This window comes from Cupressus sempervirens, chromosome 9 (assembly GCF_028749045.1).
Source record: "Cupressus sempervirens isolate cs-2001-9-10 chromosome 9, ASM2874904v1, whole genome shotgun sequence".
Taxonomy (NCBI): Eukaryota; Viridiplantae; Streptophyta; class Pinopsida; order Cupressales; family Cupressaceae; genus Cupressus; species Cupressus sempervirens.
Window position 1 is genome coordinate 602,642,909 of NC_143126.1, and position 72,089 is coordinate 602,714,997.

Sequence of the window (72,089 nt, forward strand, 5' to 3'; positions counted from 1 at the left end):
AAAAGATTCTAGATTTCATGTGATTAAAATATAAATATATTAAGATAAGAATAAGTGGAAATATTAAAGTTAGTGCATAAGATTTAATAAATAAATTAATTAAATTGGAAAGAGTAAAGTAAATATTATATTAATTAATGTGCATTATTTTAATATTTAGGAGTTTGTGAATCTTCGAGAGTTGTCATGTAGACAACATAGGAGTTTGCACTCTAAGAATGCACTAGTTGTCTACACTTAGGAGTTAGCATTTTATTTGAGCACATGGTGTCTACAACCTTATGACTCATCTAGAAGGTTGGAGTAGACTCATGCTTAGTTGTCATGCTTATCTTCTAGTTGTTTCTAGAGACACTCTAGATGCATCTTAGAGGCCTTTAAATAGAGGCTCTCCTAGTGTGTTTGGACAAGCTTCAAGATTCAAAGCTTATATGCATTTGAGAAGCTCATATGCTTCTACATGCTCATGCTCATATGTTTCTACATGTTCTTATGCTTCTTCAAGTTTTTCTAATCACTCGAAGGTTTTCGGTTGGCTTGGATCTAGGAGGAATTGCGAATGATGGAGAAGGAAGGGATTTTCTATGGACTTTTTAGGCATGGCAAATTAGCATCAGTGTCTAGGTGCACTCGTGATATTCGCATATTCTCTTTGCACTCTTTCTCTTCCTGTCTTCATTGTGTCTGTTGTATGTGTTTGAATCTCTTCTATGATTGAATCTGTAATTTGAAATTGAAATCTAGATATGTATTTATTTGGTTGAGAAACCCTAGATCCAATTAAGGAAGAAATTAGATCTAATTTGGGTTTGGGTTCGATTTAGAATCAAATTGAAATAGATTTGAAAATGGTTTCTAAAACTATAGTCAAACCTATTAGAGAAATTATTGGATAAATTTAGAGATCAAATGTTTTATAAGAAATTATTAAAGTTTGGAAGCCTTTTTGTGGAAACATACATGTTTATATATTTTCAAAATCTCCACACATATATATATATATATATACTGAAGAGGAAACTCTGCGTGTGTGTGTATATATACACACACACACACACACACATATATACATATATACTTATATACATACATATATATATATATATATATATATATATATATATATATATATATATATATATATATATATATATATATATATATATATATATATATATATATATATATATATATACTGAGGAGCAAACTCTGTGTGTGTACACACACACACACACACACACACACACACACACACACACACACACACACACACACACACACACACACACACACACATATATATAATGGAAGTCGAATAATTAAAAACGCAATGAAGAAGTTGTTTACAAAAAAATCCGAAATCGCATTTGAAAACATTTTTACAAAAAACGTTATAAAAAAATTATACAAATGTTGGGGGGCGGAAATCCCGTGCCCCACCCTACGTACCACAGGGTCTGCGAGATCGCAGAGTACCTGCGGCCCGTAGTGTACCTGCGATCCGCAGAGTACCTGCGGTCCATTTTAAATCAATGGCCAGTGCAATTTTATAATCGCCTTTCTTTTGTTTTGTTATAAGTTTGTTATAAAATGTTTAATGAAATCGACTTTTTATAATTCGATTTTCATAAATAATAACATTTGTTATTAGTAAATTGTAATATTAAATATTATATATATTATTAATATTTAATAATTATTACAAATTATAATTGTTATGGAGTTTTTAAAACATCGTTTATTACTATTGTTGGTGACTAAGTTTTATATTGATACTTCAATATCTAGTAACAGTATATAAATGCATATAAGGTTATGACTTAACATTAATATTTGTAAAGTTACAAATATTATATGTTATGCTCAATATGTTACATTGGTTAATATTATAATCACTGTAATGTTAAATATGGATTATTAATTTAATAATAATTCGTTGGAATGAAACATTAGTATTAGTGGTGATGAATCTGGTATAGTCGATATGTTAATAAGATTTCTAAAATAACTTGTTTTGGCTAACAAGTTATTATTAAATTATTATTTTAAATATTAATGGATTTTAGATGGCTTTTAATGTTGATTTTATTTAATGTATATTACATACTATTTAATATATATTAAATAATTGAGAGATGATAATTTATATTATGTTGATTTAAATTTAGAGACTCTAAATGATATTGGATTAAGATTGAATTATTATGTTATTGGTTAATACGTTTGAATTATTAAATAACCCATTGATATACCTTAATGGTGTTAAGAGTCAGTCAAATATTAACTAATGAGTTATGGAAGGATTCTATAGATTGAGTATTTATAGTTTGATGAGTTCATTATTTATTAATGTTTGTAAGGACTAGCAAACTATTAATGAATAATGGTTTAAATCGTTATCAATAAATTCAATTAGAGTTCATCTAGTGGAGATTATTTTATGATTGAAGTTTTGTAAAAGATATTAATTTTTGGATTTGAAGTATAATTGATTTTATTCAATTGATATTCATTGAGTTGATATTATAACTATGATATTAATAATTAAGTTGTGCGATAGAGTCTTATTTGAAATAATAATACGAATTTGTCAAGGGAATATTAGTATTCTTTGAAAAAGACGTATGTGGTCATTATAGATTTCCTATAACTTGCTATTAAATAATAACAAGCCATTATTGAACTATTAATATAAATATTAGAGATTTGAGTTATAGCTGACTTTTAACATACAAATTATAGTTAGTATTAGCCAACTGATATTCATTGGGTTGATGGTATGGTTGTGTAATTATTAATTAAATCAATTAACTAGGGTTAATTGGATTTAATTAATAATTATGTAATAGAGATTTAATTGATATAATTATTTTAATGAGATTGTAAAAATATTGATATCAAAGTTGATAGGTCTTATTCTAATGACTTGAATAATGACCTTAGATGTTTTAATGGTGAGACTTAGTAATATTGAATTGAAAACTATTAGAATAATAAAAGTCATGGAATTGTGTATCTAGGTTAATTGATTGATTTTAATTGATCATTTTGATAAAGTTATAATTCTTCTTATTCGAAGATTGATAATTGGCTCTCTTATAATGTAACGAATAATGATCCTTGAAAAGTTGAAGAGTTAATCAATTAGAATATGGATCTTAGTTAAATGAAGAGAACAAGTTAATTAAGGGTCAATGATGATCAGATTATTGAGTAAAGTATTTACCCTTAAGTTATACTTAGAATGATATTTAAAATAATGGAAAGAATAATGCTATCGGGGAAACAAACGGGTTGACTTGTAGGTCAAATAATAAATCCTATACACTTGAAGTATACTGGTAAAACAGAAACTGAAACCCCTACACTTAATTCAACTATGAGATTTTACGTAAACCAAAACATGTGTTTGCATTGTGTATTCTATATGCTTCTTGTTTTGGGATTTTGGGTTGACTAGTGTTGACCAGTCCTAGGTTGTTACCAGAGGCTCGGGGGTTATGAGATGTGATGGCATGTTGATCTTATTTGGTCTCGATCTTTCTAAACCCAACCATGGTAATGTGATCATATGCTCTATGAAATGTTTGTACTTACTGATTGTTATTGTTCATCAGTCTTCATGTGTGAAGCTGAGATATATGTATCTGAGACACTTGAGCTAATCATTTTTGAATCATCGATATGTTATCCTTGGATTACTTTCCAGTCACCATGATGGGACTGAAATGTTGATTTATTTTTTGATGATGTCATATTGTGACATGTTTGACTCAACCATTTTGGAGTCTTCGATCAGTATGATTTTGAGATATTCTTAGTTGCTTGTTGAGAACCAATGGATATGGTGATTTATTTTGGTTATTGAGAACCAATGGATACTATGATTATCAGTGATGCCTTCAATTGCCAATAGAGAACTATTGTGGCCATGATTTTCTATGGATGCTTTTCAAATGCTCATGGAGATTTGATGATTCTTATCATGGAGATTTGATGATTCTTATTGTGGATATTTGATGCTTTTATCATGGATATTTGATGATTCTTTTTATGGATTATCTTTTGGATTTTCTTTCCAGTCGCTTGTATAGGACTGGGGTGATTTATGATTCCATGAGCTTAGGGTAGGTTATCTACTTGTAGTGTCAGAAAGTGGCTTGCAATGGGGGCCGAGGCCCTAAGTGGCTACCAGGGTAACTCATTGTAAGTTTGGTTAATAAGTGATAACATTTACACACTAAATGGGGATTAAATGAATCTAAAAAGATAATTGTTTTGGTTCTCGCCCATGCCTCGAGTGCTTGTACAGACTAGGATGGGAGTAGAGAGAACGCATGGTTGTGACCTTGCATTTCATAGTATGCCTCGTCAGTATGAGAGGATACTAGTGGTTGCATGAGATCAATATGGACCTGTGGAGTTTAGCTAACTGCTAGGGTAACTTGTACGTGATAAATGCGATGACACTTTCCCGCTTGCAGAGTAGGTTTCCTACATGTCATTGTTGTGCCTCTGGGAATTAGATGTCAGTTTGGTGTGATGGAACCTTTGAGTTAGAATACTTTTAGGATTCCTGGACTTATAGAGATTTATGCTATGTGGTTATGATGTCTTGTTTGGGACTTGAGATTATCTCCTCAGCACGGTGGGAGTGGACCACTTAGCTTCCACGCAGTCAGGTGGTAGTGTTTTTCCACTCTTATCATTTGAGATCCGTCCGAGACACCGTGGCTAAAGCATTCTTGGTTGGTATTTATCTTCATTCTATTCTTGGATCATTATGATAGATGATATACCTTATGATGGATGTATTTATCTGGTATGATTCTTACATTGATGATTTGCATATGTTAGTTGATGATATATTATGCTTTACTTTGCATGTTAGTAGGATGTTTTTAGGAGTGACATTCCTACTATGATAATACCAATGATCTCTTCGGTGCTTTGGGATGTTGTGCATGGAGGGATGGCTAGGATCCACAATGGTCTAATGATGCTATTAACGGTTGGGAGGAACCGTGCACTTAGTTATTTATGTTTGTGATGTATGGTTATCTTTTATGATGAATGTTTATATCTTTTGTGATGATGTATCATGTATGACATGTGGTTTCATTATGTTGTTGCATCATGGATTAATATTGGATGATGATGTTCTTTATTTACACAGATGTATATTCTTTTAAGCTTTTCATATCCTGTGACATGTACAGTGGATGATTGAGCAATCGGATATGTTATTTAAGAACGTAGGACTTTTCATTATTATTTTATGTGGATGTAGTGTTAGATGGAATCATTAGTATTAGTTGATTTAGATGTAATTCAACGTTAAGGGATCTTTAAATAATGTAATTTGTTATGTATGTTATGTTTACTTTTATTTGGATGTTACTATTGCTTCTGCAAGTGTTGTGAACAGTTTATCTTTCATGTATTAAAAAAAAAAAAAAATTGTTGGGTAAACTTAGTGAAATTCTTTGGATCCCTTGGCGGGGCATTACACATTCTCACTAAGAATTATTCTAGTAGACCTTCTTTGGCCACATGCATCCTTCTTCCTCTATTTATTATTATTTTTCTCTAACCATTGTTGGATGATTTATGCCTCATCACCACTTGAATCCCTATGCTTATTGTCTCACTACGATGATGCCTCCCCCTTCTAAACGTATTTCTTATAATAATATTTCCTATATTTTGATTCATAAGTGGAGGAAAGATCATTCTTCCTCCTCATACCAAAATCTTCCCCAAGTTATAGGTGAATAGCTAACCACACTTGATGTAAGTCACAAGATATTTTGCCAGTGTGCTATAAGTGGTTTGTATTGGCTCTCTCTCTCTCTCTCTCTCTCTCTCTCTCTCTCTCTCTCTCTCTCTCTCTCTCTCCCTCTCCCTCCTAATTATTGTCTTCCTCTAATTACCACATGTCTTTCATTTGCACTCTCAATATCGAATCCACATGATCTCTCTCTCTCTCTCTCTCTCTCTCTCTCTCTCTCTCTCTCTCTCTCTCTCTCTCTCTCTCTCTCTCCTTTTTATTCTATTTCCTACTTATAATATTTCTATCTATGTCTTATGTATGTCCCCCTCTCTCTACACTCACTAACATCTCTATATATTCTCATCCCTATCTTTTCTCCTTTTGGATATATATCACATAATGACCACAGCTCTCTCTCTCTCTCTCTCTCTCTCTCTCTCTCTCTCTCTCTCTATATATATATATATATATATATATATATATATATATATATATATATATATATATATATATATATATAATTTATGGTCAATTATTTTAATGATAGACTATGAAGATAGTTGATAAATTCATTAGTTACCCACAAACTAGTATTGGAAGTCATAGATAATAGGATTAGAGGTTGATTTATTTTTTAAGTCAAATGGATTTATGGTTAAAATTTAAATAAGTTACTAAAATATAAATGAAACATTAAATTTTATTTATTTTTTAAATGTCAGTCTAAAATAAAATGAAATTTGATATTTTTTATTCATAATATTATGATTAAATTATGTTATATCAAAATTCAACTATTTTTAACTTTTTATATAATATTATATTTTATTATTTTTTGAAACAATCTTGGATTATAATTTTAGATTACGGTAAAAGCAGGTTTTGAAGGGACCCCGAAACCCTATAACAAAAAACAGAAAGATAAAGCAATACAGTCCAACCAAGAAAAAACCTGCAACAATACTGAAGAACTATATCAAAATCAGGTTTTACAGGGACCTGAAACCACTAGAAAAGTCCAAAAACAAACTAACCCAAGTTCTACAGGGACCTGGAACCACAAACAGTCTAAACTATAAAAAAAACCAGAAACCAGGACCAGAGACCCCAACCAGTGACCAAAACCAGACAGGCACCAAACCAGGGAACCCACCCCAGTGCCACTATTGTAGCTCCAGGATCATTTTAGCTGCTTCCTTACCAATAGCAGCAGTCTCTTGAGTGGAAACAGCATCCATAGTAGCAGCAGCTTTTATAGCACTCTTCCTCGAGCTCTGCCTAGTTCTTTTGCTCGGACCCTCAGCCGAAATGATATCTTCATTCGCCCTTTTGCCCAGGTTAGCAGCGGCTGCCCAAATACTCGAGGTGACCTATTCCATTTTAGTGCTACTCTCCTTGATTAACATTGTGAGGTTCTGCTCATAGTTGTTAAGTTTGTTAGGGATGTCTCCCATCTGTCCTTCCATATGACTAAGTTTAGCATTGATAATATCTAGGTTATGTTGCAAAATTTCCACCTTTTTTTTCAAACCCATTATTTCATTGTAGATCCAGGAATCAACCTTGAGACTGGTGTCGGCTTTCTCCTTAGCAGAATGCAGGAAGGAAAGCATGGTGTCCCTTTGCATATCGTCACAATCATCTTTAGCAGTCTCGTGAGGGGGGGAGCAGATATTGTCATTGATATCCTCCATTATAATCTTGGATTATAATTAATAAGTTTAGTTTTAGGTTTTTTTTTTGAATTGTAAATAATTAATTTTATATTCAATATTCAATTTAATTTATTGTTAGAATAAAAATCTACATTTAAATAACTTTCTATTTTATTCTTTATTTTTCCATTCAAATAGTTAAATATTATATACACATTAAAATCAAAATATTCTTTTTTAAATAATGTAAATTCAAATTGTAACCCTCCAAATTAGATAGTACAAAAAAACAAAAACAAAAAAGTCATAATAAAAAAATTTATAATATAATTAATTTAAAAATAATAATCTAATTTTCTATATTTTTCAAATATTAAAAAGTCAATTTTTTTATTTTCTAAGATGCAATATTCTCTACAACCAAAAATAAATAAAGAATCAATCAAAAATAATAATTCTGAAATATATTAATAAAATAAAAATTATAAAAACGAATCATCTTATAAACAAGGATACTTAGCTTGGTACCACAAGGATGAACTCCAATAAAAAGATAGAAAAAATTCCTCTTCATTTAGTTAAAAGACTCATAAAGCACAGTAATTGCAATCTCAAAGTGGTAAAAATCCAGATGATAACATTTAAAATGGAAAAAGAGTCAAATCAACAATGAAGCTAATGTCTTTTTTTTGGTATAGATAATCTACCTTGATATCATCATAAGTAAACAAAAAGAAATAGACACCATTAATGAAAACTCAAACAAATATTCATTGGATACTGAAGATGTAATACCAAATTTAAATATTAAAAGTGCATCACATTAATATAAAAATAATTCATCACATATAATATACTAATACAACATTATTTTGGCTAGGATTTGGAAATGGGCTTCTATTTTTGCATCCCACCAGAAGTGAAAATCCCTGGAAAATCCCTTCCTGATCTCCCATACATATGACCATGAGGGAACTAGGGTCTAAGTTGATTATGGATCTTGGATCACTTACACACCTTGTTCTACTCTAAGACATTGTATCAAGCCAAGAAATGACTATTGTTGGCAGATCACCATTAAAATGTAGAAAAATGGTTATCCAATATAACTATAAACTTGACATGCCATATTATCTAAGTTCTTTTTGAAGGTTTTAGATTTTGTAGAAAAATGGTTATCCAATATAACTGTAAACTTGACATGCCATATTATCTAAGTTCTTTTTGAAGGTTTTAGATTTTAAACTGGAATTAATTGGAAAAGATATGATATTTAAATTATTGATGTAATTTTTTTTTTGTAATTATCTAATATGTAGATCTTGGAAAATGTTTGGCAGATCTAGTAGATTTACAAATTTAATTTGATTTTTTTGAAACAATATACCATTTTCGTCAAAGTAATTAGTTATTTATTCAACGCGTCAACAATGGATTTCAAATAATGAAGTTAATGAAGTTTTAAACTATATTTAAAAATTCTTGGGATTTCCATTTCCAAAGTTTCAGGAATTTTCGGTCCTTCACAGATTTAACAGTCTTTATGTGATTGAAGAGCTTCTCAACTAATTAAATTGTATAAACTAACCAAATAAAAAAGCCTAAACATTTATAATGGCAATGTTTTCTCTCTTTGATGTAAGGAAGACGTCAAAGAAGGAGAATAATATTGCATAGGTGAAAGCATATTCAGATTATAGAGGGTTGAAAGCACAATAATAGTTTTGTATGTAGTGTGATTCAAAAAATTGCTAATTTAAAATATTAACAACTGTAGAAGAAGTGGCAGCAGTTACAAAACTTTTTTAATTTCAATTTAATATGACACATCTATTATTTGAACTTATTTATGTTTCCATTTTTAGTTTTATTATATATATATACTAAATAAAACTTACACAACCATATATCTATTTATTGATTATTATTTTATCGTATTATATTATGTATCTATTTATTAATTCTATTTGAAAAAACTTTCATGATATAAAAGTTACACTACTCTCAACATTGGATTTCAAACAAGAAATTCCATTTCTTTGAATTATAATTATTAAAGTCATTGAGGAGTTTTATCTCAATCTAACTATTCCAAAAACATCTATATTTATCTTTGAATAGTAAATTATTTGTTACCAATGAATTTTAGCATGCTAAGAATAGAGTTGATCAAGTGTAAATGATATAAATCATGGAAATTTTGTATGATGATGCAAATTAGAATGAGGAGCAAAGTTCATATTTTGGCTTATGCAGAGAGGAAAACTTCAAATAAGGCACAAGAAAATAGATTTGATTCAGAAAACAATTTTTCTAATTATGAAAGACTTACAACATTGACACCAGAATGTGCAACAATCGCTTGCATAGGTTGTTCTACACCACAACCAGTGTCAATCAATTTCTCGCTAGAATTAATCGTGAGAAGAGCAATTACTCTCTCCTCCTATAGGCATGTCTCTTCCTTTCTTTTGTGACATACCAAGCGTGGTGGGGGATTTAACAGGAACAATCAAGATGTGCTTTCCCCATCGTGATTACATAAAACTATACTTCCCCCATGTACACATTGACATGATTGTTGAGATAATGGGTGTTGCACACATTGCATAATATTTTTATATTGTATTATTTTATTTTATTATGTAATGTTGTACCTAGATGGGCGTGCAACATGTAAAGATTCCCATGGGATATACTTGATGAGTTGTATTGTAACATTGTGATAATATTTTATGTAATTATTTAATATTGGGGAAAAGTATCAAATGCCCAATATTAAATGTGGGGTCAGTGGGTTAGGTAGCACATGGTTTTAGCACAATAATTTATGTAATACCACTTGGTGGTTTTGTGAGACTTGCTACTATATAAGCAACCACAAGGGTAGTTGTTGGTGTGACAAGGAGAAGACAAAAGGGAAAGAATCGAGCAGGACAAGGCTTGATAGGTTAGCTAAGGGAGCATTTGTGAAGGTTGGGAGCATGGCATGGGATGTGTGGATTCATGCTTGTTCACATGGATTTCTTGGTGGTGGCTATGGCTTTGAAAGCTTCCATGGTTGTATGGCAATGGAATTTTTTGCTAAATAATACATGGTGATGGATGCTTTTGGAGGCTAGGTTTTTCCCTCAATGAGGGTTTCTTAAGGTATATCTTGTGTCACAATTTTTGTGGGTATGTTGTCTATTCTCTTGCATGTGGATTTTAATTCCATATTTATTTCAAATCTATTATGGGTTATGTGGAAATGGTTATATTCTTTGTTGCAAGTTTCCTTACAACGATGTCAACAAAGGCCTCCAAACACAACATTTCTCATGAACAATAATCTAAGATTAAAAAACCCACAAACAATTTTACAAACCATGCCAAGAATAGTATCACTTGCAAAAATAGTATATGAAAGTAAAGAGAATGGAGGAATTATGTGATCAGATTATTTGTGAAGGCTCTTAAAATCAAAGATTTAAATCATGGAAAGCATGAAATGGAAGAGAGAAAGAGGAGACGAGGGCAGAGAAGCACAAAGGAAATAAAGAGTGTGCATGGCTTAAACATTATACACTAAGACTTGACTCTTAGGCTAAAAGTGTTAAATAGTCAAAGTTGACTTATTTTTATAAACTTAATTTCTTTTGTAGTTATAACGTATGAAGTGATATCTTGCTCAGCCATAAATATTACTATTAAATATCACGTTCTTTTCACACAAGAATACTTTCCTTACCCCTGCCCTCATCCATGTCCATGTTCCTAGCTTTGACCTAATCCAAGCTTCAATCTTCTTCTCACCCTTCCCTGCTTAGTTTGCACCCTCTCTGTGCCTCTCTTCGGGGCATGGGGGTTTCCCTAGTTCCTTGCTCCTCTCTATGGGTAGGAAAAAGTCCTTTGATTCCCATGTTGTTTCACCCTCCTATGTTCAATTGCTCAAGGCAATATCCTCTACAATGGTTCAACCTGGTGGATGCTCCTTTATTGACAAGGTTTTGGGTACTTCAGTAGGTGGGTCTTCTCCCCCCAAATCTAGTAGTTCATGCACAGTAAAAGGTAGCACTATTTAGGTCCATGATGACATTATAGATGATTGCTTGGTAGGGTTGGAGCTATCCATAATTGGATGGTTCCTACTCTTTAGGCCATCTATTGATCAACTCAGGAAATGGGTAGCTTCTTCTTGGTCTCTTAAAGGAAGTGTTAAGATTAACGCCCTCCTTAATGGTTTATTTTTTTTCTCCTTTGTGGTTAAGGAGGATTTATTTTTTGTTCATACTAATGGACTTTGGTGTCTAGGGTCAAGCGAAAAAAAAATCCTAAATTTTTGCAAATGGAAACCTAAACTGGACCCAGTTGTTGATCTAGGAGCTTGTACACCAACATGGGTTAGACTACCAGGGTTTCCTTTGGAGTTCTGGAACACTGAGGTTTGGGTCCATTTGGTCGATGGATAAAGTCACCCAGACCAAATCTCATTTTTTTGTCCTTCTTCTCCCAAGATATCTTAGGAAGGACCCGAGGAATTCATGGAGTTTCAGGTTTTACCCTTGAAAACCCCTTTGGTTCTGGAGGTTCTTCCTCATAATATGGCTCCTTCTCTCTGTTTGGGTGTGGAAGGATCTCATGTTATTCCTCCACCTCCCTTGAAGCAAACCCTCTTCTCACACCTGGTCGACAAATAATCCTAGATGAGTCTATTAAAACCCTCCATTTTTCCTCCTTGACATCTTTGAAGATGGTTGCTAATCTACCCCCTTGGATGATAGTGAGGGTATTTTTGTTGTTCTACCCTTCCCTAAATCTATTTCTTTGGATGACAGTAAAGAATTGATTATGGACCCCTTGAGATCTAACCTTGATAACAATCTTTGGGATGCTAACTTTGTAATGAAGAATGTCATTTTCAAGGAATGTCAATGGACCAAGGCTGACAAGAAGAACAAAAGGAAGTATAAAATTAATGTTGGACAAGGTAAAGCAAGCTTGCCAGCAAGCAAGGATGTTGACCCCCTACCTAAGGGACATATAGTGGGAAGCATAGGGATCAAAGGTAGTCCTCAAGTGGAGACAAAAGCCTAATTGACATGGTTGGAAGAGGCTTCAACACGTGTTTTGCAGTATTATATTTATTTTTTATAATGGTCAAAATACTTTCTTGGAATCTCAAGGGTTTAAGTAGTCACTTAAAGTAGCATATGTTGAAGTGTGCTCTTTAGGATCTCAAAGAAGACATACTTCTCATAATAGAAACTAAAATGAATAGAGATGGTATGGAAAGGGCTTGGAAGTTTATGTGGCCTAATGGCTCTTGGATTTCTCAAGATTCTCAAGATGCTTCAAGAGGTCTAGTTGTTATCTAGAATGTGAGTAAGTTGTCAAGTACTCTCTTAAACTCCTCTAGTAACAATATTATTACTACTTTCCAAGATTTTTCTTTTAAATGATCATGGAATTTAGTTAATATTTATGCCTCAAATAACCAAGGACAAAGGAAAGTTATTGGGAATAACCTTGCTAGTCTTATTAATAATGGAAACTCAAAGCGGATGGTTATTGATGACTTCAATTATCCCCTCCATCCATTTGAAAAGGTTGGGTACTGAAGATTTCTCTTAAAGCATGGTAGATTTAGGGGAATTTTTCCTTGATTCATGTCTTAATGATATAGGTCTGAGTGGGGCTAATTTGATGTGGACTAATAGAAGACAAGGTTTTGGCCTCATCCAAGTTAGGCTTGATATGGTTGCCCTCTCTTCAAACTAGACAAATACATATAATTTTTTCTAAAAGGCAAACTTTGAATGGTGTCATATCATAATGTTGTTATCCTAGATTGGAAAGTTGGTAAAAAAGTGGTGGGTCCTTTCGGATTTGAGAATATGTGGCTATCCAATCACAATCTAAGAGATTTGATCTTCACTTGGTGGGGTAAGCCAATAAATGCATCACCAATGATAAATATAGAGATGAAACTAAGGGAAGTTAGGGATAGATTCATAAAGTGGAACAAGGTTTGATTTGGAAACATCATTAATACTAAAAGGACCTTAGAGAGTAAGCGGGTTGAAGTTCACGATCTTTTGGAAAGGAAACACTCTAATCCTATCTTGAGTAAGCAGGAGAGGTCCCTTAGAGACCAATGGATCTCTCTCCATCTAGGAAGAGACTTTTTGGAAACAAAAATCTTGTATCCAATGGCTAAAGGAAGGAGACAAAAACATGAGGTTTTTCCACCAAAAAACCTTGAAGTATAGAAGCAAAAATCATATCAGATCCTTAATTTTCTCCAACGGGTTGGAGGTCAAGGAAGAGGAAAATATAAAATCTGGGGTTATTAACTTCTTCATTCATAATGGACCAAATGATCATGGATTTGAAGACCCAAATAACCTAGGGTGTATCCCCCTATCTCTATCAAATGAAGATAATGTTATGTTGGCCTCTTAGTTTAAAAGAGAAGAAGTTAGAGAATTTTCTTTCTCTTTCCATGCTTTCAATTCCCCGGTCCCAATAAGTTTCCACCTATCTTCTTTCAAGAGTACTGGGATATCATTGGGGAAAATGTTTTTAAGGCAATTTGCCACTTCTTCAAAATGGGTGGTATGGCGAAATTAACCAACTAGACTTATATTTCCCTTATTCCTAAATCAAGAGACCCCTCCTTGATGAATGAGTATCGTCCCATAAGCATGTGCAACACAACTTACAAGATTATTGCTAAAGTCATGGTGAACAGAATGAAACCAATTTTGGAGAAACTTGTCTCTAAAAACCAAAAAGGCTTCATATGAGGCAGAAACATTATGGATGTTATTATAACTGCACATGAACCTATACATTCTATGAATGCTAACAATAAGGCTACGATGGCTCTCAAATTGGACATCTCCAAAGCTTGTGATAGGGTTAAGTGGCCCTTCTTAGACAAGGTCCTAAGTAAATTTGGGTTTAAAGGAATTTTTTGTAAAATGATCATAAGTTATGTAACCTCTACTAAATATATTATCTTGGTTAATGGTAAGCCCACTAGATTATTTTCTATGGGGAAGGGATTGAGGCAAGGTGACCCCCTTTCAACTATATTTTTATCCTAGTAGCTGAATTTTTTTGCAGGAACCTTACTAAACTTTGTTATGCTAATGCTATCTCAAGTATCAGAGCTGCCTCTAGGCTTCCTCAATCTACTCATCAATAGTTTTTTGATGACTATGCTGTTATTTCGGGACAATACATAAATTTTCATAAAAGTAAAGTATTCTTCTTTAACACTAACAGAGAGGTCTAAAAAAGTATATCGAGATTGTTGTGATGTAGTATTGTTTCCATGCATGATACTTATCTTGGTCTCCCTTTATCACTAGTTAAACCTAGCTAGCCCTGTTGAAATAGCATCATTGAGAAATTCCAAAGAAAATTTATTGGTTGGAAGGGTAAACTTCTAAGCCTCGGAAGGAAACTTATGTTGCTTAAAGATTGCCTCCAAAGTATTCTAGTTTACTTCATGACCATCTCCCTTATACTTACTAAGATGGTTGATGCCCTTGAAAGAATCAAGAAAATCTTCCTTTAGTTTGGAACAAAAGATAAATGAAAAATGTCCCTAGTCAAAGGTAATCCAAGTCCAACAACCTTAGGTTGTATTATTCATTTAGATAATGAATCACACTTAATGAGATGCACCAAGACCTTAGGGGTAATGTCTAATAACTTAGTAGAATCAAAGGCCTTGATCGAAGGCTTGAACCTTAGTAGAGACATGGGTATTAAGAATTTAGTAATCGAGAAACTTCAAATTGGACTCTTAATTCCAAACTTGAATATGCTCTATATAGCAAAAATAATTTGAAGAAAAAATCATAAAAAATATTTTTAGGTAAGGCAACAAAGAGACGGATAATCTACCTAATAAGGGAATAGATGGAAAGGAGATTTTACTGAGATAATGCAATTTGATAGGTTTTGTTCAAGGTTATTGTCAGCTTATAAAAGCAAAACTTATTAGTGATTGGTCACCCTTGTTATTTATTAAGGATTTTATAATTCCTTAGATTTAAAATGTCATGTCTATTCAGGCTAGGTAACCAAGAAGTAAAGGCTTGTAAGTCATATAAATTCATGATGCATACTTTTTAAGTGCCTTAGTATTAATCAAATGTATACAACATTAATTATCTACTTTAAATATTGATTAATCGATATTTTGAATCTTCTTGATATTTTATTTTTCATTATTTATATATGAAAAATAAATAAGTTGAGGAATTTATAATAAAAAGGTAATATAGATTATATTAAATCTAACAATGATCTTGGCTAGAATGAGTATATACAAATATTCTTAAGCTTTCAATTGCAGTGAGTCAGGGTGATTGGGTTACTGTGTAAAGAGGAACAAAGCGTGAAGAACTATAAAGAAAGGAATGACCTTTTAACTCTTGGGCTCAACAAGAAAAGTGAACATTTTAATATTTAAAATTCTTATGTAAAGCCCTCTAATGCCTCTGGCAAGGGTAAAGTCTATAATTTAATTTATTAATATTGTAACAAGAAGGTGCCTTCTAAAAATCTCGTGATGTAAATGGGGCACTGTATATCTTAGAATAGGACTAATATTATTAATTTATTGTTAATGGATATATATTATCTTTAATATAAAATTTAATGTATGTTGTCAACTTTTTAGTGATAAGCATTTATCTCATATATTCATGTTCTTTGAAATCTCAATTTATGTATTTCACATAGGCAAAACATGTATAATTTGGTATTTTAGATCTAGTTGTCAACCAAACTTTAATTGTTGATTATAGGTTGATGGTCAATCCTATGAAGGCACAAAAATCAAGACAAATAGTGCACAAATTGCAAAATTGAACATAAACTAGTTTAAGCGTTCAAAATCTGATTTAAGAAAAAATAGATAACCCAATATCTGAAATCCAAACTTTTTCTCTTAAATAAATATTTGTGGATTTCAAGTTATTGGCGAAAGAAAATAGAAGAAAAAAAATTGGGACCCACACAATACACAAAATCCTAGTCCGGTTTGGAGTAGACTCTCTAAGGTGAAAAAATATTAACAAATTTTTCACTAGGGACACCTCCCCAAAGATATAGGTAATAAATCACTTACAAAAACTCATCTAATATCATAAAACATTTTTAAAATGAAATTATTTTATTAATAAATTATACGAATAAATAGAGTTTACAAATGTTATAAAATAATTAATTAAATAGAAAAGTAGTCTAAGTAAAGATATGTCTAAAAGAAAAATTAATTGAGACTTGTCTAACTAATATTTGATGATTAACTAATATTTGAAATAACAAGAGCTCTACTAGAGCTAGAGACCTGTCTATTGCTAGAGTAAAGAATAGTTAGATGATGCATTTCACCATTGGTTATATACAATTGTTTAAGAAATGATTGTACATAAAATTGTGTAAATGATAAATAGTCTTTAAATTTGAAATTTATGAACCTAAACCAAACACTTTACAATCTACTTTGAGTTGACTAAGAGTTGCATGTTATGCTTGTGTAAATTTGTTTAGGGCTCATTTTAGTTTGGTTCTAGCTTGAATTTATAGGGTTAGGGGTGAGTTAAATTAGATTTGCCATAACATTTATGATTAACATTTAACATTTTTTATTATTATTATTATTATTTATTATTTACAATTTAGATTTTTGTGGTCACAATAACAAATTTGAACATTTATAATAAAAATTTATTATTTACAAAATAGGAAATAGTTTTTGGTAAAATATTATAAATAGATGAAAAAGTTTACTAGTTAGTTGTTTCAGTTTTTAAAATTAGAAGTTACATATATAAATCTAAAACATTTGTAGCAAAATTATTATGTATAAATACAATACATATTAGAAATCTTCTTCACACTAAAAGAGACCTCAATATCTAATTGAATCCTCATTTAAGAACTATCACGTTTGTTAAAAAAAATTATAATTATAATATTTGTGTATCGTATTATTTTTTATATGAAATTATAATATTTGCATACCATATTAGACAAAAGCTTACACCACAATGGTAACTTGTGACCCTCATGTGGGAGGTCTTGGGTTTGAATCTACCATCACTTAATATGTAATAATAATTAATTTCAACAAACCAATAAAAAAAAAAAAAAAAAGCATATCATATTAATCCAAAACTAATAAGAAACCTTTAAAAAATTTAATTTATTTTTAATTTATGTCTTATAAGTGTTATATTTTTATATGTTTACTTTGATTAACTAGCTAAGAAACTTTTTTAGAAATGAATTTATATTTTTGTGAGTTTAAAAAAATAAATAAGGGATGATAAGCTTTTATGATATTGTTTCAAAATGTATATATTATTTATTTATTTATTGCATATCAAAAAGACAAGGAACAATACGAAGTGCCAATATGATAGCACTAGTCCACTACATAACAAAAAATATCAGCCACTAGGTTGTCACAGAGACATCAAAGATCAAGGACTAATAAGTTCATACAAAGATTACATCGAGCTAAAATACTAATCATATTAATTCTCGTCTTCCTCACTTGATTCTAAAGTAGTAACCCTCACCGAGGAAGGCATGAAAGTCATATTGGGTCTTTCATTATCCACATTTTAAGGTATCCAATTACCCTCCTTCTGAATCATCTATATCAACTGGGAAAGGGGTACTTTGAAAACTATTTCCTACTTGTTACAGTCCTTCCAGTTAGCGTGGTAAAACCATAGTGCAGATCTTTTTTTGTCAGCAACCCCTACCCTTCCTCCATGATTTTTTTGAAATGGTCCTCCTTAAGTTTGAAAATGTCTATTACCTGCAAAATAATTTCCACACTTACAAGTCTCCTGAGAGACTCAGTAAGGATCCTTTCTATGCTCTGAAATACTTTATTATTCCTTAACTTCCAAAGATGCTAGAGAATAGAGGAGAGAATAGACTAGAACACACTTAACTCATTGCTGCTAAAACAAAATTTACCAAATATAACATTTTCAATAGAGAAGTTGATCCCAAGGACGAAGCCAAACACACATGCCAAATCTCAAAAGCAGAGGGGCAGCTAAAAAAAACATGAAAAACATATTCAGGCAGATTACAAACTGTGCAATTATTGGGTTCCCCACCAGGTTTAGCAAAGGGAAGTTTGTGAAGGAAGAGTCTCCATAGAATGCAAACAATCTTAGGCTCCAAAGGTCTAGCCCACAAATCAGTGAGGATTTTCTTCCAGTCATTAGGAGGAAGGAAAAGATTCCAATAGGTATTGAGATGGTCAAGAATATCTAGGCCAGATGTAAGCATGGAATAAACTTGTTTAGATTTGACCAGGTGGAGGGGCGAAGAGTTAGGCCATCTAAGCTGAAAGGAGCAGGAATTAATGGAACAACAAGCTCTTCTAACCCCAGATGTATCAAGAGCCTTGACAATCATGGAGAAAGTCCTCTTTTGGGATTCGTCCAAGGAAAACTTATTTTTCAATTTAGCTCATTCAATGAGCTTCTCATTTACCAAGATATCATTGAAAGTTCAAATACCAACAATAACCCATTTTTTTGCTGAGCAACCCTGTATTAATGCAAGGGGTTTATTGTTGGTTTTCAAATTCCACCAAATAGAACAATTACCATAGCAGATGTTGCCCTTTTCATTTTTCTGTATAACACTGAATAGGGATCTCACAAAAGCCTAGCTTTTCCAAATTGCTTTGAATACATTGGAACCTCCCACTCTAGTTTTACAGTCCAAAGCTAGAAAGTTGAGCACATTCAACTCATTCCAATGTCTAGCCCCACACAGATGCCCTCTGCTTAAGTTATGCCTAGTTAGGATTTTCCATGGCTCCTCACCTTCTAAGGCTTTAGTTATCCATTTCATCACTAGAGCAATACCTTGAAGTCTCAAATCCTTCAGCCCAAGAAATCCTTGCCTAATGGATCTAGAAAGCTCAAAGCAATGGGATCTAGAACCATTCAGTTCTACTCCTGCATTGGCCTCCCTAAGAAAAGTTTTCACCAAAAGGACATATGCTTCTAAGAACCCTAGAGCATCCAACATCATGAAAATAAAACCCCATTCAATCTTGACATACTCTTTTTCATAATTAATTAAGAAACATCCCAATCTCCTAGCTTGATCATTTTCCCCATTCCTGGGTCTCCTAGCAAGTGAAGGTTTTTCCAAAATGTACTTCCCCTTTACAAACGCTGTCTACATGGGACTGATAATTCTAGGAAGAATAGGAGCAATCCTAGAGGCCAAAATTTTAGCCAAGATCTTATAAGAAACGTTCAGTAAAGTTATTGGCCTCCAATTCTTGATCAGGGTTTTGTCCCCTCCCTTATGAATTAATTTGATAAGACTAGAATTGAGGTTCGAGGCCAGAGACCCACTCACAGTTACAAATTGGTATAGTTCAAGCATGGGGTTAATCCACTTTGTATTGATCTTGAAGAATGGGAATGCACTGAAATGACAAGGTATAGGCTTGCCCTGAAGAAGACATGAGATCTTAAACAGTTTCAAAACAATGCATGCATAGGAATAGTTTGGTAGTAAACTAGGCACCGCTATGTCTCTATCTATGTAGGTTATAGACTTATCTAGCTACTATTTTGCTTCAACAAGATCTGACTCTGGAATCAGAACATGTCCATTAACAGGGACTGCTTCTTGGTCAACCCTACTCTGGAGGATCTACAACATCCAGACCTTGCTTCTGTCATGTTCATTACTTTAGGTTTCTCAACAAAGGCTACGTTGTAAGAGTTAAACTTGTATTATGTGGAAGAGATCAATGCTTCGCTCAAGGGCCTCCTTTTTTCAGCTTTCTTTCATGGTTAAGCTAATGTCTGTGTGTTGCAAAGTTGTGAAATGATTATAAAGTAGCCATGCTCTTTGTTTGGGGGAATGCAGGGGTGGACTCTACTACTCTTGAAGAAACTTCTAGAGTTTTATTTCTCTAATTTTTTTTATCTCAAAAACTTAATTTAACCCTTAGCAAAAATGTTACTGGCCAATGAAAAAAATGAAATTGTTAAATGAAAATTAATTAAAAAATAAATGACTTTTAAACTTTACCATTATAGAGACTTTGATTATAAAAATTAATTGCCAACCACCACTGGAAACATTAGTTCCCAACTAGATAAGGCAGGGACTAACAAGCTAACTATAGCAAGAAACTGGGAGACTAAAAATATTATGATAACAATGAAGTGGGGAAGCTCAACACCACTGATTATTATCTGTCGCAGCTCCAAGGAAAGAGGAAAGCCCAAAAAAGTGAATCAAATTGTAGTACAAAATTCACCCCATTGGAGGAACTACAAGACACAATTAATTTTAACTCCTAAATTGGCATATATGATAACTTGATAACTTATATGGCAATACAAATCACCTAGGAGCATACATCAGAAACTTGATTGAGATGAACATAATCATAGAACACTTTTGCCAATGGCACTATCCTTATTTGGAAGATTTGCACACAATGCCCAATAAGCTGGGCTAAAACAAGCATAGATATTGATAACAATGTTCAATTAAATAAAAACCATCAAATTGACACCCACTCAATTCTATGATTCTGGAAACCTTGGTGATAACAATGAGCATTGCTTGTGTCAACAGTGAGTCCGTCTCCAGAGAGGACAAATGATGTTTTTTGCATTCTTGTTCCTGTCATGGGTATTGTTTTTACAGGCATCCATCTAGTGCTTCTAATGTTCCTACTATCAACGAGTCATCTAATCCTTTTGCCTATGCTACGATTATTCCTGCTGATGAGTGTGTTAGGGGCCACACTTGGTGTGTGTGTCCCTGGTTGTATTACATGAGCTATTAGCTTGGATAAGAGCCATATGCAGCCACGTCTATCTCAAGAGCTGTCTTTGATCTCATTCTGTGGGAAGGTGTTGAAAATGAAAAATTTATGCTCTAAGAAACCTAATTTGAAGATTTAACAGCTTCTGGCCCTCGCTCCTAGACTTGAATGGGTTTTGATTCTTGGAGGGCTCTTAGCATCCACCGAAGGCGCTATTAAGCTTTTACCTTGTGTTAGGGTTTTCTCTATCTTGAGCTTTCACACTCCAAAGGGGGCATGGAGGCAATGCTATATGGTCAATTGTGGATGTGGGGTGAGCACTCCCTCTCTAAAATCATGGTTTTCATATTTCAACCATATGACAGAATCTCTAACTGTTATGCTTGCTTAGGTATGGTTGTCTTATGTCATCCAATTTCTGGTCAGATGCTTTGAGGATACTAGCAATGCTACTGATCATTTTTGAAAGGTGGATTCAACTACCTCTGGGATTGGGCAGTTCTCCTTTGTCCATATTCTCATGGATATCAACATATCCAAGCTTCTTCATGGAAAGTTTGTCTTGATGGTCGAGGGTAGGTAGTGGATTTAGCGACTTGATTACAAAAGCCTACAATTCCAATGCAAGGATCGCTTTTCTAGAAGATATATTGCTTTTAAATGTCCACATACTCGTAGAACTGTTAGCTCTAGTACTTGAGGGCAAAAAGCTTGCTCTGATTATTTGACCAGGGATGGCCCTATTGTTCCTACTTCTCTAGTGGATGAGGTTCCTTGATCTCCCTCCCAATTGGCAGTTCATGACATGGTTATGGAGACTTCTCCTAAGGTGGCTTTCCCTAAGGATGATGAAGCTTAACTTATTTCATTAACCTCTACAAGGATGACAACTGTTGAAGTTAATGAAAGATCAACCCCACAGCTCCCAAAAATCACCTGCATGCAAACACCTATCACAAAAAGAGAAGCAAAGAGCTATGGACGCAGGAATTGCCAGATCCATAGATGAGACATTCTTGATGAGAAAAAAAAAAGATTGTTATTATCAATAGTGAATGAATAAGATTACAAAAAGATCAATCCTTATAAAAGGAGACCAAATCCCTAACAGGAAAAAAGCTAGGTTGTATAATAATAATTAATAAAAGAGTTAATTATTATATGCCTAAAGTTTAGCTTAAGTAAACTAGAGATAATAAGTAACTTCATAATTAAATCAAAATGATTTAATTAATAAGAAAATATATTATTACTCTAACACCCCCCCTTAAGATAAACTTAGGAAGTGGCTAAAAACCTACAATCTATTGCTGAAAGTATATTTGGGTCCCGGCAACAAAGGCCTAACGAGGTACCCAAGCACAACCAGATCTTTGAAAAGAGGAGAAATAGAGAAAATCCAGTGGGAAAAATTTTACTCCAAAAAGAGATAGTTGAAAAATCTAGTGACATACTAAAGAAGCCTCCAACTAGAAGAATGTCCCCGAAAATAGGACCAAAGAGTGATTATGAAAAACATCACTGAAGCATGTAGAAGTTGCAAAGCTCTGTCAAAAGATAACTGCTGATCTAAAGAACCTCCACTGAAATAGAACCTGACCAGGTAGAGAAGACTATAATCTGAATCGAATCAGGAGGCAAACAACTGAACTTGAAAATGCAAATGGTATAAAACACCAAAGCCTGAAGAGTTGATCAATCAAACCAAGGAAGTATGAGAAACAACAGTAGAATCCCCCCTAATGCAGACAGAGTGAGGTGACAGGCAACTGAGAAAGTGGACCAAAAAAAATTGCAAGTCAAGGAACCACGATCAAGATGCACAAAAGAGTACATATGTGTGTACTGAGGTGATCAATCTCAAACACATCATGAGGCTAATGTTACGAAAGGGAGACTCACTGAACAAAGGAAGATGGAAAACAAAGGGAAAACATAAGCAAGAAACCAAACAGCATCAAAAGTCCAAATAACCAGCACCATCATGACGGGCTCGAAAAGAGCTTTCCGACGATATAAAATTCGTCAAAAAATACCTTCGTATGACAAAAATACGGCCAAAAAACCACAGACAACTTTTTAAGACAAAACAAATCATAGAAATGATGGTTTGAAAGCCATCAAATTTCAATCCAAAAACAAATGACATCAGCACCTGCGAGTGTCAGACCTACTATGTCAGTACTTTGCTGATGTCACTGTTGTGTCAGTACTTTTAATGATGCAAGCGTCATTTTTAGGAATATGTAAAAAAGTTTTTTTTTAAATTTAAAAAGCAAGTTTTCTGAAACTTTTTTAAAAAGAAAACATGCATTTAGTTCTTTTTAAAAGGCTTTCTTCTTTTTTTTGTTTTTTTGATTTACTTTTTTAAAAATAAATCATCATCTCGTGAAGCGTGTCCAAATCTGAGAGCAATTTTTGCACCTCAAATTTCAACTGTGTCCAAATTAGACAAATTTTATATGAAAATAGAGATTTTTGAGTGCTACAAATCAAGCGGTGGGGTCCATTTGGGCTCAAAAAGCACCGAAAAAAATGACCCTCCCAATCCAATACAAAATAACTCTAAAAACTGAAATCCTCTGAAACAAAAAAAAGCACAATTCTAAAACCCAAGAAAAATCTCTCATAAACTAAACTAAGGCATGAAGATCTAGAGCTCTAATACCATGTTGAAATTGATGAAAGATCAACCCCACAGCTCCCAACAATCACCTGCATGCAAACACCTATCACAAAAAGAAGCAAAGAGCTATGGAGGCAAGAATTGCCAAATCCATAGATGAGACATCCTTGATGAGCAAAAATAAAGATTGCTATTATCAAAAGTGAATGAATAAGATTACAAAAAGATCAATCTTTATAAAAGGAGATCAAATCCCTAATAGGAAAAAAAATAGGTTGCATGATAATAATTAATAAAATAATTAATTATTATATGCCTAGAGTTTAGCTTAAGTAAACTAGAGATAATAAATAACTTAATAATTGAATCAAATTGATTTAATTAATAAGGAAATATATTATTACTCTAACAACTACTACAGAATGGATTCACACTTCTATGGCATTTACCCTCAATGCTCGGCCAATGGCCATAGGATTTCCATTGACCAGATGGTGTATTTGTGCTGCATAAAACTTCCTCGAGTAGACTTCTTCCTAATTGCATCAGCTGACTCTAGCTGAAAGATGATGTGGTGGTGTAGGTCATCTTCCTCGCTCCATATTCTGCTAAGTTTGAAAACGATGTTATTTGGAAAACTTGTTCTAATGAAGAAGAAAGGTCTTCCTAAATCTATTTCAGAATCCCATCCTCAAGTTGAGTGTGTGAACATTGCAAAAAAGGAGTTAGGCAATGTGTAGGTTTTTGGTTCACTGGAATATTTCCTTCTGATGCTTGGCTGCAGTTGTGTTGTTCAGTTTTCTGTATCGTTTTTAAGTCAGCTAGTATTCTGCATTGACTTTGTTGTAATTAGGTTTCATGTTCAAGCAAGATCTATTTACCCACCCCTTAAGGTTGTGTGGGATGCTGCTGTTGAGCAGCTTGGCTGCAGTTTCACCATTATCTAGCTTTTGTGCCGCTTGATGTTGGTTGTAAACTTAAAGGGTTTCAAGCACCCTTGAAAATCTGTTTTACACAAGAAAAAACAGGTGCTAACATTGATAACAAACCATACACACCAATAACAATCCAGAACCAAATTTTAATGCATACATCAGTTTGCGTACAACAATTCATATTAGGCATAGTGTTCTATTCATGGGATAATAATAAAATGTCTCATTATCTGCCAAGTCGGCTGTGACGCATTGTTTCAAGGAGGGAAAGATTATTTTCTATTGATACAATGAAGAAAATTTAATCAATAAGCACGATTTCTAAATCATTTGCACATACAAATATGGCAGGACCATCATGAAAACCACGTGAAGTTCAGCAGTAAAAAATAATCCTAATCCGATATGAACCCTATAAATACTTCAGTATGATAGATTGTTGAAGTCATTTATTTTAAAGCTCAATGCAGCCCATGTCTACTTATTTAAGCATCCGCAAATGGCATCCATGCAATTGTGCAGGAATATTAATTGCTTCTCTAGTTACAACGGTATGGTATGTCTAACTGGAACAAACTATTATGAAATCCGTACATATCAAAACTTCACAGTTTCATTGTTGAAAAGTATGGATATGCCTGTCATTCGCCTCGACAGCATACAATTCCTAGAGGGCAACTATTGCTTCCCCCTCGACATCACCTCTGGGTCCCTGCCATCAGACAAGTGATTATGAGCGATCCTAAATATGGAAAATTGTACAATTGTTTCAATTCTTATTGAACATAACTTGTGTTGCATGATGCAAGTTAATCATCTTGTTCAGCATTAAAAATGTGAAGTAAAACCTTTGAATGTGGTCAAGGATGAGCAGCCTTGGTCCAGGAGGAATATTTGCATCTCTTAGAGCACTGCGAGTAGAGAGATTGTAGTAATACATCAATCGTTGAGGAACCAAAAACTATCCAGTAAATTTCTATTTAAGGTCCCCTATGCATCAAAATCTTTAAATTTTAAACGAACCTGTCTGTCAAAAGTGGAAGAGTACTGTCCGTCAGCAAACTCTTCTTAAAATTCTTTTCATAATTTTGAAGCCCAAGTTTGCTCAACATTGTTCTTGTTCTAAGATAATAGACTTCTTCAGTTGATGGCTGAAAGAACTTTTGGCCTACCTGTAAAAACAAGGAATCTATTGGTGATCCAAGCGTACCTTTTTAATATGAAAGATGACCGGGAATAAACAAAAGTTCAGTCAACATTCATCAGATACAAAATATTATATAAAAAAAATAAACAAATTGGTAAGTACGAATATTTCTTACTTATCAATTGATAAGCTAAAGTGGCTCTATAATGAGTGGTTCATAAGACACGTAACTTGTTGAAGGTTTTGCAAATGGGGTTAAAAAATAAGTGGGCTTAACCTTGGCGGAGTTTCCATGGTTAGGCGTGCTTGATTTGGATGACCTCCTAGGAAAGCCCAATGCTTCACCTCCGTGAGCATCATCTAGATGCAATGAGTGCTAAGTGTTCCATTCATTCACATGAGAGATGGGTTCTTGTAAACCACTACTCATGAAACATGGGTCAATAAGATTCATTCAAGAACTACACAACTGAATCCAGTTAGCAACTACCACAAGAAACACAACGATAAATTCACTATAGTTAATGGTGTGACTCTAATACCTATCCCATAAGCATGTGTATGTACCTTTTCACATGTAACTTTCTCATATGTAATGTTATAAGTTATCCTGAATGCTAAGATGCTGTATCATCAATGCAACTTCATCATGATCATCTATATAACCAAAATCTGTCTTGGACCAGAAAGGTGTCTTGTGGACCTTACAATCCAAAATTGGCAACTATGTACTCATAATCACACTAAAAGTGAAAATTAAAATACTGAAATGTCACTCAAATCAGAAAACTCTGTAATAGATCACATCGAGCATTTCTTGAAGTTGAAGTTAATTTCTTCTTCACGGCACAGCCTCAAGTTCAATACATGTGAAAACCCCTCCCTCCAATTCATTGTATCAGAGTAATGATAACTGACATGCACGATGCTCTGCTCGTGTTCTGTCTCTGGACATTGTGTTTTTACTGCCTAAAAGAATTTACTATTTCTGAGAAGTAATTTCTTCTTCGTGGCACTGGCTCAAGTTTGATTCATGTGAAAATCCCTCCCTCCAATTGCATTTTACCAGAGTAATGACGACTGACATACACAATGCTCTGTTCATGTTCTGTCTCTGTGCACTTTGTGCTTATACTGCCTAAATGAATTCACTATTTCTGAGAAATAATATAGCTTATTTCCTCCAGTTCATCACCAGATATAAAAGCTAGAGATCTATGCATGAGAAAGCGTAGGGCTTTTTCCATTGAAAAATAGTAGATTTCTATTCAGTGTTTCAAGTGATCAATAGTCCATGAAAATGATCAAAAACTTTTAGATAGAATTGTTATACGATCTTTTAGAATATACCATGATTTTCAATGGTGGCTTACCTTATAAAGGCCACCTTGAAAAAGAGCACAGAAAAGGCCAGAAGTAACCGCATTCCGCACCATGTCTGGTCCTCCCACACCACTTACAAGTGTGAATGTTGCTCCCGAACCAAAAGCTGCCACCATGCTGGACACAACAATATCATTAGACATATATCCTAAGTCAGGTCTAGCTGTTTAGATAATAAAGACGCGCTTATTGAAAATTAACATAGATATGAATGCTAAAAGGAAAGAAAGAGTAAGTTCTCATTTTTTCTTGCCTAGAAAACTGAGAAAGTGAATTCATTTTAAAGAGCTTTAAACAGAAGAATACAATGGCTGCAAAAGAGAAATTGAACCTTAACGATTTTTCTAAGGTCCACATTGCAAAGTATGTTTCTGAATGATTAAGTGTTCCTTAAAAATAATAACTCAATTTAAATTGAATCTCAATAGAAGGTATTGCGATAGAAACACTTCTGCTGGCAGTCTTATGTTTAAATACAAAACATTGCAGGTTTAACTACAACCTATAAGTTTCTTGCCAACAAATATATTATTCAATTTCAATTGATCAACAACACACACGGGACAGAGATATACAGACTTGTAAAGCAATAAGGTTTTACCTCGTTTGAACATCCTCTACACCTCCACGTAACCTCTTCATTGCACACGCAATTCCTGCGTAAACACCAGTCACAACTGCAAAGTTCCTAGCTTGCACCCACGGCCCCACCGTTAATGCCTGACATGAAATTCCATTTATTAAATATTGTTTATGAACCTGACATTTTAGGACAGTCTAATGTTTGTGAAAAGGTAATTCTCCAAATCAAAAGGGGTAACACTGGAGTTCAATAGCAGACTACAGTTTTTATCACATGCATAAAACATCTGTCAACAAAATATATACACAAATTTGAGACTATAAAACATAAATTATTTCGTAGGGGTGAATTTGTCAGTGTGACTAATTAATATAAACTGTTCGGTATTAATATTATATGTAACAATGTATTAAGTTCATTTCCATCAGTTGATCGGAGTCTAGTGGTAACTATGAACAGTACAATTCTGCAAATCTTCCATATATAATCATATTATCTTTATCTAAATGACCATATTCCATATACACTAAAATTCTAAAATTACTGTATTTACTTCAACAGGATAGTACTGATGATGTTTTAAAAAAATTGAGTTCATGGGTTGTGCATCTGGCGATAAATCAGAGGGCGTTCAATACAATAAACTTGATTTCATTTTAATATAGGCAACAGATAGCAACTGATATAGCCTTGAAAATGACTAGAAGTTTACTTCAATGACAAATACAACTTAACTGGGTCCAGCCTCTAACCCTATAAAACTGAATCCAGTTCTTGGAAACATGGATTTATCGTTCAGGGATGTTCACCTCATTCTGCCTGCAAACAAATCCCTAAATGCATCAGTTAATTCAGGTTTTTTTCCCTATTTTCAATAACACACTTGATGCACTAATGGCATGTCCCCGCCATAGCAAGGGGAGAAAATCATCTTGAACAGACTTGATGATTTTCTTACTGTGGTAGTCAAGGAAGGGTAGGTTTTTATAACAACAAACTACTTATGCAGCAATAATAAAAAGACAGTAATCATGGAAATGAAGTAATCCATTAACTTTAGCAACAATCTGACTTAAGATTAATTCATTATAATTTCAAACATAGAGAGGTGTGATGCAATTGGGTAAAGGAGACATGACTCCTCTAACAAGGCAGCCATCCAAGAGTTGCATATCTTCAAAGATACAATGGAATAAAAGTAAAATTATAATTTCAAACATAGAGAGGTGTGATGCAATTGGGTAAAGGAGACATGACTCCTCTAACAAGGCAGCTATCCAAGAGTTGCATATCTTCAAAGATACAATGGAATAAAAGTAAAGAATGACGCAGTGTGGAAAAAAGTAAGCATCCGACACACAGATCAAGGAATTATCTGCTAAGAACTAAGATTGAGTTATACAGTCTTGTGCATTATATCAGTAATTAGGTATGAATGATTAGTATTTTACACAACCTATCTACCTATATTCATAGACAGATTTCTAAGCACTTAATATACTCAATCTGCTTATATGCATCAATAAATATTGCTTACAATTAAGCCGATATTTATACTATATTTCTGCATATACGCATATGCATGTGATTATACCATAATCAATCAAATGCAAAGTTGGAGGTAAGTTAGAGAGATGTGGTTTAAAAGATCCCCCAACCTAAGTCCAGCAACCCAAGGCATAAAACTGGTTCATAGTTGGATGTCCCTGCCGCCTGTGGGATTTCAATGATTGTGCAGTCTCAGGCTTAGTTGGGCTAGGCAGTTTACCAGCACTCTTTTGGGTCTCCTACCAAACTAAGATATGATTTATTATAAAATTGTTGGCTGGGCATGCCCCTTATCATAATCTGCTTATTCACTAACCAATGTATTTGTTTAACCATTTCTCAACATTGTCATTGATTTGTTAAATTCACTTTAGTATGTTATTGTTCGAATTGGTTTTGCGTACAAACAGGGACTCCAATATGGGGACATTACATATAAAAAATTGATCCAAATGAATTTCCTAATGTAGTAAATGTACCCAAACTAATCTCCATCATTTAGATATTTTTGTACATAAGGAACTGTAAAAGCATTGCATGTAATACATAAAACTCTTAGAATTATGTTAAGCATTCACGAGCATTGATGCGTCGCTGCATACTTCATCCATTTAGTACTCACAATATTGAAATACTTATATTGTAAGCCATTGTGAACAAGCTTGTTAGAGTCAGCATAAAACCAGCTTGTCACAGACAGCCAAAAAGGCATGATTTCATTTCCAAACAAGATCCCAGAATGATACTTTTAAATTTTCTCATCTCATAATCATGAAAAATAACATTTTCCGAATATAAAAATGCTTGGTTGCTTGTAATTGATAAAGAATACTTATGAAATTAAAAGGAGAAGAATGCAACATGAGAAAAACACAAGCTCGTTGTTGCATGCAACAATATTGGTATAGGTGTCCCAACCTGCAAAAACTTTCCTCCCATTCTCACGTTGATTCCCAAATCTATGCCTAATGTTTGAGAATATGGAAATATTCTCCAAGTCATCTTCTGAGAAGATTCATACCAAACAATTTGTCTAGTCTAATCTTCAACCTATCTGCCACCATCTCTTCATCAACCAACCTCCTTGTGAACAATGCCTCGATTATTATTGAGAATTCCCTCATGGATGTTCTTGATCACTTTCCTCAATCAAGTTGACTCTACATTCTTTTATTAAATAATGACTTCCCTATTACTACTGCACCATACCATCAGGGAAAGTCATATGCCTTGTTTTCTCTTATCACTCCACCATCCATCAATGTCGCCTCGAAATCTCCATCCAAGCCTTCAAATGTGGTAGTCTCATTCTAGGATATATGAATAGTCTCATTCTAGGTGAATAGGATGAAAATAGGGCAAATCCTCAACCCAAATTCTCAAAAAAGGAATGATCCAAATTGTTTAATCACAAAGCAATGCACAAGTGGATCATGAAATGGAGAATAAGGAGAAAGGATGTCCTATGGTTTTCCTATTTGAGAACTATGTACTTAAATCTTGAAATAGATAAGAGACAAATACTAACCTTAAAGTAGGATAAATTTGGAAAATGTTGATTTCCAATGTTTGTGTTCAGTTTCTAGAAATTCTGCGACCTATTATGGACTGGAAATGTCGAGACGGAGAAAACCCAGAATATTTTTGTCCTTTTAAAGGAAGGTCAACCTTGACCCTGATACCGAGGCACAATTGTACCCCTAAAAGTCAACCTTGACCTGCACTGCTCTGACGTAATTTTTGTTCACGGATCTTGCAAGTTCAACAAAAAGGGTATCCAAATTTGCTGTTTAATTCGTTGTTCAACACCTATATCTACAAGAAAAATGGTTTTGTTGTTTGGATGAGGGGTTTGCCTTGGTCAATCCCTAGTTTGGAATCAAACTTAATTATAGAATTGAAATAAGGAATGCTAGCAAGTAGTATAAGTAAATTTAACAATGAAGCTATGATATTCAATAGATATGCAATTGTATTCAAAATGTAAACAAATATATTGAGATGAAAGCTTTGAACATAACATTAACAAATGTAAATCAAAACCTCCATGATTGTATGCTTAGAATCCACCTTGATAGAAGAATGAATAAATCTTGAAAATGAACGAAGGATCTTGAAGGAAGATCACACCACCATGATGGATAGATCTTGGGTTTTGAATGATGAATCTTGAATGCTTGAACCAAATCCCTTCAAAGGCTTGAATGCTTCAATCCTTGATCTTCAACGGAAAACTTGAATGCTTGAAGGATAGAATGCTTGCTAACTTGAAAATGGATGCTTGCTAATGGATTGAAGACGCTCTTCATAAAATATAGATAATAACTTCACTCATAGATCATGGATGCACTTATCAATCATGGATGTCAAAATGAGGGAAGATGGCTTCCTTATATAGAGATCTAGGGCACAAACTCCTAGAGAAAGCTAACATGGGATCATTAAATCCCAATTAACCATGAGTCCTAGAAATGAACCTAAATTAAATGCAATTTAAGAGTCTACCATTCAGAAACCTGAAACAGCCAACCCAAAAGTGGGAAAATGAAACTTTCTAAAGCCTGATGTCCCAAATCTCCCGAAAATTGAAAATTGAACCTAGGGTCAAGGACAAGGTCGACCCTGCCTTAAGTCAAGGTCGAGATCGACCTTTGCCTAAAAGGTTGTCCTTGACCCATAAAGTCAAAGTCCTCAATTTTACAGAGAAAGTTGTCAAAAATAGGCTGGAAATGGAGAGAGAAAAGCAAAAAAGGGGGAAAACTACCAAATCCATGCAAAAACCTATTCAAGGCGCTTGACATGACCCCAAACCACTTACTTGGAGGGCTAAACACTCTTAACATAGAAGTGCTTCCATTTTAAGATGATACACTAGGACATATGGGTATCACCACATGCCTAATCCGCACCTTGTATTCTGACTAGGATAGGAAAAGTTAGGAAGCCAAAGTTCTTCCATGCATTTGAGCTAAGTCCTCAACAAACTTACACGCAACATTAAAAAACATTCTTCATGCACCCTTTGGCACCTTGGATGGTTCTCCTCAATTCTTCAAGGCCATCAATTGATTCATTTGGAAGACTTGTAGGGGGGACAATCGTATGATCTTCCTACCTAACAAATGTTGAGAACTACGAATAACCACACAAGGCCTTGCTCTCGCTTTTCAACCTTAGGTACTTCTCCATCCCTTCATTTGTTCTTTCAATGCTTAGGAGGAATTATCAAACTATTTCATTACTTGTGCCTTAGTTGCAAATCCCAGGTTAATTGTTGTCACATTGTTTTTTGTCAACAGTAGTTTTATCCTCGACCTTGTCAATCCTTGTCACTACTAAATGTAACACTCTAGATCCTGACTCATCCCTAGTGATTTTTGATAATTTCCTTGTTTTACTCTTCTCTGTTGGTTTGCTTATTCAACTTAGAAATTCTTGCAACTCTAGTGCAAGATTAATTTCCTCCATAGTATCTGTTGATGTGTGTTTTATGACTCACCAAACAGTAGAACAAAATACCGAAATATCTTATCCTCTCTTGAATAAAGTCTTGTGTATGCTAAGATTGCTAGAAGATCATACAATGACTTCAAGGTTCCTTTAATGTCAGGGCTTGACTGTGGATAAGATCAGTGGTTGATGTGATTTGCTGATGATCACAAGGGGCCTTACGTGTTTATTCATATTCATTTCAAGCCATACTAGATGTGGGAGCTATCTTAAGGTTTTGCAATGAAGCGCTTCTTTTTTTGGATTTTTCATAGAATATGCAAAAATTAAATAGGATGGGGTTCAGGAATTCTATTCTAATCCTAAGGGTAGTGATAACAACAAATAGTATTCTAGTAGACAAATTCCTCAATTTGCTAAATTCCGCTTCGCCAAGTTATACTACAACTAAGCATGAACCAGTGCAATCTTCAAAGGTTATGCCAAAGATTTTCATATCACTACATACACCATCATAAAGAACAATGTATACAAATGATAGAAGTTGAGCATATGCATGAAAGGGGTTCAGGCTAACTTTACACAACGAATTAGAATCACTAAAACGTCAAAAGTATGAACCAAAGGAATTCATCAATACACCATTATATTCTCCATTGTAATCACCACACATTGACTATGTTAAACTTAATCTACTTGAAGAAATTTTAGGAGAACAAGCAAGCCCTAAGACACGTCAAGTATTCACCAAACTCCAATGAAAACTTTATTATCTCAGTAACTCATAGCAACAATCTCCTAAAAATCTCCTAAAAAATCTCCTTACAAATGAGAAAATGAGGCCTTTATATAGGTCCTCGATTACAACGGGTGGCCCGGATGATCATAATAACTGATGGCCGAGATCATGCCACATCAGCCCTAATTAGGGTTAGGGCAATGGAAAAGAATCTACATTAATGCCATAAGGAATCCACTACTGTAGTGGGTAATAAATGCCCATCATGCATGCTAATTTAAGAAAGAGTGGGGTGTAATAAATGATCCCTATGCACACCCACTCTGCATTTAATGCATCTATCCTTGATTTCTTTGCCTGAAAGATCGAAATCGATCTAATACTATTTCCAACTCCTCTATACTAATGCTTGGTGCAGATTCTTGCTTGAATTCTAGAACTGCAATTGCTCTTTCTGCTTTTCCCAAGCTTTCATCCCAATCTGGTAGTAAGTCCTTAGTAGTGTGCATTGTATTTGAGAAGGAGAAGTTCTCAAAATCATCTCTTCCATATATGTTTAGCTAAAAGAATTCCTCTAACTTGACTTTCAGATTATCAGTTGTCATTTCCTCTTCCCTTAATCTTTGTGATAACAAGGATGCAACTGCATTTGATATTCCTTGCTTGATGTTATCAACAATCTTTTTCCATCGACTGGATTCCCTGGTAAAGCTCTCAAACATTTCCTTAGCCATATTCTTGGATTTTTGGATTTGAACTTTGATCTTTGAACCTTGAATGTCTGGGACCGGATCACTTAGTACTTTGATCTTGGTACTAGAATTTTGGATTTGAGCGTCTTTCTTCAATTTCTAGAACTAGAGCTTTCTCCTCCTTTTTCTTCAAATGCTTTCAATTCACTATTATGCCTTTTCTTACATTTTGAAGAATTCCCCCTTCTTTTTTTATCATCATCAATCATTTTTCCAGTCTTGGGTACACACTTGAAGAGGGTGAAATTCAAGATCTGGAGGAGAAATTTCTAGCACTTAATCCTTTTTCATTTTTCCATGAAGGAGAAAGTTTCCAACACTTAGCCATTTATTCTTCCATGAAGGAGAAATCTTCAACACTTAGCCAGTTTTCCTTCTATGAAGGAGAAAGTTTCCAACACTTAGCCATTTTTTCTTCCATGAAGGAGAAAGTTTCCAACACTTAGCCAATTTTTCTTCCATGAAGGAGAAACTTCCAACACTAGCATTTTTTCTTCCATCAAGGAGGAATTGCCAACACTTAGCCAGTTTTTCTTCCATGAAGGAGAAAGTTTCCAACACTTAGCCATTTTTTCTTCCATGAAGGAGAAAGTTCCAACACTAGCATTTTTTCTTCCATCAAGGAGGAATTGCCAACACTTAGCCAATTTTTCTTCCATGATTTCTAATTCTCTTGCTCGTGGAAATTTTGAGTGGTCATGGATTTTGTCCATGATGGAAGAATTCCGCAACAACCATTTTTCTCCAAGGCTGGAAATTTTGAGTGATCGGGGATTTTGTCCATGATGGAAGAATTCCACAACAACCATTTTTCTCCAAGGCTGGATTTTTTGAGAGATCATGGATTTTGTCCATGATGGAAGAATTCCACAACAACCATTTTTCTCCGAAGTGAGACTTTTTGAGTGATCATGGATTGTGTCCATGATGGAAGAATTCCGCAACAACCATTTTTCTCCAAGGCTGGATTTTTTGAGAGATCATGGATTTTGTCCATGATGGAAGAATTCCGCAACAACCATTTTTCTCCAAGGCTGGATTTTTTGAGAGATCGTGGATTTTGTCCATGATGGAAGAATTCCGCAACAACCATTTTTCTCCAAGGTGAGACTTTTTTGAGAGATCATGGATTTTGTCCATGATGGAAGAATTCCGCAACAACCATTTTTCTCCAAGGTTGGATTTTTTGAGAGATCGTGGATTTTGTCCATGATGGAAGAATTCCACGACAACCATTTTTTCTATTATCTTCATGCCTTTCTACTTTTGGATATTTCACGGGTGATTCCAAACTCGAGCATTTTTTTTTTCTTGATTGGTTGTCATGCTTGCTCATTCTTTTGGATATAGACACATGTACCCTTTTGGCTCTTTATCAACCATAGCTCACTTGTTGCAGAAATAGACCTGCCATAAATAGACATTCTAAAAATAGTAAGTTGTCCCAAAGTCAAAATAAGGCCAATCTGAGAGGTAGTGAAATTTACTAAAAATAGACTCACTAAAAATAGACTTTCTAAAAATAGTAAGTTGTCCCAAAGTCAAAATAAGGCCAATCTGAGAGGCAATGAAATTTACTAAAAATAGACTTTCTAAAAATAGTAAGTTGTCCCAAAGTCAAAATAAGGCCAATCTGAGAGGCAATGAAATTTACTAAAAATAGACTTACTAATAATAGAATTTCTAAAAATAGTAAGTCAAGACATTCAATTCTCAAACAAGCAAATAATTTCCATTCTCAGAGCCACATGGACAACACTTTTCACATCTGGCCAATTTTACCAATTCTCATTTGAAAGAGCTAACTTTAGAAGATTTAGCCCAATACTACCAAGAACTAAAGCCAAAAGGACAAGACCAAGAGACAAAAGGGGGCCCCAAGCTTGGGCGATGATGTGACTATTGGTCACAACAGTATCCTTCCCATTCTTTCCTTCAACCAATAGAAGTGGCAGACGATAGATCATGGACTTGTGATTGTTCCTACTCCTACATTATTTCCTCATGGGCTTCTTTATCAAGAACAGGGAGTTTTAGAATCCCAAATCTTCAACTAACATTGTGTCGAGGCACTCCTAGATACGAAGATTTGTTTTTGAAGGAGGTTCTTGCTCTTCATTTTTTTGTTGGGAAGATTCAGTGGAAGCATTGACACTTACTCTATCTTGTGCTTTTAGAGTTACTAATCTTCTTCTTGTAACTCTTTTCTTCAATTGAACCTGATATTTTCATATGTAAAGAGATCCCCTTCTTGCACACTTGAAAAGGTACAAGGGGATGATTGTGTCATCTATAGTCTTTGTCCTTTTTGTGAAGGCCTCTTACTTGGGACATGTTGCCTCTTCTTTAATTGCAAATCCTAGGCAATATGTTTCCCTTTCCCACATTCTATCATTTCTTATGGATCTTCTTCTTCAACTTCAAATTCTAATGACTTCATAGTTTCACCACTATGCAACTCCCTATATACCATCACATTATAATTCAGGTGTACATTCTTTCCCTTCAGTTTGTTGATGTGAACCTCAACCCACCATTTACTTAATTTTGAGACTGGTCTAAGATGATTTATCAAGATTTGTTATTTCAGGTCCAGACCAATTAGGTGGTTGCACGGACTTAAACTTCTTGAAATCAAGCTAGACTATGTTTATATCTCTTCTACTTAGGTTTGACACTGGATGCGTGTCACATATTTTGATCATTCTAAGCAATGATTTGGAATACATCCTCTTCTAATTTCATGTTGATCTTTAGCATATGCCCAATAGTCCTCAAGTTGCATCCTTTGCCTGTAATTTATGCCGACCACCATCCTTATCTTATTATATGGGTCAACATCTGAACTTGATGTACGAAATGAGAGATGGTAATGTTGTAGTTCTTCTATTCACCTGTCATTACCGATAGTAATGGACATTTCCATAAATTCTTGTGATGATTAAGAATTCAAGTCTACCTTTCCTTTCCTTTTAGATTCTATCAAAAGCACTTGATTGCCTCGTAACTTCTAGTAGCACCATCTTATCAGTGGGTCATCCCGAAAGCCTGTAGAGATAGGAAGTGAACCCTTGAAGTCAAATGTAGGTGAATCTGCAAAATTGAATGAACCATGACCCATATTATTCTATCAACTTTATTACTTCTTGTAACAACCTCATGTGAACACATCCTTGAAGAGATCTTACAATATGCAAGGTGAAGGTGTCATTGGTTGTAAGGAAATTTGGAATTTTATATAGGTGCAACTAAGGATCTCTCTCCTACATCTTGAATTCCCTAGACCACATCTTATGTGTTTGCATCCAATGCATCCCCTAGTCCTCCATCCTTCATAACTAATGATCCTTGCTCACATGTATGCAATATAAGAATTCATATAAAAAGACCAAAAATGTTCTGAGTTCCTCAACTACCCATTCAAGTTGTCGCTTATCTTCCCCAATCAACAATCTTTATGCCAACTACCACCTCTTCAATGAAATAGAATATCCACATCTTAACGATGAATGACTACGTGCATTCAATAATTTGGCTTAGTAGTATCACCAAGTCACTAATTATTGTTTAAAGTCTATCCCAACAAGTTGCTTGGGCATCTTGGAATGATGAGGCTTGAATTTACACATCCACTTGTGATTAATGATTCCTGCACATTCATCAACTCCAAATTCATAGAACCTTAGTGCCCTCTCCTTTGTCTTGTACACCATGGCATGATACGTTGGAATCTTGTACGCTTTCAGCAATTGCTTTTGGGGTGAGATTTGCCAACAACTTATTGTCAAGAGCCAAAATTGATCTTTGCTCAGAATCAACATACTTTGCACATTCAACAATCAAATCCAGACTCTGTAATGCAAGAGGAAAACCAATTGCAGCTACAATTCCACTTTTGGTCGACTTTTTAGCTAGGGATGATGGAAAGTATCCTTGATGGCCAAACATTCTTCTTTTTAATTCATTCAGATTGAGATTTCCAAGGCTGGGGTCACTAACTTCCTTCCACTTTTGATACGACATACAACTTTGGCAGAAATCCTCTAAGCTCACTTTTTATTTGTGCTTGTCTTGAAATGTTGGCTGCTTTTGATTCTACCATCCAACTCCCTACAAAACAAAAATAATTAACATACGAATTGCGTCCAAGAACTTTAAATCTATCAACAAAATTATTTTATACTTCTCATTCCAAACTTTGTAATGATCTTGAACCTCAGAAGAAGAGAACTTTCTGACTGCTAAATTCAACCCAAAGTGCTTCTCTTCTAACAACTCACAAGATCTTGCCTCCAATTCCTCAATCTGCAATGTGAGAAATGAAACTCTTCCCTCCATTATTTAGAGAATTCACCCACCAGCAGCTAAAATGGCACTAGGGTAAATTTAGCAACTTAATTTAATGCTTTCCAAAATACTCTTTTGACTACCATTTTGGTATGAATCTGGCTTGTCATACCAATGGCCCCCCACATGTTGCTAAAAAAAGTTTAAAACCATCCATTCCTTGATTTCCATGTGTTAGACCCCTTTTGTTACCATATTGGGCATTTAAATTCCCTTTTTTGCTAGTCAATATTGGGTGCATATCAGTCATGGGGAGGGAATTTTCACATACTATACCACATTTTGTCATTTCATGCATTCTTTGATTTGGGCACATTTTAGACAAGGAGGTGGATTTTTGTTTGAAAGGGAAAATCCTTCGCCAAAGAGGATTAGCGCTCAAGTGTGTACTTTTGGGATGGAGGATTTCCTCTTAGAAGAGAATTCCTTCACTGTTATAAATTTCTCTCTTGGGCGCATCTAGTATGCAACGAAAGGATTTTTCTCACACTTTAGCCATTTTCCTCAATTTAGCCTTTTACTTCAACCAACCTAGATTTGGGCATTCTTTGTTTCCTATGCAATCGATGCTCACTTGTTGCCATAAAAAGACTTCCTAAGAATAGTAAATTTGTCCAAACTCAGAATTAGGGCAAACAGAGACACAATGAAACTAAAAGTAGTAAGTTTTTCTAAAATCAAAATTAGGCCAAATGGGGATGCAGTGAAACTTACTAAAAATAGAAATTACTAAAAATAGCGAGTTTGTCAAAGAACTTAAAACTTCACTAAAAGGCCTTTAGAAAGATTTATCAATAATGTCCCATGCCAGGGCATTAAATTATTTATTTTATATTTTTCCATTTACGCTTTTACAGTCCAAAAGATCTTTATTTCTTCCAATCTAAATCCTCAACTCTCAATGTATTATATTAATGATTTAATTATATCAATTATAATAATTATACGTATAACATAACGTATATAATATTAATAAAAATATAAAATATATGTTTTATTAATATTTATTATTAAGAATCGTGTCTTTTCATAAATATTGTAATATATTAATGATTTAATTATATCAATTATAATAATTATACGTATAAGATAACATATATTATATTAATAAAAATATAAAATATATTTTTATTAATGTATATTATTATTAGTATTATTATTTTAATACTATTGCATAATATATTTACTTTATATATTATTAATAATAATATTTAAATTCTCATATTTCAAAAGTAATATATTATGCAATTATAATAGGATTATAATAAATCATAATTATATTATTAATTTATTAGTTATTTATATTATATGGTACTAATATTGACGGGGATATCACAGTTCTCCCCTCTTAGATTTGGCTTGTCCTCGCGCAAAAATCATATATATATATATATAACTTTTTTTGCAGAACCATCATATTAAGTATATAATTGGATGCACGAAGATTTAGTATACATCATAATGCATGAAAACACAAAGCATACACAGAGTAGACATATGAATGCAAAGACACGAAGAAGACACATGAAAACACGAAGCAGACACGTGAATGCATGAAAACACAGTGCAGACACAATGTAAACACATAATACATGCATTCTTCATGAATGCTTTATAATTCACTAGAGTCGAGAAGAAATTTACTTCAATAGAATCCTGCAGCCACAAGTGATCATTAGTACACGTATATATAAGTTTCAAGAAAATGTGAGTCAAGATAATTTATTCCAAGCTAATCCCATACTTCCACACAAGGTGGCTTACTTAGGAGAGCGCTTGTTTTGCACTTATCATCATTCTTTAGTCAAGAAGAACACTTAGGATGTAAACATATTGCTTAGGCACCAAACTCAACAGTCTTCCTCAAGGTTTATATGGATCCAAGCCCACGATCCCATCTTGGAATGACCTCAAGGCAACTTGATCCCATCTTGGTCAAACCTCAAGGCAACTATAGGGACATTGATCCTACCCATCTCGGAGTAACCAATTGATTGGACTAGTCTGAATACGCCTTTGTTCTCTCTCTATAGCTACCTTTATAGGTAACTAATAAACTATAAGTGAATTGAAAAAGGTCATTTTATTCCAATTATGAATCAAGTCTAGAAGGAATGCTAAGATGCAACAGGTCGCTTTGACACCAAACTCAATGATCTTCCTCAAGGTTTCTGTGGATCCAAGCCCACGATCCCATCTTGGAATGACCTCAAGGCAACTATAGGGACACTGATCCTACCCATCTCAGAATAACCAATTGGTTGGACTTACACAAGCCTTTCCCGTATTGCATCCCTGTTCTTTTTCTTCCAGACAGAATTATAACAGGTCAGAGCATAGTATAATTGGAGTAAATTGATGATAGATGATTGGATATGCACTTACCTCAGAGCTGCATAAGTCATGTGTTATTAACAGAGTGTTTTTCCTTCTCTGCTGCTGAATCAATAACTGGATATACCAGACACAGGTAACTGGATGTATTTATTTAGACTTTGATAGCTCTGTATGTTGTTGTCAATTATCAGTTGTATGGGCTGTTTGTACCACTGTATTTATAAACCTCTATTTTTATACTCAATGTATCCAATTCAAATGGGTGAACGGTGAATCTGCTGGGACCTTCCTTAATTTATTTAAATTTCTCTATTGCAGGCTAGTTCCCTGTATTTTCCTTCGTTTTTTTTACACATTTTCTGAATTTAATAACAAAACCAATTCTGAAATAAGTATCAAGGATCACTGTAGAGTGGTCTGTAATACCAGTGAAGTTATTGTTGTTACTGGTCTTTCGTAATGCAAATGTTGTATATACTATTGTGCTCTGAAAGTCTTCATTGTCTCTGGTGTATCTGTGATATGACTGATACTCGGTGATCTATAGAGACCTCAGATATTTATTTAATTACTTTATGGTATAATAATAAATATCTTTGTGAAATGCTGATGATCCAACAATAGGTGATTCGATGATTGATGACTTATTTGATGATTGCTTCATTGCTCGTTGGCTTGTATTATTTACATATTCCGCACCGGGCCAGTCAACTCAAATCGAAGTCTTCAACATTAATCAGTGATTATTGTTGCACTCTCCTGTTTTGATATGGCTTTTAATGAGTCAGCATCATGTCAATGATGCAACAGATCTTATAATTGTCCAGAATCGACCCAGTGAAGGAAATTTATATAATAGCAATGACAAATCTGAAGTGACAGTTGCACCTACAACAGCTCCTCTAAAGACTGTGACAAACTATTTGGAATAATTTCATAAACATTGAGTGTCACGGCATATTTGCTTCTCAACCTGTGTCTGCAAGTAAACATCTCTTGTCGTGACTTCTCCACAGATATTATCAAGCCCTTTTCAGTCCAGACTGGGCGGAATAAGAAATGCCTGGCTTGTGTGTGAGCACTTAACTACAACAATTACAGTCTTATACTCTTAGCTAAATCATTTACACTTTAAAGGCAGATATTCATTTCAATGCCCAAACTTACTATTCAAATCATTTAGTATTCCTGAAGTATAATTTTCAACGGCTTGATAACCCAATAATCTTTATATGGCTTCAGCAAATATGTTTGCAAGATACGCAAAAATACTCTCTGTATACAGTCTCCGAAGTAAGAATACGGCAATAAAAATCTGGACTTTAATAAATAGCCGCCCGACAGACAATTAAGGCGACTACAGTCACTATAATACCAGCAAGTAAAAGGATTTGGTTGATTTGACTTTTGGACTAGGCAGCAAAGGCGCGTCGTCTGACCATGCAATCTGCATGAAACAGAGAGACTTAGAGAAACACGCCGACCTTCACAACAACAAAAATAGACAAAAGTCTTCTCAGAAACCATGTGTCCGTGAAAGCTCGAGGATTAATTTTTTCTTCTTCTTTTTTTCGTTGCAGGAAAACTTGCCAATTTGTTCAACTGGTCTGCTCATAAACCATGCGGACGAAACTTAATATGACAAATCATAAAACAGTGTTAAGGATGCGAACTTGTAACGATTCTTGACAACTTTTTTTTTAATAAATTCTCCAATATAGAGAGTTCAAAATATATTCTAATGAATCTGGATATTGCCCATTAATACCAACAGGATGGTAGGCTAAAGGCCCTGATACCATTTTTAACGTCCCATGCCAGGACATTAAATTATTTATTTTAGATTTTTCCATTTACGCTTTTACAGTCCAAAGATCTTTATTTCTTCCTATCTGAATCCTCAACTCTCAATGTTAAAACTCTATATATATAATATTATCAGATTTCCACAATCCATTTGAAAAGTAAATTTTGTTTCTAGATTTGGTTGTGTATGTGTTTTTTAGCATCAACGTTTCGGATCACACTTTGTGATCCATCATAAGGATGGGAGAATGCAAGAATAGTGAGATATGATGGATAACAGAGTGTGATCCAAAATGTTGATGCTGAAAAACACACACAATCAAATCCAGAAACAAAATTTACTTTTCTATATATGTAGTTTTTTTTATTAAGAGCCATGTATTTTCATAAATATTGTATTATATTAATGATTTACTCATATCAATTATATTAATTATACGTATAGCATAATATATATTATATTAATAATAATATAAAATATATTATTATTAATATATATTACTATTAATATATATTATTATTATTAATATTATTATAATTAATTATTATTATTTTTATCGATAATGGGGTGAAGCCTAGATTCATTATTATTATTTGTTGTAGTTAATTATATTTTGATGTGTTAAGCTTGAGTAGACTCGAACCCAAGACCTCCCACATGAGAGGCTCACAAGTTAGGTTGTGTTGTAGGCTATTGCCTATATTAATTAATATTATTTTAATACTATTGCATAATATATTTACTTTATATATTATTAATAATAATATTTAAATTCTCATATTTCAAAAGTAATATATTATGCAATATTATAATAGGATTATAATAAATCATAATTATGTTATTAAATTATTACTTATTTATATTATATGGTACTAATATTGACAGGGATATCACATTATCCCTTTCCCATATTTCACCAATTTTTCTTATCCCTCAAAGCCAATGGCAGATGACACTTAATTCCAGCTTATCTTAATCATCAACACCCATTCAAAACATTTAGAACCTTTGAGAAACTATGCCTAACCTACTAGGAACCGAACACAGACAACAAGTGGACAAAATGTGAAGAGGTTCCCATTTACAAAGGGGTGATGCATGAAAAGGTCACAACAAGTCCAAGAGCAGAACTTTGGCACTCTTGGCCCCAAAGCTGGGCCACGTGGACATCCACTCAAGGTATCTTACCTAGTGGGTAGCTTGCCCTTTCTTTCGCTATCCATCCTTCATCTCCTAACTTTAATAGTCATCACTATAGACTCTAGAGTCAGAGTGGAAGTCATAATAAAAGTTCCTTGATTGTGCTATCTAAGCCCAAACCCAAAGCTTTGGCCCTCTTGGCCTTGGTGGCAGGCAACATGATCCACTCGGGGTATCCTAACTAGATGGCAATCTTCATGATTCCCCTATCCCTTACACCTCCTTTCCCCTATAATAATAGAGGTTTACTAACAAACCTTTGAAACATACATTGTACATCTAATCATAAACATATATAGAAGATGACAAATATCATATAGGTACTATAAATTCCACAAAAGTGATTATCAGACAGCCAGATGCTAAAATAATAATTCTGAAATACCCACATGTGGATATTGACTTATCGTATACTTTTAGTAACTGCTTCTGATCTGATATTTGTATCACCATATGAGACTATCTGTTGAAGGGTATGAGACTATCTGCTGAAGGGTGAGGAATGCCGATTGCCTTTCACACTCTTCGTTGCTGCTGTAGTTTATCATATCACAATAATACAATCGCCTTTTGTGCTTGTTGATGCTGTTGTAGCTGTATCAGATCACTATAATATATTTGTCATTTGTATTTTCTTTTCCTTGCTTCTTATCGATGCCCTTCCATCAACAAGAGACTGTACATATATATCCCTTCGGAGGGACAAAGGGATGTGCCTTTGCTGCCATCATGTCTTTTTTGAAGAAAGGTGTCTTTCCATATATCTTAATTCCTTAACCTAATTGCTTCCAGCAATAATAATCTTAATGAGAACGATAATTTTAGTGGCAGTGATTACCACCTTAATGTTAAACAGTGATTACAATCTAAAACAGATCACAATTAATGTTGTATTCCAATCAGTCCACATTATCAACAAATATGTTTAAGGCATATTATCCTTATTAATAATGTAGGAAAATGACGCTTATGACAATTTCAATAATCCATAACGGCAGGATTATATCTAAGTTACATTAGAATCTTGGCAAACACTATGGCAGTCTGTCATAATGCATTTTAGAACGGGTTTCAATATGCCAAAATGGTGCACTCGAAATTGAGTTGCATTGAAGCATAGACATTTAAATGCATCTATATAGAAGACATCAAGAGACATCTTTAGTATTTGGTGCTTTGGGATAGTATGTATTTAAGATGTCTTTTGTCTATAATTTAAATAATTATTTACTTTGAAATTTGTAATTACTGATATCCAAAGTGACACAAATTTATGAAAATTAATTATCTCAATAGTTTTAGATGTTGAAGGAAGGTGGCTCTCATCAGCAGGGAAAGCTACCATGCAGAAATCAGTTGTGGCATCCATACCCATTTATGAACTATCCTGCATTCCCCAACCAGCTAATAGAATAGACAATAAGATCCTCAGAACTTTCTTCTGGCAAGAAGCTGAAGATAAAAAGAGATTAGCCTTTATGGCATGGAATGACATGTGTAGACCCAATGAAGAAGGTGGCCTAGGTCTTAAAAAAATTAAAGAACAAAGCAAAGCCTTAGGGGCCAGACTAGCATGGGGTATGTATTCCAAACCGGAATTGAAATGGACTAGAATCTTGAGGAATAAGTACTTAAAAGGGGGGGGGGGACCCTATCACTCTTTTCAGATCATCAAATCCTCCAAAACATTCTAGAGTCTGGAATTTCATGATGGATTGTAGGCATCATATTCATAATTATTTAAAATGGGATCTAGGCAAAGGAGAGTCTGCACTCTTCTGGGAAGACTCCTGGGGTGGATATGGGAAAATTCACAATCCTAGTGTGGATACATCTAGAAGAGTCCTTGAAGCCCAATGGGGCAAGTATGTCAAAGATTATATAACCTTGCCTGTGAAGGATTATCTATTACATTGGAAATGGAAAAACTTTACCCCCAGAGAAGAAAAACTCAGGCTCCAAGAAATACTTAGTAATAGAACAACCTGCTTTAACATGAATAAGGATAGTCTTATATGGATGGGCTCAAAAACCAGTACTAATAACACAAAAGATGGATTCAATATCGTATTGAAAAGGCTCCTCAGGCCCAAATCTAGCCTCCCACTCCACCTATGCTGGGACAAAAACTGCTTACCAAAGGCAAGCCTTTTTGCATGGTTGGCCCTACATAGAAAAATTCTCACAGCAGACAAATTCACTAGAATGGGTTACAAAGGACCAAGTAGACGTCCTTTGTGTGAAAATAATCAGGAAAACACAGATCATATCCTCGAGTTGTAACTACACTTATCATTGTTGGCAATGTCTTTGTGGAAATTGGGATGAATCTCAGCATTACCAGATAACATTCTGAATCTATTCCAAGGATGGCCTAATCTGCATAAAGGCAGTATCTTCAATCCCTTATGGACAATCTCCCCCTCTATCTTAATCTGGGAATTATGGAAAGAGAGAAATATGAGAATACTCAAAGACAAGCATTTCCTAGTAGAACAACTTGACAATAAGATTAATGCCAGCATAACTGAAATAATGAACATCAGAACTCTTAGCAAACCTAAATTTGAATTCTCTATGACATGGTGGGATAGGATAATTAGGAACAAATGGGAAGGTTTGAAATTTCCACATTTATTGGTGCTCAAAATAGTGACAAGATAAAAGCTAGACAAGAGTGCACGTGGACACTCAAACTTCCATAGAGCCTCCAGAGGTAACTCAGGGAAGGCGGGCATAGGATGTGTTATTCATAATAGTAAAGGTGAGGAGGAAGCATCACTATCATGTCCCTTAAAGGGCACTGCCACCAACCTTGCTGAAATACAAACCTTAATAGAAGATCTCAAATTAAGCAGAAATTTGAAAATGCAGGCACTATAAATTAAGGAGATTCACCTATCATCATTAATGCGCCTAGGAACAGATGGTGTGGATAAATGTGTTCCCTATTCCTAGTCCTTAAATTAAGCGGTCATCACATTTTAATATGATCTTCTAATGATACCACATATGCTTTTTGATTATTTGGGTGCAGATGAGAGGGAGTAATCCCTTTTATGTGTACACACATTTGTTAGTAGGTAAAGGTGTTATGATTTACAGATTTTCCTAGATTTGCACTCTTTCCTAGAGTGTCCTGCCCTTCAGTGAATGGTTCTGAACATTAAATCTTGCGTATTTTCATTTTGGGAAACTCATAATTAATATATTAAAATAGATACAAATACTTTTATAAGCAGGTACTTACATTTACACAACTATCATTGACATATTTTACCATTGTTGGAATTCAGTATCGCACATATTACTAATGCTCCTTTTTAGCTTTTGCATATTATCCTAAACCAAAAATTATGACTTTTGTCATGGGTTGAACAAAAACCATAGTGGTTCTAAATTTTCTGATATGACCCTTTGAGGGTTTCTCTTTTTGGTTCTCTGTTTGGTTTAATACATACAGGTGTAATTATACAATACATACGTACACACATGCACATATATAGATATAGATATAGATATAAGATATAATTATACATTCATTTATAGATGAACATTGTATGGTTTGCTGCAAGACTGATTTACCTCAAGTCCTAATAAGCATGCAGTTCATGTATGTGATTTCCAGTGATCACATTACAAGGGGCCCTTCTGTTTTAGGCACTGTTGTTTTCACACCAGCATTACTCACGGATAATGTTAATGTTGTGACCATTGTGTGGTTGGGCTTTTGTTTCTGCTTTAAGTCCTGATGCAGCTCTTACTCTCTTATGATAATTTGGTTTTAACAATAAGGAGAAGCTACATATTATTCTTCCTTTAAAGATCAATTATACATTTTCATTTGATTTTCTAGACTTGTTCCTTTCAGCTCTGCTTATATTTTCATATTGAGGTAAGCTTGGTTAAGTTCTGCTACATTTTTATGAGTTTAGGGAAAAAATTATGACAGATTACTGGCCTTCTCAGAAGGCAATTACTGCATTTCAATTAGTAAATGTTGGTATTCCTTCGCTAGCTAACACATTTACAATTATAAGACGAAATGGTGATACAACATCATGGTTGCTCATTTAATGTCTGTAACTGATTATCTTATGATCTTCATCCCCTGCTATGGACATCCGGGTTTCATCTGAGATATTTGGTTTCTCGTCTAAAGTTACTTGGATAAACTTTATTTCTTTCCCCTTTCATTGTTGTAACCTTGATAATCTCTTATCTTGTGATAAACATATATATAGATAGCAGGTTATCCATGCTAATCCAAAGACGAGATTTTTTAGGTTACAAGGATTTAAGGGGTTGGAGTATGCTTTAGATGACATATGTTGGCTTGGCTCTGTTGTCACCTGAGTTATGCACTCTGCTGACTTCATTATAATGATATTTATTTGGGTTATTCATATCGCAACTTTCTGGTCTTGATTTATTTCATGTATGATGAATATGGATACACTTAATGCCATTTTTAATTAACACTAACAATTTGATCTCAGTTGACTGTAGGAAGCTTTTCTTTTGAAAGGTTACTTCTGGCTACAACGGAGGAGCAACCAACAAGGATGAAGAAAACTGATCAAAGGCAGTCACCAAAAAATGTCAATATGATGACTCCTATACGATGTAATTCTCAATTCCCGTATTTTCCTTGCCTATAGGACAATGGTGTTGTAAGGAGCTAAGCTGCATGTGCCAATTTGGATATGTATTTGTGAAGGAAAGCTACTTAGGCTACTAAGATGACTATTAATCCAGGGCAGATAATTGATGTACTCGTGATATCAGGACTGCATAAGTCTCGGGCTACACTCGGGTTCTCTTTCCCCCCAGTGCCTGCACTTGAGAGGGGTGTAAATATACCAATTTTAATATTAATAAAAATTACTGTGGCCACAACCTATTATAAATCCCAAAAATCATAGTTTTAAATGTTATTTTATTGCATAAAATACACAAGTTTTCCCATTATTTTAAGCATTATATTTTCTTTAATTTTTTTGAAAAAAGATAAAATGAGAGCAAAATAAGTTGTTTACTAGTATAGACAACTTAAATGCATCTATCTAAAAGATGTTGAGAAAAATCTCTTAGATTTTTGGAAAAATGTTTTTAAGACAATATTAATCAATTATTTACTCCATATATTCATATATTTATATCTCAAGAATATCCCCATATCAGTAACAAATTATTTTTATATTTAGTTTCTTGAAATAGACATACTTTTCCAATTACGTCAACACATAGTTCCGCAAACTTTCTTGCAGGAGCCAAGGAGACAAGTTTTAGGAATAAGGCAGCCAAGGGCCTAAGTTTGGGGACAACAGAGGGAAGACGAAAAGGGTAGTAGCAAATAATACAAATACATATAAAACTTGAAAAACTAGTTGTAAAAGATGTATAGCTATCAAACTTACAAATGACACTTTGGCCTAGTATTAAACTACTAAAAAGTAAAGTTGTAAGCACATAGCCATGATTACAACAAAAAATTTGAATTTTAAACAAATAAACATTAGCAATAAAAATGTAAAAGACGAAAGTTATATTATATTCAAAAAAAATTAATAATGATTACAATGACAAATGTTCACAATTATAAAATGGCCATAAGTGAAATCGAAATCCAGTAGAACTATACAATATGCTCAAGCTCCTTCAAACCAATATCAACAAGCCATGCATGTGCAGCATAATAATTGACCTGTGCTGCCTCATCTCACTGTAAATCCCATTGTAATGTTGAACTCTTATTGTATCTAAGTGTGTAGCGATCAATGTGATGTAAAACACTATGCAAAGCCATGAGCTTATCTGCTCTCCTAGAGGTAAGCATGTTCCCCTCAATGGAGTAAACGACCTACACGTTGACCTATTCCTCTCAGCAACCAAAAAATAGAATCTTGTAACAGCCTATGAATGGCTAGAGAGGACGTCAAATTACATAAGCCCATGCATAGTCCACCACAAAATTGGGCCATCCTTGCCATAGTCTCCTTATCTAACTCGTCCTCCTCAAAATAACCTTTAGAAGTGGCAAATTTATATCCTCTATAGAATCATACAGCTTTTGTATAGCATTCATAAACCCTAACTTCAATTCAACATCCTTGTAGGCCAAAATCGGGGTAAAGAGTGAAATGGATTTAATGTTTAATAACAAGATGCAGTTTCATCTACGTGCCACTCCGGGGATCGTAAGCTTGCGAGAGGTATTGTGGCAGTAAACCGAAGGGAGAAAAGCAATAAAATAAGTTGGGGATGAAATGTGCTAGAACAAACATAACTTCCCTAAGTGAGTACAATCTGCCTACTTTTGCTTTCTGTCAAAAGCTGTGATGGGAACTGCCATAGCCAACAGAAAACTCACTTATAACAAGGAATATAACTCACTTACGCTTCAAATAGACACAACAACATTAACGGAATATCAATACCTGAAATAACTGTCTGATAAAAATCAGTTTTAAACCAGATTGTAAATAACCATAAGACAATTACGCACAGAAAGAAAACACTGGAGACATTTAAATCACACAGAAAATAAATAACATATAGAAACATTAACAGTAAAAAGAAATAAATGTCACTGTGTATCACCAGGAAGTGGGCCTTGCTCCGTGGTCTGCAGGTGAGGATGGAGTGAAAGCATTTCTCCACATAAATCAGTAGAAGCACTTGTTTTATTCATCACAAAATAGTGATACAAAATCTGCATACAGAAAATATGTTCACACCAAAAGACTGCCTTCAATAATCTACCCCCCTTGTAGTTGACATTATATAACTTATATAGATCAACTCTATAACCATGATCTAAAATGGTATAAAATATTTTACCCATGACTAACAAACAGAAATGTTTCACGTGGGACTTATTTCGCTGGCCATAGATTACAATGATTTTGTTAAAACAATAGATGAGAATAGGAAAGGCAATATCTGTAGATTCCCCCATAGCACATCCTCCATGCAGCCAGCGAATGCGTCCTCCACCACAAGCTTCCAAACAACATGAGATATGGTGTTGATGAAATTTTGAAACAGAAATATGAGCCCTTTAATAATTTCAGTTGTTAAGGTGGAGGTCAAGATCAAAATGTCTGTTTGAATGCTGATGTATGCAGTTGTATAAGCCAAATTCAGTGCAACTTCAAGATAACTTAGTAAATGTGGTCATTGGAAGGAGGCATGCACTAAGTTGGTGGTGTGATAATATACCCAGTACTGGAGTGGATAATCATGGAGAAAGAAATCCATGTGGCAGTGAAAGGAGCTGAAATGGCAAGAAGTGCAGGTGACAAGAAGATTCTCATGAAGATTCCTGCGAAGAATGCAACAGGAAGTTCCTATGAAACAAGTGACGGGAAGTCCACAAGTTGCAAGCTACATTTTCAAAGGCTTAAAATAAAAACAATTATTAGTAAAATCAATCAATAATTATTTTCCATATTTTAATCATAAAACTATATTAAATATCACATGCATATATTTAATCATAATAAGCTTAAAATGGAAAAAAGTGAGATATTGAATGCAAATGGAATATAGGGATGAGCATGAAGGTGCGTTAAAAGACATAAAATATGGCATAAAATGGAGCATAATAGGTTCTCATCACATACTACATAGATGTAATTCTACCAAGTCTTTGCATATACCACTTTGATGTCAATGCATAGGCAACCATGTCCAAGGGAGTGTTGAGCTTCCCATTAGTGATCAATGAATAACTGAATATGTTCACTATAGAATTAATATAGGTTTCTATTGCATAAAAACCTTCATTTTTTCAAGCATAGTATCAAAGCATTCATACACCTCTCCAAGAATAGGTGCATTGGCAACTGCATATTTAATCAGGCTCAAGACTATAAACGATGGAGACGATGCATTTTGCATCACCCCAAAAAAAATTATAATATCCCAAAGTCGGAATTTCACCTGTTTACACATAAACAACAATTCCAATAATAGAATGCCAGACTTAACTTTGTTAGTCATCCATAAAGTTTAAATAAATAATGCGCATATGCATTGTCTTACGCATAATGGATCTCTTACAAAAGGTGGTATTGTTGATGTATGTTTATGTCACTACAAAATGCAGATTTGAAGACTCAATATCCCAAGGTGGAATATCAAATTGATAACTCTCTCTTGAACAAAGACACCAGTTATGCCAAAGATTGTAAGAAAAGATCATTGCGATGACTCCAAAGTGCTTTCAAATGGTGGACTTAACTCAATTGTAATGACATGATATGCCAATATCATAAGGAGACTTATGCTTGTTCACTAAGGTGCATCAACTTGACTTATGAATGGTATGGCTTCACAATATGCAATGAAAAATATTATTAACTTCCCATTTGTTATGAACTTAAACTTATAAATCTAAGCTACTCCTACTTCTATAGTAGGATGCAAGGCCTTGTGAATATCTTTGTAACTCTACTGGGTGCAGACTTGTCATTGACTCCACCCACCTAATGCAATCTTCTGAGGTATGCTTGAAAGGTATTCAAGTCACTACCATAATACCATTTCATCAATTCAATAAATAGATGAAAATCTTAAGTACTAATTGAGGTTAAGCTTATCATTATGCCATTAGACTGTGCTAGGCATACTTACAATCAGTAATCAGCTTGTGGTTTGGAATAAGCAAGTCCACTAAAGATAGTTACACAATCACTCTCATCCAATCTAAACTACTTGAAGCAAATTCTAATCTAATTGAGGAATGTAAAGAACCACCTAATATTCCACAATAATCACAAATATCCACCATGCAAACACAACAATGAATAGAAAGCAGTCATAGTAGTATCTTGGCAACAATTCTCCAAGTCTCTCCCTTAGCTGATCTAATCTAATTCTATTCTAATATTATGAGTTACAACTGAGAAGGCCTTGGCCTTTTATAGTAGTTTAATTACAATGTATGGCCAAAATCAATTTGAGATCAAGGCTCAAGATTAATCCACCAAAGCCCTAGTATACCTAGCTGCTACAAGCATTAGGTGTTGGCCTATTACAATAGGGTACCACCTTGTGGGCCAATAAGAAAATTAATTAGGTAGAAGCTTATGGAAAAAGTCGCGAGTCAAGAGCTAATTAATTAGGTAGAAGCTTATAAAAGAAGTTACGAATCAAGAGCTGATAATAAAATGACATATAGGCTTACACCAAATCTTTCCTTTAGAAGATAATTTTCTTTGACTTTTCCCCTTATGGCAAATTTAATGAATATGGACATAATATAATTGAGCTCTTCTACTAAGACAATTGGCATAACTGACTAATCGAAGAAATGGGCATCACCTCAGCATGCTTATCATATAGGCTCAATAAATATCCCTTGATAATGACAAAATATCTCCTGTTACTCAACACTACCAAGCCTCCATTGCATTTGTTTAAACTTGCAATTGTACTTGAAATCTTGATGTCTTCATGATTATCCAAATCTTGATATTTCCTCATTGACAATCTTTCAAACTTGTACTTAACATTGCACGTGTAAGTGTGGCATATACTTAGACTAATCCAACTGAACTTGGATTTCCAAGGGAAATTCAAGTTTACAATGACCTCTTTTATCTTTGATTTGAAGACTTGTCCATGATGTTGTTCTTGTGCTTTACATTCATCTGGGAAGCATCAAACTTGGACTTGGATTTGTATCATGTTGACTTGACTTTTACCTTGTAGCTTATTGGCGCATGAAGTCCTCATGTTGTATTTTGCTTCAGATCCTTGCTATAGTCTTGCACTTCACCTCGAGCCATGTTTCCCATCCTTAGCCTTATCTCACCTTGCAAAACATCATTTTGCCACATATTTGCATTTTATCTCAAACTGCATGGATCAATATTTAAAGAATCAAGACTTTCACTGAAGATATGCAAATGAATTTAAAATGCAAGACTCGTATCTGATTCCACAAACCTGATTTTGTCCAAATGAATCAGGATTTCAAACTTAAATAGTCATAACCACAATCCTCATTTAATCCCTTGTCAAAATGTATCAACAACCTCTTATATACAAGGATTGCCAAAAGAAATTATACTTTTATGTGTATGATAAAATTCTGAGTTTGATGCCTAAATCTGGAAGCAATTTGCACCCTATAAGGACTCATTTATTCCCAAAATTAAGGAATTTCAATACACATCTGTTGTTTGAATGCTTGGGCTTGATTTTATTGTGATAAAGTCTGGGCTTACTTCAATGTTCGATCTGAACTCTTGGTGTCTCCAAGTCTGGAATATACTTGTTGTTCAACATCCCTTAAAACCTGGATTGCTTATATCTAGGTCACAGCCTTGCAAGAAGAGTTTGATTTGTTCATCTTTTATTTTGACCTGCACTTGATACTAATGTCAAATTGGGGGAGTTTGAAATGGGGGAAATTTAACTTCCTTTTATATGGCAATTCAACCCCCAAGAGGAACGATGACCAAGCCAGGCCTACTTGGCCAAGAATCAAATCTTAATCAATTTATTAATTAAAATCGTTGCCTTATTATTAATAAAAATTGGCATACAGCATGTTAATAGGCCTCTAAGGGTTAAACATCCCTCTAAAAATTAAAGAAAGAGTCTTGAAAAACTCAAGACACTGGATGGACAAAAATTAATCTTGATAGGACGGCAAAAGCCAACCCTGGCCCATCGGAAGCTGGATTTATAGTGAGGGACTGTAGAGGAAACATATTGATGCTGGGTGCTAAAAGTCTATTGGAAGGGATGTCCAATGAGGTTGAGGCTCAAGCAGTCCTCAGCTATTGAGGTAGCCCTAGAATTAGAAGTAGCCAAGCTTCACTTGGAAGGAGATTCGAAAATTATTAAAAAAGGAGAATTCAGACTATGGTACTTAAATAAATATATTTGTAGGATTGAGTCATTGGTGAAGTCATTTGAGGAATTCAATGTCACGCATGGAAGGCGGGAAGCCAATGAGGTTGTTATGTTGTTAGAGGTTGATGTATCCTTGAGAGATCAGAAGAAAGAGGAAATGGTAGAGTATTTTAGAGAGCTTGATGGAAAAATGTTTGATTCATGGAGCTAAGCAGGGTCAGAGCTCAAAGGTATGGGATGGTATCGGGGATGGCCCTAGCTGTCACATAGCAATATGATTGTATCTAAGGGAAATTAGCGGGCTAGTTTTAATTCAATTTAAATGATGGTTTACCTCCATAAGGATCTGTTCTGGATCATAGCTAGCAATGATGTAGCAACAAGGTATTTGTATGCCATAAAGGATGGAGGCCATGCAATAGATGGAGTAAATTCAACTCCACCACTGATTGAGCTGCGAAAGGTAACATGAGTGTTTTTTAATGCCTTCGGAGAGGAGCAGGAAGTCTCTAGAAAGAAAGTAGTATGTTTGTGTGGAATTAAAGGCAGCACACCTGGTAACTACACAGTATTTGAAGGTGAGCCAAGGCAAGGTCGGTCTATTTGTAAGGAGGAGATAGAACAGAACGGAAACAAATTTTGCCCTGGATGTTCCCAACCAACTGCAAGCATTCAGAGGGAAAGCTAGCATCAAACGGATGAGATGGAATTTCAAGATTGGTGATCCTCGTTTTTGGCACTATAGACATTATTCTTGGAGGGGAGTTCATGAAAACCAACTACGAATTTAGGACCAATAGAGATATATATTCAGAATTTCTGGCATGGGCCTTAGAGTTAGGTTCAAGGGAGGAAGCTCTGTAGGTGCTGAGGCAGTGTGTCCTCCCACAATGGGCTGGTGGGATGGTCCCAATCTAAGCCACAGGATTCGTCGAATTTCATCCATGACATCCAGATTTCAGCGAATTTTTACTCTTTCCAAAACTTCATCCGAATTTTATGATATTTAATATAATAGTTTTTTAATTTTAAACTGATATTGAGTTATTTAGTTATATTATTTAGCAATGTTAAACTATTTTGACAATTTTGTCGATACATTACTATATTTAAAAAGACCTAAACATATATAACTAAAATTTAATGTCAAATTTATTTTTTCCAAATTTTTACCCTTGCCAAATTTCATTTGAATTTTATGATCGACGAACCCAAATTCAAATTTGAACCTTGTGACTTAGATCACAATTATAGGGATAGTTAAGCCAAGAGTCGGTCTGCAATCAGGGTAGGGACTTTATCATACAGATGTATTCATTTAGGTACCATAATCCAGACTCCTCTTTTATTATATCATTAATTATAATCTGTGAGTTCCCATCCAAGAGAAGCTTGGTCACTTTCAATTCTATGGCCTTGATGGCTAAGAGAGTTGCTTGTCCTCACCTCATTGTGTGTCCCCTCCAGTAATCTTCTAGCACCTAACATCACTAAATTTCCTATGTAATCCCACACAACAAATTCAGCTCCCAGCGGACCAGGATTTCCCTTTGAAGCCCCAGGATTTTAAAAGAAAACTATAGGAAAAAACCCCACAGGTTTACAGTCCATAAAGAAATACTGAACAATTTTATTACCTCAAAGTAAGATCCAATACAAACTTTAAAAACCTGGTATCATAGATTTGTTTTTTAAAGATTGGCAAACCCTAGAAAACATTTGAAACAATTTTGAAACAGAAGACCAGAATGAATGAACTCCATTACCCAAATGACCGGAAAAAACATCTCTATAGAGTCAAAAAACCCAGTCACGAGAATTTCTCTAAACTATAGAGAAAAATAATTTAAAAATCTAAACAGAGAATGTGAAGTAAATAAGAGTTTACGTACACCACATAATGCAAACCCAAAAAACCCAATAGCAGGGGTTTATGTAAACCACATGATTGGGAAAAATAAGGGTTCCCAAGCCTACCTGGACCGGCTGGAGTGCACTCATGGCCTGAGAATTAACTCCGGCGGGCTGTGGAGGCATAGAGGACGCTATGTCTGAGGTGAGGGTACCCATAAGTCCTCCCATAAACCCTCCCTGTAATGCATTTGTGAAAGTTACCACAGCCACCTCAACTGGTGCAGACTGCTTGCTTAACCACGTCTTCATTTGGGTGTCCAGCTTCTTCAACTTGCTCTGAATCTGTTGAATGGGTCCCCCTGGTGGCTTTGTCTGAAAAATTGCAATAGAACCCCCTGAAGACGCGTTCCCTCCATCCATTAATCTTTACCAAAACCTTTTGTTTTCTCAAAATAGCTTTCCGAATGTTAACAGTGGAGAATTACAAGGATCAGGCTTTGCCCAATGCTTTCGGAACAATAGACGAAAAAAACAGCTACGACTGAGATTAGTAGAGAACACCAATGAGTAAGTAAGTCTGCAAACGCTTGGCTTATCCTATAAATGTTAAGAAATTGCTCCGGGTAAATTGTTTATAAATTTGTTTATTGCAAGAATAAATATTCCAAGATTTATAGAGATTTTTAGCAAGCACATAAGCATTGGGTGTTTTATTCATCAGTCTCTTTCGGTTTAAACTAGAACATGGATATGTATTTCGTCTATTTCTTTGGGCTACTCTACATTATTAAGTCCCTTCAAGAACTAGTCCAAATTACTATGTAGTGGCCGTATTTTATATAAAGCATTTTTAATCTTTCATCTATATTTCTTATTTTATTTTTATTAGTTTTAAATATAATTGGTACTTGTAGTGTTGAGGATTGCAATGATTATATGGTTAGTAAAATATATATATAATAATTATATTGTGATGTTGTTAAAGGTTTATTGGATTTTTTCTATGTGGAGAATCATGTATATCATTAGATTTTGCATTTTCGAAAAGAATTTTGTTGCAATAGTTTTATTTTATTACTTAAAAAGACATATATATTTTATTTGTAAGAATCAGTAAAAACACTCTTGGCATGAAAAGCAAAGAAGGGAAACAAATTTGTCATTTTATTTTGGATAGTTTTTTATGGTTTCCTTTTCTGTACTTATTAATTATAGTCCCTCTTTAGTTGTTATTATTTTATTTAGGAAAGAATAGCCTCAGTGAGCTATTATTAACTTAGGAAAGAACAGTTACAATGAACTATGAGAGTTAAACTAATGAGTAGAGATAACTAGTCGAGCTCTTAGATAACATCTCATGAGAGTCTCCTACCTGCATCACGCATAAAAGACCAAAGTCATCTCTAAGCAAGCCTTCTACATCTCTATTTTTTTACAATTTTTGGGCATCTCTAGATTCAACTTTGGCAACAAAATAATCATCTACTTCAAAAAGAGATGAACCTTTATAGACAAATCAATTGATTACATATTGGCAGACCCGTAAACCACAAATTTGAATGAAAGTATGAAAAAATTTAGGTCAAAAATAAGGGTTTGTCATAATGTACAAATTTGCATACCCTTTGAGGAGTAAGTGTTAAAAGCTAAAAAATATCAAGAACTGATGCAAGGTTGGTAGGGAAAAGGTAGTGCCCAATCACCTAACAACTTGCCAAGAGTACACATGGAAACAAATGCATGTTCAATAGCAAGGACAACTCAATTCATGAACAAATTTACTAATTGACAATATAGCTCACATGATAAGATATATTATTAATCATCTGACATGCCTAGTTGTGAGGCCTTCCAAGTTGCAGCCATAACAATGAATTACAACATCAAAGCTTAAAGCTCGCAATATTGAGACTTTCTTCTATTGATCTTCTTTCTTCCTACTTTTTTTAACTTACTTTTTTACATTTATTCCCAGTTCTTATGTAGCCACTTCTTTCTTCCTACTTTTTTTAACTTACTTTTTTACATCTATTCCAAGTTCTTATGTAGCCAACAAAGCCACCAGTCGACATGTCAAACAATAATTGCATTATAGGTATTGCCTTTAAGGAGTAAACCATAACCCAATCAATGGGCATCAATTGTTCTTGCACTACTAAGGATAGGTATTTACACAAGCAAGGAGTCGACTCCTAAGCATGTAAGAAGTCACATCAATGCAGGAAACCACACCAAAAGAAATAACACGCTATGCTGGATGAAATCATAGGAAATAAAGACGAAAGAAATCATCCCAAAACTCGAAGCACAAAGCACATTAACTTATTTTCTCTTCGAGTAAGGATCCAAAATAGGTCCTCAACATGATGTCAACCATGTACAACTAGAAATCAAAAGCAACAACTACTACTTAATAACATAATATGTATAGAAAATAAAATAATTTCTAGTTGATGCAAGATTGCTCATTGATCCAAGATGCTCCTACATTAAACACCTTGGGTAAGGAAAATTGATGTCCGCATCAGGAAACCCTAATGCTTTGACTTGAATCGTAAAGATCCAACTCAAGTTGTGATATCCATGAATTGTCTTCAACTGGTTTTTCTTTCTGTTGAATAAGGTATTCTGTGTATTCCCTTCCTCTGGTGCTCTTACTAACTCTACTATCCAAAACCTTTTCAATTATGTCAGTCTTCCTCTTGGGATAATCTAGGTTATCTTTTAATTCCTCATCTAATTCAAAATACTGAAAGATGTTTGCAATATTGAATATTGGTGAAATATCTATATCTTCTGGCAATTCAACTTCAAAAGCATTTCCACTATCAAACTTTCTCAAGATCTTACTAGGACCAAACTTCTTCATTTTCAACTTACTATAGGTACCAGCTGGGAATTTGTTCTTCTTTAAATGAACCATAACCTCGTCACCAACTTGAATATTTTAATGTCTTCTTCCTTTATCTGCCCTCTATTTATATGCTCGATTGCTAGTTTTCAAAAAAAAATTTACCTCCTTATGTAGAGTCTTCATGAAATCTGCAAATTTCTCTACTTCAACACTTCTCTTTATCTCAATACTCAAATCCTTCAATTCAGTAGTTCCCTTAGGATGTTCTCCATGTACTATCTCAAAAGGTGTTTTCTTAGTACTTCTATTCACATAACCGTTGTATGCAAACTCTACTTTTGCTAGAACCAAATCCTAGTCAGTAGTCTTATCTCCAACCAAACATCTTAGCAAGTTACTCAAACTCCTATTCACAACTTTAGTTTGTCCATCTATATGTGGATGAAATGTAGAACTGAACTTAAGCTTAGTATCTAATTTATTCCAAAGGGTCCTCCGGAAATAGCCAATAAACTTAGTATCCCTATCTGAAACAATAGTCTTAGGAAACCCATGCAATCTCACCACTTCCTTAAAGAATAATTCAACCACATGAATTGCATTAGATGTCTTCTTACAAGGTATGAAATGAGCCATTTTAGAAAAATTGTCAACCACCACTAGAATAGAATCATTATCTTTGTGAGTTCTAGACAATCCAAGAACAAAGTCTATAATGATATCTTCCCAAGATTTATTCTGTATAAGTAATGGTGAATGCAAACCCAAATTCTGACTAATTCCTTTTATTGTTTGACAAATTGTGCAACTCTTAACCATTTTCTGTACATCCTTATATATCTGAGGCTAGTAATATCTGTCAAAGACCATCTTTGCTATTTTGTCAATTCCAAATGTCCAACAAATCCACCACTAGGTTTCTCCTTCATGATGTTATCTCTTGTAGATTCTCTAGGTATGCACAATTAAATTCCCTTAAACAATATATCTTCTTGAATGAAATAACCAATCCACTTATCTTGTTTACTCATCATTTGGTTCTTACAAGCTTTCCAAAGTTTTGCAAAATCAACATCAGTTTCATATAAATATTTCAAATCATCAAAATGAAGTACTTCAACTCTCATTTTTTATAGTAAATTTGTTCTTTTGCTCAAAGCATCAACAACTTTGTTAGACTATCCATTCTTATGTTTGAACACAAAAGAAACATTTTGTAAATACTCTACCCACTTCACGTGTCTCTAATTCAACTTGTTCTGACTTCCCAAATACTGCGACCTGATTTATGGTCAGTGTATTAAACAAAATCCTTAGGCATCAAATAGTATCTCCATTTCTTCATTTCTTGAACAATAGCATAAAATTCATTATCACAAAGTGAATACATTCTCTTAGCATCATTTTATTTCTCACTCTAGAAAGTCACAAGTCTTCCTTCTTGACTCGAAACAGCTCCAATGAAAATTCCACTAGCATCACAATCAACTTGAAAAATCTTAGTGAAATTAAAAGCATGTGCAGGTAAATCTACCACCTCGTGTTTCAATATTTCAAAAAAATCATGTGCTCCATGTGTCCACTTGAAATCCTTTTTATCTCCTCTCATAGTTTCTCTCGTGGAATTACATACTAAACTGAAATTTCATATAAACTTCATATAAAAATTGGCCAATCCATGCAATTATCTAACTTCTCCAATATTTTTAGGTGTAGACCAATCAAGGATAACTTTTACCTTTTCAAGATCTATCTTTAAACCATTAGTAGAAATTACAAAACCAATGTACATAATTTTTTCCTTCATAAATGAACATTTCTTAAGATTAATCAATATTTTTTCTTCATTCAATCTTTATAACACTTGTCTAATATGTTCAAGATGTTCTTCCTTAGTCTTATTGAATATCAAAGCATCATCAAGATACAAAATTGCAAACTTAGCCAAGAATTTCTTCAAAACCTCACTCATCAACCTCATGGAAGTATTAGGTGTGTTCATAAAACCAAAAGGCATAACCAACCAGTCATACAAACTTCCATTAGTCTTGAAAGCATTTATCATTTATCTCCTTCTTTGATTCTGATTTGATGATATCCACTCTTCAAATCAATCTTGTTGAAATCTTTTACTCCACTCAAACAATCCATAATTTCATCCATCCTAGGCAATGAGAATCTATACTTCAATGTATCTTGTTTATAGCTCTAGAATCAATGCTCATTCTCCATTATCCATTCTTCTTAGGTGCCAATACAATAGGTACAACACAAGGACTCAAACATTCTCTGATCAAACCTTTATCAATAAATTCTTGCACTTGCCTATTCAATTCCTTATTCTCAATAGGTGTTAGCCTACATGGTGCTTTATTAGGCAAGCCAGCTCTAGGTGTCAAATCCATACAATGACTAATACTTCTTATGGGATGCAAACTATCAGATACATTATTATAAATAATATCTTGAAATTTAGTCAACAAAGATTCAATCTCAGACGCATGCTAAAGTTTGTATTATTTCTCAATCTTTGTAGGAATCAAGGCAAAACAAACATTATGCTCCTTCGTATCCTTAACAAATTGATTTACTTCATCCAAACATACTCTTACTGTGGTATAATGATTCTCATCAAGTTTCTCTACTAGAGGCAACAATAATTGTTTCTTCCCATCAACCCAAATAGTATATTGATTCAATCAACCATCATGCAAAGCTTGTCTATCATACTACCAAGGTCTACCCAACTAAATATGGCAACAACCCATAGGCATAATATCACACAAAACTTTATCATAATAGTTTCCAATCTTGAATTTAACATGACATTGTTCACTTATTAGTAACTTATGCTCCTGTTGGATCCACGCAACATGATAAGGCTTAGGATGCCTTAATATTTGCAACTGCATCTTGCTAACCAACTCCTCTAATGCCAAATTATATGAACTTCTACTTGTAGGACTATAAAATATTGAATTTGCATAAAAGAGGAACCACAAACTTAGTAAAATATGAAAATAATCCTAGTCTAAACATAAAAATAATTTGAAGTAAAAGAGAGTAAACAACAGAAAACCTCCTTCAAATGTAGCTCCTATGCTCTCCTTTCTTCTCCATAATAATGTTCATGTAGCTCTTGATCTTGACAAGATGTACCTACAATTAAAATCAATATGACAAGGATGATATGATAGAAATGGTGGCAAAATGACAAGATGTTAATGAGAACACTAGGAGTTTGGTTAGCAAAACAAGTGAAAGAGGCTCAATTTATAGAGTTTGAGAGCCAAAATGCAAAATTGGAAGGAAAATGTGCAATTAGAAATTTGTCATAGTTAAAGTGAACAATTTAGAAAATTGACACGATTAAGAGATCTAAATTATAAAATATATCATAAAATGACACATTATGACAAACTATAAGATATTTGAATAGAAACATGCAAAACCATTTGGTAGATGAAGTGGAAAATAAAAGGGAAGGTGTAAGACAATGAATGGAAAGTGAAAGAGTTGGGAAAAAGGGTGTAAGAGTGGAAGCCAGAAAATAGGAAGTGGAAGCACAATTAGTGGGAATGTATAAGAGTTAGGATTTTGAAAATTTAAAAATTCATAAATCCCCCACAAATTAAAAATTGGAATTAAGAAATAAAAGTAATCTCCAAATTCATGGAAAATGAAATAATTAATAAATAAATATTAATTAATTGAGAAGAATTAATAAAATGGGGAATGAATAAGATGGGGTGAGTTAAATGATTAAGACGTAGGAATAAACCATAGGTTATTTATCCCTATAGGAAAAATTAACAAATTAATTGCACAAGATGAGGAAATAAATACAAGAAATAACCCTTTTGAAGGATTGTGATGAAAATGTAGATAAAATGAGATGAGATTGGATTGGACCAAAGAAATGATTGAATGAAATAAATGATGCTAGATGAATGATATGGGACATATGACAAGGGTTGATGATATATGACATTCAATTAACATTGTAAATGTCACAAGATTGATTGAAAGGATTGATCATAATAACATCAACAAACATAGTCAATGCTATTAATTTGATTAAATAAGAACATGACTGGATAGTAAAGGACTCAAAAATGTCGAGGATTGAATCGATGATATCCCAAAAACACATGATATGTATTAATGAATGTTGATAAGGTGTTGAAGGATGTAACAATGGCTAAAGGATCGAATTGATAAAATGATGACATGCCAAGGACACATGACATGAATTGATGAATGTTGATAAGGCACTGGAGGATGTAATAATACCTAAAAGAGTGATAATGATAAGATGACGATATTAAAATAGTTTTGAATCAGTTATGAGATGATCTGCATTTTGATTGAAAAAGGGTTGTAAATGATGAAAAATATATCGATACATGTTCGTAGAATGTTGAGAAATAAGACAAAATGATGATCAAGTTGGTCAAATGATCAAAGTCAGTGAAATGAGAAAATGAGACAAGTTAGGATGAAAACGTGATGAAAGAGTGGACATGAACCATTTTTTAATGTCTAGACCACTATCAATGATTACATCTCAATATTTTCCAGTGGCCTTACATCTAGTCTTGAATAATTTTTTTCTCAAAATAACTTCTTCACAAGCCAAAGTTTTTATGTTACTACCTTCAATCTTTTTGCATAATTGGTACATTAAAAGGCTCTATGTCCTTCTTCACACTTGAAACAAGTGCCCTTAAACTATGATCTTTCTTCTTATACAAAAGCATCCTGGGTTTAAGAGAAATCTTGCGTCACCCAAAAAAAATTCCTTTTCAATCTTTTCTATTCTAATAAGGACTAATAGATAAGGGGGTTGCTATTTATGGGAACTTGTTATTTTTAGTAAGTTTTTCATACGAGCTTAAAATATTCTCATTTTATACATGAAGGTTCATTTTAGAGATATAAGCTACCATAAAAAATCTCATTGCTCCCGCTTAAGTATCAAAGAAGTTATTATTGATTGTTGGTAGAAAATTTTGTAGAATAATCTTCAAGCTCATTGTTGGAGCCCTTAGAGTGCCCAGATGAGGTCTGAAAACTCGACAAAAGGGCACTAGCACTATTCTAAGCCTATAGATTAGGAGCTGGCATTTCTAAAATGTGGTTATAATAGCCAATCAGAGCAATTGTTTGAGAGATATGGCCTTCCAAAATTGGGCTACCTGAAATATCTAAAATAATTGTCAAAGATGTATTTGGATGACTCTATATGTATTGTTAGGGTCTGTTGGCCCTAGGTATTAAATTTCAATGTCTAGAACCCTCCTGGGCGGCGTAAAATTGTCTATTTAAGAAAGGCCCAAACATTGTCTAGAACAACTTTGGGTGGTAGTTCACAGCTTAGTCTTGCAGAATACTGTAATGAAGGCGCCCATTTTGGGTTAGCACATTGCAATTGAGAATTCTGTAATTCTACATTTGCAGCAATAATAAGAAGTCCATATTTTATTCTCGCATTTGTTGTTTCTTTATCTCAGTTATGTGTTTATGATATTAAGGGGAGCACCCTTCATCAAGTGGTTATCAAAGCTAAAGTTCTTGAGTGTGTGGACAAATTGTCGATTGTGAGGCAGTTCGCACCAGGACCGTGGTTTGGGCTGAGCATGTAGACAAATTGCCACTTGTGAGGCAGTTCAAACTAGGGTTTTAGTGGAAGTGCAAAAATGTCTGCACGAAGATAGCGTGGAAAAAGAGCTATAGGTGTTACACTTGAGGATTTTAGAGCCCTGCAAAGATAAAAGCAAGCATAAAAAGAAAAAATGTGTATAGGAATACATATTTCCATAAGAGATGAAAGCAAGGATGAGGATAAAGTAGAAGAAAATGTCAAAGCAAAGGCAATTCTAAACCTAGAGGAAGAGAGGATTTTTAAGGCCATCTCCAAGATTGGAAAAAGACATAAGTTTGAGGTTCCCACATTTTTAGGAAATCTTAACCTAAAGGAGCTGATCGATTGGATCAATGAACTAGAGGAGTACTTTGAGTATGAAGATATTGAGGATCCTGATAGGGTCAAGTTTGTGAAGGAAAAACTGAAGGGACACACAAAGATCTAGTGGCAGGAGGTTTAGTTGGAGCAAAATAGAAAGGGAAATGATAAAATCACCAAATGGGATTAGATGATTGCTAAACTGAAGAGATAATTCATTCTCATGGATTATGAACTTGATCTGTTGAAGACAATTCAAGGGTTGAAGCAAGCAGGAAAATCTATTCAAGAGTATACTGAAGAGTTCTACTGAGTTCTCATTAGAACCAGCCATGCAGAAGTTAATAAGGAGAAAGTGGCCCATTATCTTAATGGGTTAAGGCCAAATATTCAGGATGAGTTGAGTCTGGTTCGAATGAACAGTATTGAGGAGGCATATCAATTTTCCCTAAGAGTTGAGGAGAAACTAAGCAAGAAGTTTGACAATAAGATTAGTGAGCAAGGTAGCAATGAAAAATTTGGTAGACGATCTTATGGTGGTCATAATGATGATCAAAAGAGCAAGGTTGAGGCTAGAAATAGCAGTTAGAACCAGAGGGGAAACAATTTTAATCATTTCCATGATTAGAACAATAGACATTAGAGAGGAATAGGTAGAGGACAAAGATTTGGAAGAGGAGGCTTCCATGGGAAATATTTTCACTATGGAGAAGAAGGGCATAGAGTATTTAAATGTACCCAGTGCCAAGGAAGGACAAATCGAAGAATGAAAGGTTAGGCCAGAGTTGTACATGTTGATAACGATGCCATATCATCACATTTTGAGGATGTTGAAAGAGAAGAAGTCCTAATTAACAAAAGAGTCCTATTGAGTGGTGAGAATAAACCTAATCAAAGAAGGAGCTTGTTTTGCACAAGGTGCAGATGTAAAGATAAGTGTTGGGATGTGATCATTGATGGTGGAAGCATTGATAATTTGGTATTAGAAAAGATGGTCAGAAAGTTGAAGCTAAAAATATAGAAACACTTATAGCCATACCATATTGCTTGGGTGCAAGATGACCACAAGGTCATGGTCAATTAGAAGTACTTAGTGAAGTTCAAGATTGGAAGCTACCCAGATGAGGTACTTTGTGATATCATACCAATGGAGATATGTCATATGTTGTTGGGAAGGTCATGGTAGTTTGACAAACATGTTGTACACAATGGGCGAGCAAATACCTATACTCTAACCAAAGATGGAGTGAAGCATAAGTTGAAGCCATTGAAGGATAAAAAATAAAAGGTATGTAGTGCTGCCAGAATATGTTTTATTAGTGGAAAAGAGTTTCTCAAAGGTATGAAGTGTGAGCATATGTGTTTTGTTATAATTCTTAAAGATAGTAAGGAAGGAGTAGAGGAGGTACCTGTAGAAGTTACAGATACATTGAAAAATTTTCCTGATATCGTGTCAGATAATGTATCTTATGGACTGCCCCTAATGAGGAAGATCAGTCACCAGATGGATTTGGTTCCAGGAGCTAGTTTTCCAAAAAAGGCATCGCACAGAATGACACCAATAGAAAGTGAGAGTTGAACAGACAAGTTCACGAGTTGTTGTAGAAGGGGTTGATTCGAGAGAGTCTAAGTCCATGTGACGTACCAGTCATATTAGCACCAAAGAAGAATGGAAAATAGAGAATGTGCATAGATTCCTATGCTATCAACAAGATCACAATCAAGTACATATTTCCATTGCCAAGGATGGATGATATTATGAACTACTGAGTGGTTTTGAGTATTTCACAAAGATAGATCTAAAGAGTGGGTACCATCATATTCACATCAGAGAAGGAGATGAATGGAAGACTGCTTTCAAGACAAGGGAAGGACTGCATAAGTGGTTAGTCATGCCTTTTGGGCTAACTAATGCACCAAGCACTTTCATGAGGCTCATGAATGAGGTACTGAAGGAGTTTTTGGGTAAGTTTGTCATTGCTTACCTAGATGATATTTTGATCTTTAGTAAAACATTGGAGGAGACTTTGATTCATATTTGAAAGATATTTGATAAGTTGAGGGAAGAAAAGTTGGTAATAAACCTGTAGAAGCGTAGTTTTGTGAAGGAGTTGGTGTACCTGGGATTTGTAGTCTCAGTAGAAGGTCTAAAAATGTACCCAGAGAAAATGAAGGCTATCCTTGAATGGCCTACTCCAAGGAGTGCATAGAGGTAAGATCTTTTCATGGACTGGCTAGTTTTTATAGAAAGTTCATAAGGGTTTCAACAATATTTTTGGACCCCTGACTGAAATAATGAGAGGGGATAGAAAATAATTTAAGTGGACTGTAGGAGTAGATAAGATTTTTAATCTATTGAAATAGAAAGTTATTGAGCAACCTATTTTAGCACTTCTGGATTTTAACAACGTGTTTCAAGTAGACTATAATGCTAGTGGTACTGCAATAGGAGCTATTTTCAGCCAAGAAGGTAGATATGTTGCTCATTTCAGTGAGAAATTGATGATGCAAAAAGAAAATATTATGTTTATGATCAAGAATTTTATGCTGTAGTTCAAACATTGAAGAAGTGGAGACACTATCTTCTTCCTAAGGAGATTGTTTTGTATATTGATCATCAAACTTTACAATATGGAAAATTGAACCAAAGGCATTTAAAGTGGGTTGAGTTTTTGCAGAGTTATACATTTGTTTTGAAACATAGGAGTGGGAAGTCTAAAAAAATTGCATATGCTCTTAGTAGAAGACAACATTTGCTAACAAAAATGCAAATAGAGGTGGTTGGGTTCAAGGACCTCAGTACTTTGTATTTAAATGATCTTGATTTTGGTGAAGCATGAAAGGTTTGTAGAGAACCTATTACACTTGACAGAAAAAAGTGGTTGGATTTCATGATCTAGGATAGTATGTTATTCAAAGGATGCCAATTGTACATTCCCAAAAGTTCAATGAGAGAGAATCTCATCAAGGAGAAGCATAGTGGAGGATTGAGAAGACATTTTGGCAAAGATAAAACCATAGCTTTCATTGCTAAGAATTATTATTGGCCATGGTTGCAACAAGATGCAAAGAAGTTTGTACAGAGTTGCAGAGTATGTCAGATGATGAAAGCAGTGAAGCAAAATACAAGATTGTATCAGCCATTACTTGTATCGGAGAAGCCATGGGGAGATGTTAGTATGGATTTTGTTCTTGGATTACCCCAGATTCAGCGTGGGTATGATTCTATTTTTGTAGTGGTTAATAGGTTTTCAAAGATGGCACATTTTATTCCTTGCAAGAAGACTAGTGATGTTGTTCACGTGGTAGAGTTGTTTTTCAAAGAAGTGGTGAAACTACATAGTCTTCCAAAGAGTATAGTTTCAGATTGAGATACCAAATTTGTTGGGTATTTTTATTGTACATTGTGGAAGAAATTGAAGATAGAGTCAAAGTTTGGTTCATCACATCATCCACAGACTGATGGGTAGACAAAAGTTGTGAATCACAGTTTGGGAAATTTAGTAAGATGTTTGGTTGGAGACAAGCCAAAAGGATGGGATATGATTTTACAAGCATAATTTGCATATATTATTTTTGTCAATAGGAGTACTGGTAAATCACCAATCCAAATTGTATATGGGAGTAGTCCAAGAAATGCTTCTGAATTGCAACATTTGGATAAAGGAGAGATAAGTAATGTTGAAGTAGAATAATTTGCTAAACATTTGAAGAACATCCATGAAGAGGTGAGGAAGCACATCATAAAGATGAATTCATGGTACAAGGCTAAGGCAGATGTGAAAAGGGGGTATAAGGAATTTCAGATTGGAGATGAAATCATGGTTCATTTGAGAAAGGACATTTCCCAGTGGGTACATATAATAAGCTGAAGATGAAGAAGTTTGGACTATGCAAGATAGTGAAAAGGCATGATTCTGGAAATGCTTATGAAGTGGAGTTGCCTGCTGAATTGAATACTTCATTAATATTTAATATTTTAGATTTGATAGAGTATTATGAAGGATCTAATGGAGATGAAGTTACATAAGCGCAATGGAGTATTTTAGAAGCTAGTTTGGCTATAAAGGAGATTGAGGAGATATTGGATAGTCATATTGGCAAAAGTGCAAGGAGCAAAACTTACGAGGAATACATGGTCAAATGGAAAGGGAGGCCAGTAGAGGATTCAACATGGCTAGCAAAGGAGGAGTTTAACCATCTTGGTTTTCCTTTGAACACCTGAGATGTGATGGAGTCACTTCTTAAATTACCTCAGGTGTTTGATGCAAGAGCATCCTGAGTGTAAGAGCAATCTTGCATCACCCAAAAATATTTTATTTTTAGCCTTTTCTATTTTAATAAGGACTAGTAGACTAGGGGGTTACTATTTATGGGAACTTTCTATTTTTAGTAAGTTTTTCATATGAGCTCAAAATGTTCTCATTTTTTACATGAAGGTTCATTTTAGAGTTATAAGCCTACCATAAAAAATCTCATTGCTCCAGATTGAGTATCAGAGAAATTATTATGGATTTTTGGTGGAAAAATTTGTAAAATAATCTTCAGGCTCACTGTTGGAGGCCTTAGAGTGCCTGGATGACGTCTGAAAACTTGATGGAAGGGCACTAGCGATGTTTTGAGCCTGTAGATCACGAGCTGACATTTCTGAAAAGTGGTTATAATAGCCAATCAGGGCAATGGTTCGAGAGTTATGGCTTTCCAAAGTTGGGCTACCTAAAATATCTAAAATAATTGTCAAAGATGTATTTGGCTGACTCTATATGTACTGTTAGGGTCTGTCGGTCCTAGGTATTAAGTTTCAATGTCTAGAACCTTCACGGGCAGCATAAAATTGCCTATTTAAGAAAGGCCCAAACATTGTCTAAAACAACTTTGGGTGGTAATTCACAGCTTAGTCTTGTAGAATACTGTCATGAAGGCGCCCATTTCAGATTAGCATATTGTAATTGAGAATTTTGTAATTCTGCATTTGTGGTGATAATAAGAAGTTCATATTTTGTTCTAGCATTTGTTGTTGTTTCTTTGTTTCAATTATGTGTTTATGGTATTAAGGGGAGCACCCTTCATCACCACTATTACCACTATCTATCTCTTACCACTATTATTCCTACAATACCTAGTGTAGCTACCTCTAGAATAATTACCTATCTTACTAGCAAGTTCTTCTTTCCGTTCTCTCTTACCCTTATCTTGCATTGTACTATCAGATATGTTGCTTTCTCAATAGATTCTACCTCTCCCTCTTTGATATATGCCACCTCTTCCTCTTTATCTTTGATCATGTTTATTTGCTAATTTGTTCCCAACCTTCAAGGCAATTGACATGCTTCTTCCATACTATCAAGCTTAACATTTAAGAAAGGCTTGAACATTGTCTAGAATAGCTTTGGGTGGTAGTTTGCAACTTAGTCTTGCAGAATATTGTAATGAAGATGCCCATTTTGGGTTAGCATATTGCAATTGAGAATTTTGTAATTTCACATTTGTAGTGATAATAAAAAGTCCATATTTTGTTCTCACATTTGTTGTTGTTTCTTTGTTTCAGTTATGTATTTATGGTATTAAGGGGCACCCTTCATCATCATTATTACCACTATTTCTCTCTTACCACTATTATTCCTAGAGTACCTAGTGTAGCTACCTCTAGAATAATTATGTCTTTTTCTAGCAGATTCCTCTTTCCATTCTCTCTTACCCTTTTCTTGCATTGTACTATCAAATATGTTGATTTCTCAATAGGCTCTACCTCTCCCTCTTTGATATATGCTACCTCTTCCTCTTTATCTTTGATCATGTTTGTTTGTTAATTTCTCCTCAACCTTCAAGGCAATTGACATTCTTCTTCCATACTATCAAGCTTAACATAACTAATCTCATCTTGAATTAATGTCTCAAACCATTTAGATATCTAGCCACTTTCTCAACTTCATCATCCACATGTCTAGATCCAGTATCTAATTTGTATAATTCTTCAGTATATTCTTTCACAATCATATCCTTTTGTCTCATATTTTGCATTCTTCTTAACAGATTAACTTGGTAATTCAGAAGGGTTCTTATTCTTCAAATTTTAAATCATCTCTACCCATGTCTTGATCTTTTCTTTTCCTCTTTAATGTCTTTCAGGTGTAAATTATCCAACCAAAGTGAAGCATGACCTTTCAACTTAGTGTTTGCTGTTTTTACCTTCTTATTATCAGGGGTACTTTCATACTCAAAGAGCTTGTCCATTTCATAGATCCAATCTAACACTGTATTAGTCTCAAGTCTTCCATCGTAGCAAGCAACTTCAACAATAGGTATGGAGTTTTTCCAAGGAAAAAATCTCAAAAGCCTCTCCTCATCTTGTTCCACCTTAGGTTTAGGATTTGGATTAAGGTTCACTTCTTAATCATTATGTTTCGATGCTTTCAATT

General features: G+C 34.2%; 1 protein-coding gene across 1 annotated transcript; it reads right to left on the reverse strand.

The window, feature by feature from the left end:
- Positions 1-25,084: 25,084 nt before the first annotated feature.
- LOC149540123 (chloroplastic import inner membrane translocase subunit HP30-1-like) lies at positions 25,085-57,424 on the reverse strand. Its single transcript, XM_089801308.1, has 6 exons — positions 56,975-57,424; positions 27,964-28,082; positions 27,353-27,479; positions 25,856-26,004; positions 25,681-25,743; positions 25,085-25,544 (listed from the first exon to the last, which is right to left on the reverse strand). The coding sequence occupies exons 1-6, from the start codon at positions 57,269-57,271 to the stop codon at positions 25,511-25,513; spliced, it is 789 nt and encodes a 262-aa protein (XP_089657434.1). The 5' UTR covers positions 57,272-57,424; the 3' UTR covers positions 25,085-25,510.
- Between the last annotated feature and the right edge of the window lie 14,665 nt (positions 57,425-72,089).

Excerpts from the sequence above, each read along its gene's own strand:
- LOC149540123 (XM_089801308.1), bottom strand. The coding sequence starts at position 57,271 with ATGGATGGAGGGAACGCGTCTTCAGGGGGTTCTATTGCAATTTTTCAG. Across the intron at positions 27,480-27,963 it reads GTAGAGGATGTTCAAACGAG|CATGGTGGCAGCTTTTGGTT; the intron begins GTAAAACCTTAT and ends TGTTGTGTCCAG. Across the intron at positions 25,545-25,680 it reads ATCCTTGACCACATTCAAAG|GGACCCAGAGGTGATGTCGA; the intron begins GTTTTACTTCAC and ends GTCTGATGGCAG.